The sequence below is a fragment of the Ptiloglossa arizonensis genome, chromosome 4 (assembly GCF_051014685.1).
Source record: "Ptiloglossa arizonensis isolate GNS036 chromosome 4, iyPtiAriz1_principal, whole genome shotgun sequence".
Classification (NCBI taxonomy): Eukaryota; Metazoa; Arthropoda; class Insecta; order Hymenoptera; family Colletidae; genus Ptiloglossa; species Ptiloglossa arizonensis.
The window spans coordinates 1,409,438-1,481,526 of record NC_135051.1 but is presented as its reverse complement, the minus strand read 5'-3'; the positions used below and the strand labels follow the sequence as shown (position 1 = coordinate 1,481,526).

The 72,089-nt window shown below is 43.8% G+C and overlaps 3 protein-coding genes and 1 pseudogene across 3 annotated transcripts; 3 read left to right on the top strand and 1 right to left on the bottom strand.

Annotated features, from left to right (window-relative positions):
* Window positions 1–30,580: 30,580 nt before the first annotated feature.
* Window positions 30,581–31,050, bottom strand: LOC143145540 (odorant receptor 10-like). The gene is made up of 3 exons (XM_076309015.1): window positions 30,998–31,050; window positions 30,761–30,956; window positions 30,581–30,679 (listed from the first exon to the last, which is right to left on the bottom strand). Exons 1-3 carry the CDS (start codon window positions 31,048–31,050, stop codon window positions 30,617–30,619), a joined length of 312 nt encoding a protein of 103 aa, XP_076165130.1. The 3' UTR covers window positions 30,581–30,616.
* Window positions 31,051–35,135: 4,085 nt separating this feature from the next.
* Window positions 35,136–54,242, top strand: LOC143145539 (cytochrome c oxidase subunit 1-like; annotated as a pseudogene).
* Window positions 37,359–38,814, top strand: LOC143146324 (origin recognition complex subunit 1-like). Its single transcript, XM_076310503.1, is given in 5 exon segments — window positions 37,359–37,602; window positions 37,906–38,136; window positions 38,139–38,185; window positions 38,277–38,530; window positions 38,619–38,814. Coding segments are annotated over 5 exon segments (972 nt in total).
* LOC143145406 (uncharacterized) lies at window positions 50,934–51,683 on the top strand. Its single transcript, XM_076308753.1, is given in 3 exon segments — window positions 50,934–51,174; window positions 51,335–51,400; window positions 51,403–51,683. Coding segments are annotated over 3 exon segments (588 nt in total).
* Window positions 54,243–72,089: the final 17,847 nt, after the last annotated feature.

Below are 72,089 nucleotides of genomic sequence, written 5' to 3'. Positions count from 1 at the left end.
ATCGTCTTGTGTGTTTGTTTGGAATAGTTTCGCAATCACTGTCACTTGACTGATCTATATTGTCTTCATCAGAAATTCCCTCATCACCACTTTCGATAATAGCACTACTATTATCACCGTCACTATCACATAATTCACTTTCTACATCTGAACATTCCAGAGGTATGTTGGTTGCATTTTCTAAATATGTAAAAAGTTTTGCTCTTTTTGACATTTTTAGGGGCTCACAATCGCTATAAAAATTTTGCCTATAAGAAAAATGCTGCGAGTTGAACAAAGTTAGAAACAAGACTGAACGTGTTTAGTGCATTTACAAAACAAATGCTCATCAAAATGACGTTATCAGCACAATTTCGATAATGAAAGAAAACAAAAGACGATAACGAAACAAACGCTTCGGGGCTATATGTACTGCATCGGTCTCATGATTCTCCCAAAATCATACATTTTTTCATACAAACACAACCTGTCATTTTGACTGGTACTGGTATAAATGTCAATAACAAAAATTATATTTGTTACTAATGTATATAAAATAACATTAAGTTTATAAAACGTATTCTCTAATTATAGCTACAAAAGTCATAACATCATTTCTGAAAAAAAAAAATGTGTAATGTAGTAGGAATTTTGAATAGAAATTGCACGACCAGTCTAAATGACTGGTCTGGTAAATCTAGTGTTAAATAGAAACACCAAATCGTCGGCGTAGGCAATAGCCTCTGCTTCTGATTCATTCATCTCCATTTCTATTTGTGTCAACAATGCATCCATACACCTGTTCCAAGCAGCTGGTCCTATTACGGAACCTTGAGGGCATCCTTTTTCCATTTGTCGCGTATATTCATTGAATTTTGTCCTTATGATCATTTTTCTTTCAGCAAAATAATTATCAATTACAGCGAGCCGAGTGCTACTGCATTCTGCCTTTACGAGTCTGGCTTTTATTCCGGGCCACCAAAGGTTGTCAAACGCTCCTTCAATGTCAATGAATAACGCAACAGTTAGCTTCTTCTCTGAACTTGCTACTCCTCTTCTAAATTGTCTAATAGCGTCTTCTGTTGACTTCCCTTTTTTGAAGCCAAACTGCTTGTTACTCTGTAGTCCTTTTCCTATATACTTTTCTTGAATTCGTTCGATTATTATGTATTCGTAAACTTCACCCATTGTAGGAATGAGAGCGATGGGTTTGTACGAGTTTATCATTTTTCTATCCTTGGTCTTGTCTTTTAGGATTATTTTTAAGTTAGCACTTTTCCACTTTTGAGGGAAGCATGCAGATCTAAAACAGTTATTGAGTAAATTATATATTACATTTTTATTATTGTGCCACAATTTCTTTATTATTTCTGATTTAAAGCCATCGATCCCGGGAGCCTTGTTATTTTTCAATTTTTTGATAGCTTTATTTATTTCGAAAATCGAGATGTCCTTTTCAACATCAAAATTTTTATACGTTTTATTTGCGGCTCTGGCCACCTTGTGTTCGTCTCTTTCTATTACTTTACATTCTCTTGGAACGCACTTGTTCATTAGAGCATTTATAGTGTCATCCCAATTTGAAGTCATCTCGCCACTTGGGAGAATTAAAGAACAGGTGACTTCTGTTTTCTTTATTTTATCTGTTGCTATTTTGTATACAATGCTCCAGGGATCTTTGTTCCCTTCGATTGTAACGAAGTTCTGCCATGCCTCTATTTTACTTCTTTTTATTTCGGCCACATATATATTTCGAGCACGCTTATACTTTTGTGTATATTCGGATAAGACCTCCGTAAGTAACAACCTACGCGCCCTTGCTAACTGTTTCTTACATTTATTTGCAGTTCTGCGGACACTGTTTAGCTTCTCATTCCACCATGGGACATTTCTGTTATTTATCTTTTTCTTTGGCAATGTTTCTCTACAGATCTCCTCTAGAGTATCATTAAAAAGCTTTAAAGCATATTTGGGTTGCCTTGTACCGACCTCTATTGGGATCTGTTCATTAAATCTAGCGCCATTTAGGTACGCAAATTTCTCCCAGTCTGCTTTTTTGACATTATGGTTTTCGGTTTTAAAAACTCTGCTTCGTGCTAAAGGATCTTGTTCTATATCAAACATAATTAAATTATGATCGCTAATTGTACATACTGTGTCAACTATCCAATTATGTTGTTTATTTAGCATATTTTCAGTTATTATTGTAACATCTATATTCGACTCTCCTCTTAGCGTGGAGAATGTTGGAGGATTTCCAGATTTGTTACAGATATATAACTTGTTTGCTATTAGAAACTCTTCCAACAGTTTACCACGTTCGTCTGTAGCATCGGAGAACCACATCTCTGATTTCGCATTTGCATCCATCGTTATTATAATTTTACTCCCTTTAAGTTTATTTAATATATTTTCAACTTTAGTCAGAATCTGATTAATAGGGCATGAATACCGACAATATACATTTAATATGTAAAATTTATCTGTTTCCGTTAACACTTGGAAACATAATACATGCTCTGTCTCTTCAAATGTGTTTTGAAAGATCTCCATTTTATTTTCCTTGATGACTGCTGCAACCCATGGGTGTTTAGTTATTGGCTGTATGAGACGCAAGCCTGGGGAAGTGTATCCTCTGGCTATTTCTTTAAACACGTATGGTTCTTGAATACATAGTATGTCTATATTGTTTGACTTTATTAAAAGTTCTAAATTTGCTGCAGCAGCCATCGACCTCTGTGCATTTATTTGTCCAAGTTTTAGTCCCATTGTAACTTGTTTCGGTATATTTTCAACTGTTTTATGTACACGAGGCAGTCTTTACTTCTCACCGCATGGTTCACATTTTTTCTTTTTGTACATACACAGTTTATACACTAAGGTGTATCCTTCCTTTTACACTTAGTTTTAAGGTGTCCTTTCTCACCACAGGTTTCGCACAATTGGTCTGATACATTACATACTTTGGCAATGTGTCCAAAACCATGACACTTAAAATATCTTATGACATTTAAATATTCCTTTACTCTGTACGTTCTCCAGAGCATGTATATTCTACCTCTATTTACTAAATTGCCAAGTATAGTTCCTGGAACCTATACGATCCAGTTTACTCTGTTTTCTTTAGCTTTAAAGCTATATTTAAAAACTATCTTTTCTTTGAGATCGTTTATTAAATTCACATTATTTTTATCGAAATTTTTGTTTAAAAAGTCCTCTTTCATGTCTTCTATTTTATAATCTTTTTCGACATCATAGATTATTAAAGACGGACTCATTTTCTTTGGTTTTTCAATTTTCAAACCTATTGTTTCTATATTTGCCCCTTTAATGATTTCAACATCTTCCCTGTCTTTTATTTCCATTACTAGGCCTTTATTCCTTATCTGTCTTATTGACCTTATTTTCAGTTTATTCCTAACATTATATAATTTCTTTGTTACTTCAGTTTTTATCTCATCGTTGTACTTGCCGCTCTCGTTATTCTATCGTGTGTTACGCTGTTTATATCACGTGGAGTACGCAAAGCTTTTTTTTTTTTTTTTTTTTTTTTTTTTTTTTTTTTTTTTTTTTTTTTTTTTTTTTTTTTTTTTTTTTTTTTTTTTTTTACGTGGGGGAAATCTTCGAAAGACCCCCCGCCGCCTGGGGAGGGGTGGGGGGAGTGTGGGATTCCCCGCGCCCGGAAGGAAACCCATCGGGCGCGGGACCTACCCACTAAAACCCACCACGGTGGCCATCCTCGCACTATGCAGGGGGAGCACCTGGGACCGAAGACATCATAACATCAGGTGCTCCCCCGTGCAGGGCTCTCGCGCCCGTGTCCTCCCGTTCCAGGCAAGGGAGGGGGTACTTCACCCTCCCTTCCCTGTTTTCTCCTCGGCGCTCTGGCGCCCGACGTCGGAGCAGGGCCACACTGCTCCGACGTCCCACTCCCGGAGGCCGCCCGAGGGCGGCCGCGAGTCCCACACTCGCGACCGCCCACGGCCCCCATAGCCGCGCCGGAGGCACGGCTCTGGGACCGTGCCGTCGGCGCGGCCGCACCCCGGCTCGTACGCTCCCGAGGGCGGCTCTGGCCTCTCCGCCCTCGAGAGCGTCGCCGTCCCTTATTCTTCCCCCCCCCTCAGGCGACGGGCGGTGGCACGAGCCTCAAGGGCTACGCACCCCCGCCCGCCGCTCTCAGGGTGGCCTCCCCGGCCCTTCCGGAGGCCCACCCGCCCCCGGCCTCGGACGAGGCCTCGCTCGCGGTCTCCCCCTCTCGCGAATGCGGCTCGCGGCCTCCTTCTGCGAGATTACCTCCTCGCAGAAGGAGGCCACGGCCCGCCACTTCGTCTCGCTGCCGAGCATGGCCCGTACCACGCCCGGCAGCGATAGATCCGCCCCAATCACGGCCGTGAGGACACGGCGCTCCACCCCCCAGGCCGGACACACCTCGAGGGTGTGTTGCGCCGTGTCCTCGTCCGCTGGACAGTGCCAGCAGCGCGCCGCCTCTTCCCCACCGATCCGGCACAGGTACCGTCCGAAGCATCCGTGCCCGGACAGCACCTGCACCAACCGGTAGGTGAGTGAGCCGAAGCGCCTACCCAGCCACTCAAACAGGACCGGCCGGATAGCCCGGACAGTCCTCTGGCCGAACAACGGCTCGGCCAGCCGCTGCTGCCAAAGCTGCAGCATGGACTCCCGGGCCTGGCGCCTGAGGGCCTCCACCTCGCATCCCGCCAGGACCACCCCATCCTCGCGGGCGCGCATGCGGCCCTCGTAGAAAGCCGCATGCGCGCCCGCGATCAAGTCCGCCGGGGGTAGCCCTGACAGGACGCTCGCCGCCTCATACGAAACGGTCCGGTACCCCCGGGCGATCCGCAGTGCAAGCCGCCTTTGAACCCGGCGCAGCAATACCTTGCTGCTCGGGTCCTAACACCGACCCCTGCGGAACCCCGGAGTACACCGCTCTCCTCTCCGTCCCGCACCGGCCCGGATACTCGATCCACCTGTCGCGGAGGTAGTCCTCGACGACTGCCCTAAGGTAGGCGGGGACTCGATGTTCCTCAAGCCCCCGCCTAATCGCCTCCCAGGGTAGGGTGTTAAACGCATTGGCGATGTCCAAGGACACCGCCAATGCCACCCCACCCCGGGAGACCGCCGAGGCTGAGAGGGACCGGACGCGTCGAATCGCGTCGATCGTCGACCGGCCCTCCCGGAACCCGAACTGGCACTCCGCCAGCCCGGGCCCACCCCGCGACAGGTGCCCGACGATGCGGGCCGCCACGACTCTTTCTAGGAGCTTGCCCACATCGTCGAGCAGGCAAATCGGCCGGTACGCGGACGGAGAGTCCGCGGGCCTACCCTCTTTCCGGAGGAGGACCATTCGGGCCACCTTCCATGCGGAGGGGAATCGCCCGGCCTCCAGGCAGCGGTCGAATAGCTCCCGGAGGCCGTCACCCAGGACGTCCGCGGCCAAGACCAAGACTCGGCCGGGCACTCCCGAAGGACCCGGGGCAGTATCCTTCGCCCCGAGTCTTCGGATGGCCGCGGCTAGCTCCCCAGCCGAGACCCCCAGCTCCGCGGACCAGGTGGTCGGGTCCGCAGAGGGACGTGGCCCGCTCTCCCCCACAATCGGGAAGAGCGTGTCGACCACGTCCCTCAAGAGCTGGGGGTCGAGACCCTCGGTGATCGGGGGCGCCCATGGCCGGAGTTTATTCAGAACTATCCGGTATGGGCGCCCCCATGGATCCCGCTCGAGGGTCTCGAGGAGCTCCTTCCAGCTCTGGGCCTTGGCCCGTTTGATGGCGACCTGCAGAGCCCTCTTTCCCGCGCGATAGGACTCGTACAGTTCCGCCGCCCTAGCCCGCGCGCCGTCGTCGCCGTTCCGTCCGGCCCGACGACGCGCGCGGGTGTACTGACGTCGGGCCCGGACGCATGCTGTCCGCAGTTCCCCGATTTTGCCCGACCACCAGTACACCGCCCGACGAGGAGACCGCGGCCCGGCCCGGGGCATCGCCGCGTCGCAAATGCGCGCGACGGCGCTCCCGAGCCGAGCCACGGCCCCCTCCAGGTCGGGCAGCCTGGTCTCCCGTCGAGGCCAGGTTTCGGCCAGAGCGGCTGCCACCAGGACGTCCTTGTCAAGGCGCCGAAGCGCCCATCTGCGTGGTGGTGGTGGGGCGCTACCCGCTCCCGGGCGGAGGTGTCGGTGCGGGGCCGCGGCGGCCTCGGGGGAGGTCAAGACCACGCGGATATACCGGTGGTCCGATAATGTCTCCTCCCCCACCACCACGTCCCACCCGGACACCATACGCGCGGCGCCGGGGGATCCAAACGTCAAATCCACTATGGACCCTCCCCCGCGCCGCACGCACGTCAGCTCCGACCCCCGGTTAATCAACCGGAGGTCGAAGCCCGCCGCCCAGTCGCCCAGAGCCTCGCCCCTCCGATTGGTCCTGGGGGACCCCCATGCCACAGACCAGGCATTGAAGTCCCCCAGGCCCAGCACCGGCCGGGGCGCAATCCTTGTGAGGCACGCCCCCACCCCGGCCAAGTACTGCTCGAAGGCAGCAAGGCCGCAGTTGGGCGAAACGTAGCACCCCACCACGGCGACTCCCCCCCACTGGACGGCGACGAATCCCGCCCCGTTCTCCAGTAAGGAGAACGGAGGGGACCCGTCACCGCCCTGCCACACAGCCGCCACCAAGCCGCCCGCATCCCCCATCCAATGCGGATGGTCGGGGACGCGGTACGGCTCGGCGGCGACTGCCAGACCACCCCCCCACTCCGCCAGCGTCTGACACATCAGGTCCTGCGCTGCACGGCAGTGGTTGAGGTTGGCCTGCAGGAGGAGGCGGGGAGCCATTATTTGATGGCCTCCTCACCGCCTCCTGGTGGCACCTCCGTGGGGACGGCGGCGGGGCCGATGTCCACCTCCATCGCGGACACCAACGCCGTCGCCGCCTCCGACCTCTTCCTTGCGGCCGTCGCGTCGGTCGCGGCCAGGTCCGCGGGCGCCGCGGCGCTCGCAGCTGGGGCCGCTCTCACCGGCGCCGGGAGCGGCCCCGGCGCCCCCCTCCTCTGCCCTCGTCGGGATGGGGGGGTACATTGCTTCCCCCCCATTCGGTGCGCGGCGGGTCTCCCCATGTCCGCACACAGCGGGCACTTGGGGGCCGCCGCGCAGTGGCTCGCACGCTGGCCTTCGGCACCGCAGCGGTAACAAGTACCGCTGCGGTCCACCGCGGAGGTGCACCGCTGCCTGACATGGCCCGTCTCCAGACAGCGGTAGCACTGGAGTGGGCGTTGGGCGAGGACCTCGATCCTCGCCGACACCCACCCCACCACGATCCTCCCGACTGCTTCTAACTTCCGGGCAGCCGGAAGAGGGCACCGTGCCCACACCGCTCCCAGGCCGGTGGAGGACCGCCGGACCTCCCCGGTCCGGATGTCCCCCTCAGAGCAGCCACCGGCCTGGGCCAGCGCCCTGGCCACCTCCTCCCGGGTGACCGAGTCGTCCAGCCCACAAACGCGCAGCTCCGCGCTCTTTGTGGGCCGGGCGACCCTGACACCACGGGGTGCCAAGGCCTCGCCCAGCTTTTCGGCCAGTCGGTCCGCCCTGGCTGCGTTGTCGGGGCCGCTCACGCGCAGCATGAGCGCCCCCGTCACCGCCCATCTCGGGCGGACCGACTCGATGGCGAGTGCGGCCAAGGATATCTTTTCCTTGGCCGCCGCGATCACCTCCCCGTAGGAGACGCCCCCCCCCCCCCCCCCCCCCCCTCCGGGACGGTCAGCATGACTGCTGCCGTTGAAGGGGGGCGTCCCAGACGGGGCTTCGCCCTCCCCGCCTTTCCGTCCCTCTTCGGGGCAACCGGCGGGGGAGGCGGCGGCACCCGGGCCGCCCTCCTCGCCGTCCTTCCCGCCCTTCGGTCCAGGACCTCCGTCCACAAGGGACCGGATGGGGGCGGCGGCGGAGGCATTTGTGCCCCCGCCGTCGCCCCCACCACGGCACCCTTGCCCTTCGTCTTTGCCGCAGGGCCCGGAACCGCGATGGTCCCCCCCTGCGGTCCCCCGCCCCTCGGTTGTTTCCCGGGCCCGGTCCTCTGTCCCGCCGGCGCTCCGTCCTTGGGGCGAAGCGCCGCCCGTATTTCCCCGCGGATGACGGCCATCATGGCCGCCATCTTGGCGTCCATGAGGAGCTCGATGCTCCTCGTGGACGCCGCTGGTGTGGGGGGAGCTCCCGCTTTCCCTCCCCCACACGTGCATACGCCCGTCGGCCCCGGATGAGGGCGCCTCCTAAGGGCGTCCGATTCCCTCCGCAAGCACGCAAGCTCGTCCTGCAGCGCCTCCACACGCTGCCTTAGCTGGGCGTTCGTGCACTCCAAGGCAGCTGGTACACGGCGTCCCAGCTCCTGGAGAGCCCTCCGCGCCTCCGTCGCGGCCTGGCCAACCGACCTCGCGGAGGCTGTAGTCAGCCCTCGCGAGGTGGTGGCCACCTTCTCAATAGACCTCAAGGACGAGGCAGTACGGGCCGATACATGGGCCGTATCCTCGTCCCTGAGGTCCTCCTCCCCGTCGGTCACCGTGAGCAACGGTGGAGCAGCGGACGTGGACGGATCTTCCTCCGTCCTCCGCCCCTCCACCGTCCTGCGCCTCTTTACGCCCGCGGCGCTGGTCGCGGACGCCAGGGACGAGACCGACGCCGTCTCGTCCCCCTCCTCGAACGGCGCCGGGTGGGTCACGAGTGCCCCCTCCGTCGCCACCCCTCGCGCCACACGCACCGTCCCCCCTCCCCCCTTTTTTTTTTTGAATTATTTTTATCCATTTTGGATCCCACGAGTAGGTCGGAACGTAAGTCGACCCGGGCAGAGCCGCCATACCCGGGCAGGCCTAAATACTCCGGGGGGTCGGCAGGTACCCCGGAGTTGTTGGCCGCTTGGGATTGGGGCCTCCCCCCCCAACCACGCATCCCATCACCGCGCACCGTAGCTTAGGATTGGAGGGCAATTTATAGAGTTACCATCCTCGAGTACGCAAAGCTTGCGCATAGGAACGAGCTGCCAGAGGAACATTACTTTCATTACTTATTTTTAATTTTTAATTTTCCAATATTTGTTCTTGCAGTTTGCTTTCTAAAACGGTCCACTTCTCCAATATATATATATATATATATATATATATATATATATATATATATATATATATATATATATATATATATATATTTATATATATATATATATGAGTCTATAAAGTATACTTTATAGATGGCCTTGTAATTTTATTCGATTCATTGAATAAGAATGCTTCGAGCTTTATTCGCTCGTTTCGAATCTCCTCAAGTGTACAATTTTCCAGTTTAGTTACACATTTATTAGTCGCCTCAGTGAGCACAGTACTCATCTTTTTCCTTTTGACTCTTAAATTAGGAGACTCTGGTGGTTCGTCAGTGACCGACGAGAGCGAACTAGCCCTACTATGTCTTCTCCTTGTAGGCAGTATTCTTCTTTCTTCCACTTCCATTTCTGATTCTTCACCTCCTCTCACGTCTTATTTTGTTTATTTTTCAGTTTGCATCTTGTTTCCACGAGTAGGTTGGAAGGGTTGGTCGACCTAGGCAGAGCCGCCTTACCTAGGCAAGCCTAAATACTCCGGGGGGTTGACAGGTTTCCCAGAGTTTGCCGCTTGGGATTGGAGCTTCCTCCCCAACCACGTATCCCATCACCACGCACCGTAGCTTAGGATTAGAGGATAATTTATAGAGTTACCATCCTCGCGGCCCGGGCGGTAAAACCAAGGCCCCCGTCCCTTCTGCCGTCACGTACCATTCTCAAAGTCAAAAGAGGAATTGAGAGTGGGTTGAAATTTCCTCAAATAGGGTGTACGTGTCCCATCTATTGGAATGCAGGCACATGCGATTTAGGTGCCGGACACAGAAATCTGTACCACTGATTGGGGGGCACCTTGATAGTCCATTCTTAATTTTAGCGACGAGACTGTCACCCTCCTCCTCCGAGTGTTCTCCATCACTCGCTACTGGTGTTATACTTGGCGGAGCAGCCTGTTGGAGTTCCTTAATGAGCTCCTGCATTTTATGTTTATGGTCCGCTTTCCTTCTCTGTCCTTTAATGGCTTCAAGCATGCGGTTAAGGAAGTAAGACTTCAGCTTTTGGTTGACGAACTTTTCTCCTGCCACGCAAAGCTGCGCCTCCTGCTGTGCCAGGAGGGCTGCCTCCTCTGATGACCAAGAGGCTTTTATATTGACTATAGATGACCCCAGTCTCTCATTTCAGTCTTTGTGCTGTCGCTGTTCATGCATACCACGTCCTCGTACCATAGGAAATGTCCTGCTAGATCCCTCTTTTCTACATTGGAAGACCAATTGGGTTCCAGCGTTTGATACTTCCATCGAACCATCGCCGACATCAGTTGGGTCGACTGAGCCTGAGGGCCCGTCGGCTATTTCAGCATTTTCATTCATCCGAGGCTTTGTTTGTAGATGTTTCTTGGGGGGAGTACGCAGCATCCGATCGGGTGGTTTCGTCACTGCCGAAGCCGGTGCCAGCTCCGGCTCAGTTTGAGCGTGTTTGGGCCGTAATGGACGATTTTTGGACTTCTGGCAAGCCAGGGGCTGGTCTACCACCGCTCCTGAAATCCCGGGTCCCGGTCTCCGTTGTTGATACGTCATTGACCGGGCCCTTAAATTACTCCCCACCAGTAGATAGGAACAGATTGGCTGACACAATTTCTAGATTGGCTGCAGCAGCTATTGACCTTTGTGCGTTGATTTGGGCAATTTTCAATCCCATTGCAGTTTGTTTCGGTATATTTCCAAAGGTTTCAGATACTCAGGGCATTCCTTGCTCCTCACTGCGTGGTTTGTGTCTTTTCTTTTTGTGCGTGTACACTTTACACACCGAGGTGTATCTTTCTGTTTACAATCATTTTTTAAATGGTCCTTACTCCCGCATATTTCGCAGATTTGGTCCGGCAAATTACACACCTTTGCAATGTGACCAAATTCTTGACATTTGAAACATCTCGTTACATTTATAAATTCCTTAACTCTATATGTCCTCCATAACATGTAAATACGTCCCTGGTTTATTAAATCTACAAGAAGTCGTCCTGGCACCTGCACGATCCAGTTCACTCGGTCTTCCTTTGTTTTGAAATGATGTCTAAAAACTATTTTTTCTCGCAAGTCATCCAGTTCATTGCGATTACACTTTTCGAAATTTTTTGTTATAAAATCCTCCTTATTTCAACGTCGTTTTTGTCTTTCATTTCGATTACAACACCATTCTTTCTCATTTGTCTAATGCTTTTAATTTTTAACTTACTGCGAACTGAACTTAACGCACTTGTCACAGCGGTTTTAATTTCATCATTGCTTCTTTGGTCTTCGTCGCTTTTTGGTTTTATCAGAAGCACTTCATGGTTTTGCTTTTCTTTAATTTGTCGAGCTTCCTCCACTGTTATTTTTGTTGTATGTGACTGTAAATGTGTACTAGCCGCTTGTGCATATGACCGAGTCAAACCAGGAACATTGTTATTTTGAATGGTCAGTTTTAATTTTTCATTTTCAATGAGTTGTTCCTGAAGTTCGCTTTCAATTAACAGCCATTTTTCAAGTACAAACTTTATCGTTGACTTGGTCACTTTATTTGCTTCGTTGAATAGAAATGCTTCTAGCTTCATTCTTTCTTTGCAAATTGTTTCCAGCGAACAGTTTTTTGGTCTCCGTGCTGTTCCAGTTTCTTCACTTGAGACAGGGCTCATTGTCTTCTTTCGTTTTATTTTGTGTGTTGGTAAGTCAATTGCGTCATCCGTGAATGACGAAATCGAGCTCGCTCGGCTATGACCTCTTCTAACAAGTGTTCTCCTTTCCTCGGTTTCCATTTTCTCCTCCTCCTTCAGTCCTTGCTTTGTTTGTTATTTGCATCCATTAGTGTTCCCACGAGAACACGAGTACTGCGTTCAATCAATAGTCGAGTCCTCCTGCAACGGGAGGGGATTGGTCGTCCCTGCACCGTCGCGTGATGCGTTCGAGTGGTTCGAGTTTTGTGACGCAGGGGAGGGGTTCGACCCTGTTGCGTCGCGTTATGTGTTGAGTCATGTTCGATGCTACGAAGGGGAAATGATCGACCCTATATCGTTGCGTTTTGCGTTCGATGATGTTCGAGTTTGCAACGCAGGGGAGTAGTTCGACCCTGTTGCGTCGCGTCGTGCGTTCAATTTATTCACCTCTGATGTTGTTCCCCAGCACCGCGCGTGCGTATTTCCGGAACTCCTTGTATAGATGTTCGGTGACCAGGTCAGCTTCTGTTACCGGCCATGAAAGGCCGTTGCCTTCGGCTGCCTGTCGTTGGAGTTCTCGCGCGCGTCGGTGCCTCGGACAGCGGAACAGGACGTGTGGAGGCGTCTCGGCCTCACCACAGACACAGTTCTCGTCCGGGACCAGGGCGAATTCCTTTAGCTTCGCACGGAAGTTTCCATGTCCACCAAGGAATTGGACCACGTAGTGGTCGAGGTAAATCGAAATGGCTTTTTGACGGTCAGACACGTCCGGGAAGTATCGGAAGGTGGTCCTTCCCTTCTCGGACGACGACCATCTTAATTGCCACTGTCGTAGGAGTTCCTCCCTCACCCGGGCTTTTGCCTCCGAGGGGGATACCGCTCCTGACTCAAGTTCATCGTGACTTATACGACAGTCACCAAGGGCGATGTCGTTTTGTCGTCTGATGTTGAAGGCGCACGCACGCTCCACTATCACCAGGTCTACCGGCATCGTACCGGCGATCACGCAGATTCTATCGGTAGACACCGTGCGGTAGGCCTTGGTGACGCCGAGCAGCACACGTCTCTGAGCTCTGGCAAGGATAGTCTTCGTAACAGAGCCCAGGCGGTCAGCCCAGCCGGCAGCGGCGTACGCCGTTATCGGTACAAAGAGGCCATCGTACAATGTTCGCATGGCTCGATGTCCGAGTCCCCACTTCGCACGCGCAAGCCGCGCTAGCGCGTAAAACGTTCGCGTGGTCTTAGCGCTCTTCGGGGCAACCGGCGGGGGAGGCGGCGGCACCCGGGCCGCCCTCCTCGCCGTCCTTTTTTCCTTTCGGCCCAGGACCTCCGTCCACAAGGGACCGGATGGGGGCGGCGGCGGAGGCATTTGTGCCCCCGCCGTCGCCCCCACCACGGCACCCTTGCCCTTCGTCTTTGCCGCAGGGCCCGGAACCGCGATGGTCCCCCCCTGCGGTCCCCCGCCCCCCGGTTGTTTCCCGGGCCCGGTCCTCGGTCCCGCCGGCGCTCCGCCCTTGGGGCGAAGCGCCGCCCGGATTTCCCCGCGGATGACGGCCATCATGGCCGCCATCTTGGCGTCCATGAGGAGCTCGATGCTCCTCATGGACGTCGCTGGTGTGGGGGGAGCTCCCGCTTTCCCTCTCCCACACGTGCACTCGCCCGTCGGCCCGGATGAGGGCGCCTCTTAAGGGCGTCCGTCTCCCTCCGCGAGCACGCAAGCTCGTCTTGCAACGCTTCCACACGCTGCCTCAATTGGGCGTTCGTGTACTCCAAGGCAGCTGGGACACGGCGTCCCAGCTCCTGGAGAGCCCTCCGCGCCTCCGTCGTGGCCTGGCCAACCGACCTCGCGGAGGCTGTAGTCAGCCCTCGCGAGGTGGTGGCCACCTTCTCAATAGACCTCAGGGACGAGGCAATACGGGCCGATACATGGGCCGTATCCTCGTCCCTGAGGTCCTCCTCCCCGTCGCTCACCGTGAGCAACGGTGGAGCAGCGGACGTGGACGGAGCTTCCTCCGTCCTCCGCCCCTCCACCGTCCTGCGCCTCTTTACGCCTGCGGCGCTGGTCGCGGACGCCAGGGACGAGACCGACGCCGTCTCGTCCCCCTCCTCGAACGGCGCCGGGTGGGGCACGAGTGCCCCCTCCGTCGCCACCCTTCGCGCCACACGCTCCGTCCCCCCTCCCCCTTTTTTTTTCTTTGGAATATTGTTCATTCGGCTCCCACGCGTAGGTCGGAAAGTAAGTCGACCCGGGCAGAGCCGCCATACCCGGGCAGGCCTAAATACTCCGGGGGGTCGGCAGGTACCCCGGAGTTGGCCGCTTGGGATTGGGGCCTCCCCCCCAACCACGCATCCCATCACCGCGCACCGCAGCTTAGGATTGAAGGGCAATTTATAGAGTTACCATCCTCGCGGCCCGGGCGGTAAAGCCAAGGCCCCCGTCCCTCCTGCCGTCACGTACCACTGTCAAAGCCAAAAGAGGAATTGGGAGTGGGTCGTTGCGACGACCAACAGGAGTCTTACGGTGTGGTTTGGCATCGGGCACCTCGGGTTTGCCAGTCCCGTACTGTAGCAACAAGCTACAGCCCCTGAGGGAGAGCATCGACTCTTGGCTCACCTGAGTCCCAACCCAAACTTTCGCTCGTTCGCTTCACAGTTCTTGTTGCTTTCCCGATTGCCAGCGGCGTGTTGCTTTGCTTTTCAGCATGACGGGTGTTCGGTCGCTTATTATTTTACCCGCCGTGGCGCCTTCACTTGCTGCGCACTCTTTCCACTGTGTTTGTAGATGTTTCTAGGTGGGAGTACGCAGCATCCGATCGGGTGGTTTCGTCATTGCCGAAGCCGGTGCCAGCTCCGGCTCGGTTTGAGCGTGTTTGGGCCGTAATGGACGATTTTTGGACTTTCGGCGAGCCAGGGGATGCTCTACCCCTGCTCCTGCAACCCCGGGTCCCGGTCTCCGTTATTCCTACATCATTAACCTGGCCCTTGAATTACTCCCCATCCTCCCTTTAGAACATGTAGTGTTAGTGCGTTCAATGTCCGTTCGCAAGCGAAGGGACGCGCTGTACCTCGGACTTGAAGTCCATACCAGCGTTCTCACTACTTTTGCCTGGTGTTCGGGCATCTACCTTCTTGTCGCACCGTCACGTAGTTCGGAGGGTGACGGCGGCGAACCTTCACTGCCACCTCGAGTCCAACCCAATCCGGGGTACACCCGCCGAAGCGGGTGGGGCTTGGCTCCCGGCCCGAGGAGTCTTGGCCGAAGCACAAGACTGTACTGCGTTCAAATAGTCGAGTCCTCCTGCAACGGGAGGGGATTGGTCGTCCCTGCACCGTCGCGTGATGCGTTCGAATGGTTCGATTTATTGCAACGCAGGGGAAGAGTTCGACCCTGTTGCGTCGCGTTGTGCGTTGAATTCATGTTCGAGTGAGCAACGAAGGGGAAATGATCGACCCTATATCGTTGCGTTATGCGTTCAATGATGATGATCGAGTTTGCAACGCAGGGGAGTGGTTCGACCCTGTTGCGTCGCGTCATGCGTTCAATTTATTCCCCTCTGATGTTGTTCCCCAGCACCGCGCGTGCGTATTTCCGGAACTCCTTGAATAGATGTTCGGTGACCAGGTCAGCTTCTGTTACCGGCCATGAAAGGCCGTTGCCTTCGGCTGCCTGTCGCAGGAGTTCTCGCGCGCGTCGGTGCCTCGGACAGCGGAACAGGACGTGTGGAGGCGTCTCGGCCTCCCCACAGACACAGTTCTCGTCCGGGACCAGGGCGAATTCCTTTAGCTTCGCACGGAAGTTTCCATGTCCACTAAGGAATTGGACCACGTAGTGGTCGAGGTGAATCCAAATGGCTTTTAGACGGTCAGACACGTCCGGGAAGTATCGGAAGGTGGTCCTTCCCTTCTCGGACGACGACCATCTTAATTGCCACTGTCGTAGGAGTTCCTCCCTCACCCGGGCTTTTGCCTCCGAGGGGGATACCGCTCCTGACTCAAGTTCATCGTGACTTATTCGACAGTCACCCAGGGCGATGTCGTTTTGTCGTCTGATGTTAAAGGCGCACGCACGCTCCACTATCACCAGGTCTACCGGCATCGTACCGGCGATCACGCAGATTCCATCGGTAGATACCGTGCGGTAGGCCTTGGTGACGCCGAGCAGCACACGTCTCTGAGCTCTGGCAAGGATAGTCTTCGTAACAGAGCCCAGGCGGTCAGCCCAGCCGGCAGCAGCGTACGCCGTTATCGGTACAAAGAGGCCATCGTACAATGTTCGCATGGCTCGATGTCCGAGTCCCCACTTCGCACGCGCAAGCCGCGCTAGCGCGTAAAACGTTCGCGCGGTCTTAGCGCTCAAATAATCGACATGGGATCTTATTCCCAGACCAGCGTCAAAGTGGACCCCTAGGTACCGGATGGTACGCTTAAGGGCCACACTTCTCTCGTTAATCTTTACCACAGGAGGCCTTTCTCTATCCAGAGAACCTTTCAAGAGGACCATCTCGGTTTTGGTCGCTGACAGCTCCAATTTCTGGGTGGCGCACCAACCAGAAATGACGTCCGCGACTTTTTGGCCTTTGCGCTCCAACTCGCGTCTCGTGTTTCCACAAACAATCACGAGAAGGTCGTCGGCGTAGGCTATGGGCTCGCACGCGAGCTCGGTGTTCGAAAGGAGCTGCAGAACTTCGTCGAAGACTAGGTTCCAACAGCTCGGACCGAGAATCGAACCCTGTGGACAGCCTTTGGTGACTTTCTTGCGCACGATGCCGTGTTTGGAAACTATCGTGACCTCACGCTCGGCGAAGTAGTCGACCATCAGTCTGTAGAGATTTCGAGGGCATCCCCGGGCTTTCAACTTCTGTAGGATGCTGGGCCACCAGACGTTGTCGAAAGCACCGGAGATATCGAAGGAGAGTCCCAATACGTACTTTTCTTCTCGGCCAGACACCAGGTCCCTGAACTTCACTAACGCGACATCAGTGGATCGTCCAGGCCTGAATCCGTATTGCCGATCCGAGCAGTAGTCGGGGTTCAGAAACACTTTTCTCATTCGTATCAACATCAGCTTCTCCAACGCTTTGCCCAAGATGGAAAGTAGGCAAATGGGCCTATACGATTTGACCTCCGTCAGTGGTTTGTCGGGCCCTTTCAGTATGGTAATGATAGAGCCGACTTTCCATCTGACGGGAAATACTCCTTTGCACAGACACGCGTTGTAGAGACGAAGCAGACCGCTGTGGACGGATCCATACGCGCGTCTTAGGACTTCGACCTCTAAACGGTCCGGACCAGGGCATTTTCCTCGCTTTAGGCTCCAGATCGCGTCTCCAACCTCCTTCCTAGTGAAGACTGTGCAGTCTTCCGTCGGCGGGTCGGTGATTGAATCTAGCCTGATGTTCGATTGCTCCGGCGTTTCGTCCGCGGTCGTGTCGTCCGGGATTAACGCTCCGAGGAGCTGCGAGGCGGTGGATTTCCAGTCCATCGTATAGCCGTCTTGCGTTCGAATGTTGGAGACAGCTGTCTCAACTCGCACCTTCTTTTGGGCGATCTTGTATGTGAGCCCCCAGGGCTCCTTGTTTCCTTGCTCGGTAACAAAGTTTGTCCAGCTTTGAAACTTGGCAGTTCGAACAGCAGCTGTATAGGCTTTTCTGGCGTTATTGTATTCAGCCTTTCTAGCTGCTCTCTCCTTTTGGTCTTTCTCACGCTGGAAGGCACGTCTCAGACGATACACGTGCGTCTTCCGTTTGGTCAATTCCCTCGTCCACCAAGGGACGGATTTTGAGTGCCATTGCTTGACAGGTATGGAGGCTTTGCACGCGTGGACGATCGCCAGCTCGATCTCCTGTGCTAGATGTTCGACATCCCTTCGACATTCGACGTCTCCGGGAAGGAGCCTCTCGCGTTCAAGCAACGCACGATCGAAGCGAGACCAGTCCGCTTTGGACGTGCGGAATCGGGGCTCCAAGGCACGACGATCCTCGCTCACGTCTGCGAACTGTAACACAAACTCAATCGCTCGATGATCGCTGGAGGTCCAATCGTATTGGACCCTCCAGTTTTTCACATATTTCGACATATCGTTCGTCACTAGCGTAACGTCGATCCATGATTCGCCACTTGGGCTGGAGTATGTGGGTATACTTCCAGCATCGTTCATCACAGTCAGGCCGTGTTGAGCGATGAACTCTTCGAGTTCATCTCCCCGCGCGTCCGTTCGTGTGCCGCCCCACGAGGGGGACTTGGCATTGACGTCCGCCGCGATAACGACCCGACTGTGTCCGAGAGCATCAAGTACTTTTCCCAGTCGAGCCAAGCTGGGTTCAATCTCCTCGGAGCATTGAAAGTACTGACTGACCAAGTAAAAACTTCCGGCCGCATCATCGCTGATGCAAACGCAGGTCAAATGCGAGTCGCACAGATGCGAGATTTTGACCACGGAGAGTTCCGGGTTCCGGACAGCAATTGCCGCCATTACCGGTGTGCCCCCCGTGACTACTTTCGTCGCAAGCCCCAGCCCAGGGACGGTACCCTCTTGGGAATAGGGCTCCTGCGCGAGCAGCACATCGACCTTTCGCGAGTGCATCAACTCTCTCACCTCATCAAGAACAATCCGGGCTCGTCGCATGTTATGCTGCACGACCCGGTATTGTCTCAGAGGGATGCTCTCGGTTTTATTCCTTTTATTTCTGCCCGCCATAATCGGTCCGAGCTATTACTTGTTCCAGTGCGACCTGATAGGACGCGCAGGATTTGTCTTTCGACCGATGGTCGTGTCTCTTGCCCCTTGCCTTGCAGTTTGAACAGACCGGGGTCTCGTTCAAACTCTTGCAGGAGCTGATCGTGTGCCCACCTCTAGCACAATGTCCGCAGACTTCTTCCTTTGTCTTACAGTGTTTGGCCATGTGGCCAAACCTCTGGCACTTGAAGCACCGAGCCACCGCAACGTAGTCCTGCACACGGCAAGACGACCATCCGATGTATACTCGGCCTCTCTCTTTGAGCCGCAGGCGAACCTGCGGGCTGCACTCAATGACCCAGTTGGTCGTTTTTGCGTTATTCGCCTTGGGCCCGGTTGCAAACCGGACTTTCAAGGCGGATGACACTTCCCCCTGTGTCATTTCACTGAGGTTTTGTTTCCAAATACTGGATACAACCTCCTCCTTTGTAACCTTTCGAGGAACGTCATACACTATAAGTGTAGGCTTCCTCTTCGTTTGTACGGAAACTGAAAGACCCACTCCTTTCAGTTCCGCCGAATTCGTGAAGGCCTTCAGGTCTTCTTCGCGTTCGGTCTCGACGACTATGCCACCTGAGTGGATGCGTCGAACCGCTGTAACGCGGATCTTGGCCTTGGTAGGCTTGACGACAGACAGAACAGTGTGTTTTGTGACATCACTGTTCTGTTTTGTTCCCGTCGGCGGGAATATGCGCACCGCATTTCGGGGTGGCACCACCGCGTCTGGGGAGACTTTCTTGGTGTCGACCTTTACCGCATCGGCGTAGGTCGACACTTGTTTCCGCACTGCAGATTTCGCATCCATCAGCGTCCTCTGCGCCACGCTCTTTACGGCCGCCTTGAGGGACTCCTTGGAGTCCTGGCGCACCGCGGCGAGCTGCCCTTCGAGGAAGCTGCTGCGAATGAGCAGTTCCTGGCAAGCTCGTTGAGCGCGGATGTTTGGCCGATCACACGGCCACCGGCCTCCTTTGTTACCTTCGACTCCGGTCGAAGGCAGAAGCTCCGGACATCCGCGATCACGGCCGAGGCTTCGTCTCGTATGAGATCGAGCGGCCGTATTTTGGGCCCAGATACCGCCTCCGTCGGTAACTTGCCCCGTTTCTCGGAGGCCGGTTTGCCTGGTATGGCTGCGCCGGCCTTTTTCTTCCTGGAGACCGTTGTCCAGTCTCCAGGCTTTACACCCGGGCCCGGTGGGATCTTCCCGTGGGCCTCTGACTTTTTATGAGCGCTGGGCTTTACGGCCCGTGGCTCCTTTGGATTTTTACGGGTGGGTACACCCGGTCCATCCTGCTTTTGCGGCTCGACCGCGTCTTTTGGCTTTTTCTTGGGCACAGGCGGCGCGGGGTTTTTGTCACCCGCAGGCTTCGCCGTGCCTTTTGAGCCTTTGCTAGGGGAGGCGTGTTTGTGTCCCTCCCCATCACCCTCCTTCTTCTTCGTTTTGGGGGACGACGTGCCGGGAGCACCTGCCTCCCTTTAGAACAGTAACCAACCACCCGGTCGCTGCGAGGAAGGCGGCGATGTCAGTCGAGCCTTTTTAGCCTTTGTCTGGCCTTTCGTCCATGCCACGCCAGGGAGCGGTGCCGACGGTGGCGGTGAAGGCATCAACCACATTGTAGGGATCTTCTGTAGCCCTGCTGCCGAAGTTGCGTCTTCGACCTCACCCCTTGATTTCCGTTGGGCCGTACTGAATGGACCATGTGGTCGCATACCCCGGCAGGTATCCCGAAGTTGATCGCTTCGGATTGAGGCTGCCCTCTCGAACACGTATCCCATCGCTATGTACCATAGCTTAGGATATCTGTCAACGGAAAACCTCACGCCTTTGGTACTTTGAAATATTTCTCTTTGTTTGTCCTGTGGTATGCAACTAACATGAATGTGTCATTTAATCGGCGTTCCGTTTGTCATGATTCGCTGTATGGTGATTTCTCTGATTTGTTGGTCTAAGTTCCACCGGTTCAGACGGGCAGACTATCGCTATTGAGGTTTATCCTCGTAAGGGCGCGTGCTGTGAACCTTGCCTAACCGGCGTCTCAGCCGGCCGTTCGTTACCTGTTAGAGACGGAACGATCCGGGCGCTTGGCTATTTTTCGACGTCGATCGAGAAGCGGTCATCGCTCTTTGGAATTTTCCCAACTGTTCTTGTACGGTTTTTCGTTCCGGTATTATTTCTGTAATTTCTATATACGACCGTGACACGAGTCAGTGTCTCTTACCGAATGGCTCTTATGTGGTGTACGCGCCAGGGCGACGTTGATAGAAGTTTATACACGAATGTGTATAATGGTACTTAACTATGCATCAACTCTTACAGTACGAGCGATTGTATTTATTGTTTTAACCTAAAATTCTTGGGTACGCTCCATTGAGAGACAGCATTTGGGATGGCACGATCAAATATTGAAACACGGGAGTCTGACATCGGTTAAACCGCGACACAAAGCGCGGACAAGTGTTATGCCTATCATTTCGAGAAAGTGTCATTTCGTAAAAGTCATTTCTACCGTGTGTCGTATGATATACAGCGTGTAGTATCCGTGCCTAAACGATGAAGGCCTTCTAACGCTAAGAGATACTTGCACGATGAATGTCTAGCGAGAACGAAAAAGGTTTTATTGATTGTGGGATACTATTTTAATAGTCTCTAAAATGGAAAAGAGGAGGAAAGAGAGAGCTTGAGACAATCTGATATTGTAGTAAATGGATGGAGAAAAACGGACCGAACTCTGTTATTCAGGCGGGAAGAAGTGTTTCGAAAAAAAAAGGTTGGTTTAGAAACATAAATAATGGTTCGTATAAATAATGATAGTAATTTATATAAAGAATAAGACAAAGAACACAAATAAAAAAAAAGTGTATTAAAATAATTTCAACTTATGCTAGTTGGAAGAAGATAATGATGAACAAAATTAATTACCGTGATACTAGTTTCGAGTGATACAGGCAAGTATCCACTTATGGTGAAACAGCAATAAAGTGTAGTTATAAAGATTAATTTCACGTCACGTAGCACCAGCTCTGTTAAATGAGGCGCAAAAGGGATTTGATAATACAGAAAATAAACGTACTTAATTTATTATATATTTCAGGTGCAAGATGCACTATGTTAACATTTCTGTCCCATCTGAAACATATTTCTGTGTTGAGATGGATGTATAGCATTCCAATACATAAAGTGTGCGATTATAAATTTTTATTTTAAATGGTATATGACAAACATTGAGTAATTTACATTAACGAATCGTTCGTCTTACCTGGATCTGATCTCATTAAATAAGAGATGTTCGAATCTGTTGGATGTAGTATAATTCGACTGTCAGAAATTCGTTTGCATGTAAGTGACAAATAAAGTAACTTGAACAATGCAATGTTCGGGCAAAAATGTTATATGTGCATGTCTGTAATTGAACACTGACAATGAAAAATTACTATTCGTATTCAAGATGTAATATTTGTAAATTTTCATCTTCATCAGCAGATGATTTATAAGTATACAAGTCAATGATACGATTAACAAAAATTAATGCAGAGCTTTTGACAGTAATTTGGAAATACGAATTTATGTAACGTAAATCGGAAACAGGTAGCTAACAAAATTATTGAGGAAGTGCAATGATTCAGTAGTACCAAAAAACTTGAATGGCACCTGAATAATCGTATGCATACAGAAATGACTATATAAGATTTTTTTATGTACATACAAAAAATAGTTTTCTATACATTCCAAGGAACAAGGATGGAGTTCTGGAAACAATGAAACCACATTATTTTTTATATTATACTTATCGCGTTAGTAAAGTACAAAACATCGGATTACGTATTATGGACAAAAATAACGTATGTTTTTTATGTACATGTTATAAAACGCAGATGGTATAAATTCATTGTGGAGTAACTCCGCGTTTCCGTAATAACGTAAAGTATGATACTGCAGTACTCAACACCTGAAAGAAAACAAGTATATATTACAATATCAATTTTCACCGGAAAGATTATAAGCTATTACAGTGGAATGTCGATTAACCGAAATTATCATTATAAGAGAGCCTACCTTTACCTATACAAGTTCTCTATCAGCAAGAAATTATAAAAATATACAAGCTCACTGTTAGCAACAAATTGTGCGAAGCAATTAGCCTGATAATAAGTTTGGAAGAAGCAAGCTGCAAATATCGCTCACCTTAGTGTACGTTACCAGCGATACAATAAAGAATCCACGAGCTGTCAACCAACAAGATACCCTGGATCTCATCATCACAAGTATCAACTCTTTTCTCTGCGTTTTTCCATCCTCATTCATTGACAAATAAGACCACGGAGCTGCGTACATAGCCGAGGCAACATTCGCACTGTCTTGTATTAAACAGTCGCAACTGTAGGTAAACATCAGCAGTTGAGCATTACAGCTAAATATACGAAAGAGGAAGAGGAAGCGTTTCACGGCTGATGTTTCTGACTACAGGAAATAAACTTCTGTGAATGTTAGTCGTGCGTATGCAGGAATTTCCACTTTTAAGTGACACAACCAGAAATGTACAGTTTACTTGAAATTAGCATAAGTAGCAAATTTGATTTGTAACTGAAACTTGGTTACATGTTAACCACTTGACGAGAATGTCTTGGGTAGACGTATTATTGATAGTTTGATCGAGAACTTTCCTTAATGAAAGTAAGTCCAAACTTTACTTCACTCTGACTTTCTTTCGTTACGCATTACTCGACATTTCTATAAACATTCAACCAGAAATACTCAGACGAATGTCGTATTTGGATTTATTTTCAACTGGGGAGAGAGAGAGAGAGAGAGAGAGAGAGAGAGAGAGAGAGAGAGAGAGAGAGAGAGAGAGAGAGAGAGAGAGAGAGAGAGAGAGAGAGAGAGAGAGAGAGAGAGAGAGAGAGAGAGAGAGAGAGAGAGAGAGAGAGAGAGAGAGAGAGAGAGAGAGAGAGAGAGAGAGAGAGAGACACCTCTTCTCCAAATTTCCAGTGCAGTAATAATACTCGTACGAAGGCTCAGAGAGGTAAATGGAATTGAGTATAGTTTTCATGATAGGATCAAAATTGTCATTTGAAAACGGGAATTTTCGTTGCAAGTAAGAGGAGGATCGACTTCAACAAACTATTAAGAAATATGAATTTATGCGACAGCATTGAAAATCACATTATTTCTATTCTTAGATCATCATTTGTAATACGTACAATGTGCTACAAGTACTTAAAATTCTACTAGATACTAATCATTATTAGTTGATATCCGTTAAGACAAATTATCAAGCTAAAGAGATTGTTCCATTGAGAAAAGACTGTATACTTTCTCAAGCATTTTACAAGCATATTCAATTGCAAGAAAAGGTTATGACCAAAATTGAAAAATAACACTCGTTACGATATAATAATATTTTGCACGGGGTATGGGGTATATAATAATATTTTCGTTGCTTTTGCTACTCTGTATTTGTGCAATACTCAAGTGTTTCGTTCGGATCGTTTTAATATGATGCTTCAAGGCCTCTGTTAAAAAATTTTGTAATATAAACAAGTAATGGCATTATCTGTACATTTCATAAGTGTATATGTAGATGTAAACTGGGTATATTGTAGCTAAGAGCTAGAAAGATAATTTCTTGGTTAATGGGAATATAGTGTCATAAACGAGGTTAATTTTGAATAATTTTGTTGTAGACTTAGGCCGTAGAAGGCTTACATAAGCATTTGAACCAATACGATCCGGAATCCCTTGTAGAGATCAACTTCTCAGCTCCGCACAGTACATACGAGGTTGCCTCGTTTTTCGATAGTTCTCTCTATATGCTATTTTTTACAGTCTTTTCAGATTTTTCTAGCACTATACAAAACAGTGTATACGAAAAAATTTCACAGTCTCACTGAACCCATCATGCCCCAGTGACCTTTATATAAAACGTTCAGAAACAATTTTTTTACTTGAATGTTCTGTGATTTTTACGGATATTTACGCATAATTATGAAATTCATGTCATTGGAAGTATAGTTTGAACATCCTGTATGCGTTTTAGAATATCATTGAAAAATCTTTGCAGCTGGAAAATTAAGAATATTTCAAAATCACATTAGGTTCACGAATCAACAATTTTACATATTAATTTAACACTCTTACTTTTAGTTTAAAAATGAATGGATAATATGTCTATAAATTCTACGGTACAATCACTCGTAACTGTACACTTGTATCAGTTAATCGACTTACCAAATATGGGATTCACGACGTAAAAAAATAGTGTCGCCTACGCACTACAAGTAAAGCTATAAGTGAAGAGTGTAGAGGTACGATTGCATGTATCCAAGATCGTTTTCTCGTAAATATCGTATTTTCCATTCAAAAATTTTCGTCGCAAATACTGACTTAAACCGAGAAAATCTCTTCTGTGCGCAAGCAAACAAAGTAACTCGAATACGGACAAGTATGCGCTTAAACAGCTGCAGAGATTATACAGTGTGATCTATAGACAGAAAATACATAGTGTACATCCACTGAGCTATTATTTATTAGTACTGCGTGTTCGTTCGGTCTTACAAAATTTTATATTGGTACTATTTTTGAATAATAGAAGTAGTGCCATTAGAAATCTAAATGTTTGCTTTGCGCTTCCAAAATTTGTAATAAATTTTTTATTTATTCTTCGAATGTGAAATCTGAATTCCATCCACTGTCGAAAATGAAAATAATGAACGAAGTAAAAAGTTTTAAGCGTTTTTCGTTAGATGGCTTTAGCGAGCCATATCTCACGATGTATACGTTCCATCTTGTCATTCTATGCGACTTACAGGCGACGTAACGCTTTAAAAAAAGTTTTGTGACAGTTTTGTGTTCGGTGAATCCAGTTGTGGGTTAGAGCGTTCCAAAATGGAGGTAAAAAAAGAGAAAATTCGATACATTCTTAAGTACCACTACGACCAAGGGGAAAAAGCGGAGCAGGCGGTGAACAAAATTTGAGCTGTTTATGGACCCAATACAGTATCATGGAAATCGTCGAGTCAGACCGGCACGCGAGCACCTGTTTGATTGTCCAGGAACTGAAGATTAGTTAGAAAACCGTTTGGAACCATTTGCAGAAAGCTAGTCTCAAAAAGAAGCTGGTTGTATGAAGCATAACGAAATCGATCCATTTTTGAAGCGGATAGTAACTGGGGATGAAAAATGTGTCACATACGGGAACAACAGACGAAAAAGATGATGGTGCAAGTTCGGTATGACGGCCCAAACGATCGCCAAGCCCTGATTAACGACCGAGAAGGTTTTACTGTGTGTTTGGTGGGATTGGAAGGGAATCTTCCACTATGAGCTGCTCCCATCGGGCCAATCACTCAATTCGGACTTATACTGTCAACAACTGACCGGACTGAAGCAGGCGATCGACGAGAAGCGTCCAGAATCGGCCAATAGCAAGGGTGTTGTGTTCCACAAAAATAACGCCAGGCCGCACACATCTTTAACGCCGCGCCAGAAGCTCCGAAAGCTTGGATAGGAGCTGGTCAAGTTTTTTTACCAATAGGAACGAGGACCTCTTGAATCGCGGAATTATGAAAGTGTCTTCAAAATGAACAAAAGTTATCGAACAAAGCGGCGCATATTTGATCTAAATCCGTATATTCTAACTTTGTCAATTTCATCATTGAAATAAAGAGAAAACAACGCTCAGAACTTTTTACTTCGTCTATTATAATGCACGCGTGTTCAAACACCTTTTTAATAATTACTAACTGAATTTTTGTCGATAACAAATTTTCATTATTTTTAAGCTCTCACCTTTAAAATCACAGTTTCGAAAATTTCATATACACATGGTCGTCCGGACTTTATTGTAATCAAATTTCATCTACTCCCTCGGATCGCTGCGTTAATAATGTAAAATAAGACACTGCTGTACTTATAATCTGTAACAAGTTAACGAAACATTCAGGTTTTCATCATAATATTAATCACTAACTTCATAGAAATTCGATACTATAATAACAAGTTGTTAAATTTAAAGAACATTTTATTGTACAAAAAGTATGTCATTTATTAATTATTCGATGACTTCTACTCAATTCATGATTGGAGTCGTCAACACGAAATACGATAAAAACGATAAGAAAGAGATATTGTAATTCTCGACTGAGTCTCGAATTTATGGAACAAAAATATTTGCTATGTGTATATTACGAACAATTTGGCTACGTGTTCCAGATAAAAATGCGTCTAAACCTAATATTCTTCTGGTTATTTTTATTTATATGCAAGTCAAATTAATTTTGAAGATGTTTCAAGTGCGTATGATTAAAAATGCGACTCGTTCCGTTTCTTTCAAACAGGAGTTTTGTAAGTATGTTCATGGTTGTATGTGATATTATTTAATTCTACAGTAGGAAATAGAGTAATTGCGTTACTTTAGATAGAAATGCGATCCATTGACATGTATCTTAAATATTATATCATTCTTAATAAATTTTTATCGAACCCTCAACAGTAATGATTCATTTCTTTGTGTCAAAATTGTGTAAAGGAAAGTATGATTTTATTTGAAACGAACATTTGATTTAGACGTTTTACAAAATAATTTCCACCTTTTAATGAACTTAATTCGTTTTATTGGTCTAATTTTTGGGGTATAAATAATTACCTAAGATAGCTTCTTAATTGATTATCTATTATGAAGTTTTGCAATAATTATAATCGAACATCTACTTTTACATCTCGCTAAAAATTTGTTAACAACATATTAACGAATCTATCTTTCATGTTAACTTTTAATAAGATTAAACGTTCCATCAATTTTCCGCATACTTACGCGAAAGTCACTTCTGCAATAGTACATATCTAGCGTCAGAATCCAACTGTGACGAAGCATGCCGACGACTGAATAAACTAGGCTGATATATCTGCATCGTTCTTCAAAGTTATTAATTGCCGTGGAAAGACCAGTTAACTTTAGACAGAACATCGTTAACTTTAGAATAGCTTCATTATTGCCTGCCATGGTCACTGATAAATTCGTTCAACTGTGGAATTCAGATATTGGACACGTATTATAGACTTTCTATCAATTCTACAATCTATCCAGAAAAATTATATTTATCTTATTGCTCTATATATAAACGTAATTGTTGCTCTTCGTTCGGAACAATGTAGAGGATTAATACGTTACTTGACTTTCATAATATCACTACGAGATTCTCTGTGAACTAACTCAATTGTAACTAACAGGTGTGTCGTATTGCAAATGGGAAATAGGGTTTGCTGCACATAGAACACGAGTAAAGAATTTTCTCAAAAATGTATCTTCACTTTGAACAATGTGCGACTACGGTTTGCCTTAATAAAATTATTTGCACTATGTATGCTGCAAGAGATAACAAATTGCTCGGTCACATTCCACAGAGTTTCGTTGAAATCGTAGCTACCTTCTGTCAACGAAATTAATATTTTTACACACTCGATTATCACCCGAGAGTGATGAACATTTCTTGTTTAAATTAACTTAAAAATACTTGCACAGTACGTAGTAATACTCCGAGGTTGTTTCATGCAGTTACCAGTGCACTAGAATCTGGTACATATAAAGAAAGATGATTCGGCGATAGAAAAGATCCTACTCTACGTACGTTTAACTTACGTTGGATCTCGTTTAAGTATATTTCTCGTTTATAAGTTTCTATGGAGATTCCAAGGATCGACTATTGAAGTACGTTGAAAGAAATCAATTCCATCTGGTCTTTTATCTAGAAACATACATTATTCATCGCTTGAACACTTTATATTTATGGCATAACGATACTTAGGCTCTGTTGTATAGAAGAAAATGATTCCATCGTACATGCCATGGCAATCACCAGCCGGATAAGTAAGAGTGATGCATTGGATCGATGAGTTACTAATGATCCCGGTAGCGGCAATCAAGTACTTCCTATTTGACTTAATGGTGACATCTTTTTACAAAAAAAATACTTATGGTAACGTACACTGTGCAGCAATTGTTCGGGCCCACTCGAAAATCATTATGAATATAAAACAATACAAGGGTTGTGTTGCGGCACGCAAAAATCGGCGCAGTCCGTCGAGCCCTACCGTTTTATGGCGAGATTAGTGCGGGTGCCGAGCATGTCATCGGCGCACGTGCTATCCACCGTCAACTAACTACCCTCCCTGGGTTCTTGGAAGGCTGCTAAGCAGCTGCAGGTAATTAAGGCGACTTTCGCCGTTTTATGATTTTTAGTAATCTTGACTTCCAAGAACCCACGTTTTAAACTAACAATCCCACTCCTGGGATCCCTCTCCTGCAACTCCGCTGTCCACCTCCAAATTTCCTCGACCAATCACATCCTGAGCCGAGTGCATAAAACGGAGGGTTGAGACGCGGAAAAATCGCTCGATACTTAGACACTTACACCACTTGAACACTTGAATTACAACTTTGCCACAAGTCACACTTAAACTAAACGCTTGTAACTTACAATTGTGCCAACAAGTTACAATCACAATCTTTGCCAACACCGTATTAAATATATTATTGTTAAACCACATCGACAAAGGTTCATTTATAAATCTCCAACCATCTCGATACCTTTAACGAGCTGTCGAGAAGTGCACACGACGAGAAGCTCCAACATCAACACATCCCGTCGTCCAAAACGCTACAGGTTCAATAAACCTTACTTTTATACATTAATGTTAAGAATGAAGCGACGTTCAGTATTGAATTCCTACGTGTTAAAAGAATGTGTAGTGATATTATATAGTTAATGTACTTTATTAGATGAATAAACTCAATCGAGAAGGTTTTTAATATCCATATAATTTAGTTCAATATACGTAGCACATAAAAACTGACAATGGTTTTTGAATTTTTTAATGCTTCTCCTTCATAGCGATATACGAAGTATGGCACTTTTAGGTGTTCAATCGAGGATCTAACGATAAAAGGCAATACAAATATGACGTACTGTTTTTCTTTGTGTATTCATCTATACCTAATAAACATTAAAAATAGGCAAAAATATCGCGTCTTATAATTGGTGCATTTGCTTATCCGTTTAAGTTATGTGTATACAGTAATTCTGGCCTTTAAGTGACTACACGTTTGAAACGATGTACAGTGTGTCCCAATCATCACCGGTCGATTTGAATTTCACGCTATTTTTAAAACGTCAAACCGATTAATCTGAAACTTGACATATTTCATCTAGACAGATGGAAGATTAATCGTGGAAAAGTACACGGTGAAAAAACGTGTGCAAATTATTCAGGCGTATTACGAATATTCGCGATTTTTAACGTTAACGATTCGAGAACTTCGTGATCATTTTTCTCGAAGTCATGTGCCGGCAAAAATTGCATTGTGCAAAGTTTGGTCGCCAGATTCATATGTCAAATATGAAAAGTCTTCATTGGAGGATAATAATTGTCACTTAAAAGCGGGAATGACTGTGATAAATAAGGTAATAGTAATGAAAGTAAATGATAATTATATTCTTAGATCGTCGCTTAGGATATGCCATAAAAATTGTTACTTTCAAATGTACGATAGAGGAGATGTATAGAATCAATCAGTTATGCATGAATCGGGGAATAGTGTAACGTAATCTGCTGTAAGACCGAGCAATGGCTATCGGATATCGTTTCGTGAAAAAGATAGTTCAGAATTAATAAAGAACTGGATTTTATTAAATAAAAAATATAGAAATATACTTTGAAATCTAGGTTTGTATCCCCTTCGATACAATAATCTGTTCTTTTCAATCGTAAAAGTGTAAGTAAGTGTAAATTTTGAAGTAGAAAAATTTTCTTACACATACAGTACTCCCATTGCTAATTTTATTCCCCTTAGTTTCAGATAAAATAAATCAAGCTTTAAAATGAAATCGTTACCATTCCTCGATAAGTGAACATTCAACGAACTGGATTTATCAATTAACAAGGGAATAGTGCAAATCACGGAACTTGCTTCGTAGACACGGATATGAAAAAAATTGTTTTCCATGCCTATCAACAAAACAAACATGCATACATTTGTAAAGTATATCAATCCTGCATCTAAGAAATACAAATAATTCATATTATTTTATCTAGAAAGCAATGCACGGCTGTGTATTACATTACAACATAGAAGAAATTCAGGCTGCATTCACGGTTCGCTGTTTCAATAATGTGAGATATGACATTGCGGTACTCATTATCTGTAAGAAGTGATACAGATAAATTATTCGGTAGCAATGTTAAGTAGAAGTACGTAACATCAAACGGGTGACTTTAATTACCTTAGTGTAAGTTTCCAGGGACACAGAGAAGAATCTACGGGCTGTCAGGCAGCAAGGTTTTCGAGCCCTCAACATCACAAGCATCAAGTCCTTTCTTCGCCACATTCTTCCGTTCTCATTCATCGACAGACGAGGCCATGGAGCAGCATACATGGCCGTAGCAACATTCAAACTGTTGCTTATTAAACAGTCACAGCTGTACGTAAACATTAACAGCTGCGCTATGCAGCCGAGTACGTGAAAGACAAAAATAAGGCGTCTTGCAGCTGGTCCATCTGCCTATAGGACATAATGTATTGTAGGTGAAAGTTAAGTAATAACAATGCATTCTTATTACAGTAATCCCCGTTTTCAAGTCACAATTTTACACGGAGCTCAAGTAACAGAATCACACCCATTATTTATATTTACAGGAAGCAATAAGGTATATATAGTACGTAATATCAAATTTCATACACTGGAGAAAATTAGAACTTGTATACTTTTTTATCGTATTTTCATGAATTACGAATCGATTGTTGCGGATCTCCCGGTGCAAAGGAGTCGAAACATGATCGTATATGGATTGTTTTTAATTTTGCGTAAAATATATCATTTTTTAAATCCGGAGTTACGTATGCTTTTGTAGTGTCAAAAAAACCTTGCCAATTCATTGATAATGCAGTCAGAATGATATAATATAATATCTTTTATGAAGATATAATGAAAAATATACAAATATTTGGTTTCATCAGTGATGTCGCTTTAAAGTTACGATCACCTAGCACACGTACTACGAGACTCCCACGCTATAGCTCTATCTTGTTCGTTCTTAGCTCAAGATAAGTATCGCTACCTATCCCACTTTCAAGTGGAGTTTGTCACTTTGCCGATTCAGATTTTGTCACTTTTGTGATTTCAAAACAAGAATTACTGTATTACAAAACACGATTCTCGTAATGTGTAGAAATTTTTTTAACGAGCATACTATAGTAAAGTTTGTAGCACGTTGGACGACGGGAGGTGTTGAATTGGAGTGTCTCGTCGTCCGCACTTCTCGACAGCTTTTTAGGGGTGTCGAGATCGTTGGAAATTTAAAGAACGAAGTCTTATTGTGACATTTAACAGTGTTGTATTTAGCGTAGAGTTGGCAAAAGTCGTTAGGTTGTATATTTTGTGTAAACTGGCCACGGAACTCTAGCCACCGAACTCTTGGTTTGTTGTACGAGTAGTTTGTTTGTCAAATTCTTGTAACTTGTGTTGAGCTCTTGTGTCTTGTGTAACTGTCGAACTTGTATGTTCTTTGTAGTGTTTAACTGATGGCGAAATGTTCGCTTGTTTGAGTCTGTGTCAAACTGATTGTTGTCAAACTATTAACTGTCTCCTCCGCGTGTCAACCCTCCGTTTTATGTGTTCGATTTTAAATCCGATTGGCTGAGGAATTTGGGAGGTGGACAACTGTGTCGGAAGAAAGGGAAACCTGGAGTGGGATTGTTAGTTGCAAACCGAGGATTCCTAGAAGTCAAAATTGTTAAAAACCATAAAGATGCGAAAGTCGCCTTAATGACCCCGCAGCTGCTTAGCAGACCTCCAAGAACCCCGGTAGGGTTGTTAGTTTTCTGGTGGATTGCATGTGTGCCGAGGACGTGCTCGGTACCCGCGCTAATCCAGCCATAAACGATAGGGCACGTACGGACCGCGTAGATTTTTGCGTGCCGCAACACTTATTATTTTTGTTTAGATTCATATTTTTACTTTTATTCTTTAATTTTTTAGGATTATTTCCATATATTTTTACTTCTTTGAGACACATATCAATTAATTTATCCATATCATTATTTATATGAATTAGATTCATAATTTTTGGTTGAACTGTAAATACAAAAAAAAATACTTATTCATCTAGTACCTATAAATACATCTCTAATATTAATAAACTTTATAGTTCTAATTAAATCGATTAGAAATATTATCCGACCATGAACATTAATTATTCGACTTACAGCAAATATACTAGCAGAACATCTTTTATTATCACTATTAGGTTCAACTATAAGAAATTTGTTAACATGAATACCTATCTCAATCTTAATCCAAAATATACTATTTTTATTAGAAATTTCAGTTTGTATAATTCAAATATATGTATTTATTATTTTATTAGTCTTATATTTTAACGAATCAAACTATGAAAATATTTACTCACCCTTATCGTATAGTCATGCCAAGACCATGATCTTTAATCACTTCTATAAATTTATTAAATTTCTTTACAAGATTAATACTATTCTTTAACTTATAACTTTCTAAATTAATATTATTAAATTTATTAATACTATCTATCTGTGCATCTTTATGATTACGAGATGTTCGTGAAAGAACTTTTCAAGGATTTCATTCTCACACAATTCATTCTATATTAAAAATAAGTATATTATTATTTATTATTTCTGAACTTTTTTTCTTTGTATCCTTTTTCTGAACATATTTTCATAGATCAGTTTCTCCAAATATTGAATTAGGAATAAATTGACCACCTATTTCTATTAAAATACTAAATCCTTTCGACATTCCCTTATTAAATTCAATCATCTTAATTTCTTCCGAATTTACATTAACTTTAAGTCACAATTTTTTCTTAATAAATAATAATATATATAGCAAAATTTACCTCTCACATACTTGGACATTAAGAATATATTTCATAGTTCTTCAATTTAACGAATATGTACATTGCTATTTTTCCATAAATGATGGAATTTTCGGATCAATTTTCTATATAGCAGCAAGGTACCATGGATTACACGTACTTATTGGAGGAATAATATTAATAGTAGCTTTAATTTGTGCATTAAATGATCATTTCTCACCTATTCGTCATTTTAACCCCATAACGTAGTCAATAATTAATATTTACTTAAAAATATTAATATATTATTATATATTTAAAATAGCCAATAAAATAAACTTTTAGAGTCAATCAAATACCTAATCATCTAATCATATTCACTAAAATTAAATCATAAATTTAAAAAATTAACAGCAATACTATATTTGATATATAATTCAAAATATTGAAATTTTTTTAATAAAAATCAAATAAAAAAAATCAAATCTTAGGAACTTTTACATAAATAAGCTAAATAAAGCTATTAGGCTCATACTCTAAAAATACAACTAAGATTATCTTATATATAAAATAGTAATAATAACATAAATTATATCATTATTTCATCAAAATAATTCTTTTATCAGGCATATTACTTAAAAATAAATAATTTAATTTAATATTTTAACTTAAATTTTCAAAATTATTTTTAAATTTCAAAAATAATATATGTGTATATATATATTAAACTACCCATTTATTTTCGCTTCCTCATTAATCGCTATAAGGACTCAAAATTTATACATCTTATGATTTATAATAGAAATTATAACTATCATAATTGTGTAATTTATAATTAAACTAGATGCTAATATAAAACATTCTTATCTAATATATTTTTTAATTTCTCTAACTTCAAGAAGAATTTTATTTATATATATTAATCACTATTTTTTCTTTAATTTTAAAAATTGGAATATACCCTCTCAATTTTTGATTTATCTCTTTAACTAACTCTTTAAATTGAATAAACCTATTTTTCATACTAACTCTCATAATATTAATCTCCCTAATTATCATCGAAAATACAAAAAATAATGAAATTTACTTCCTATGCATATTAAATATACTTATAGCCCCCATTATTTGTTTAAATAAAAAATCAATTAAAATAATTTAGGATATTCGTCAATTCTACAAACTTCAATAATAATTATATTATTACTAACTAATAAAAACATATTTTTAATTTATTTTACATTATACATAATAATCACTTTTATCTTTCTATTTATGCTTCAACACATAAAAATTAACTCAATACTTATATTTAACATAACAACTTCAAATTTAATAAAATTCATCTTATACAATTACTTAAATATCTCATTACTTTATTTTTTCCTAAAATAAAATCAAAAATATATTTTAAAAATAACTTCAATTTTTTAAACTATACTATATATATAATATTCTTAATATTTATATTAATATATATAATATATTGATTAATTTAATAATTTTTAACACATCATAAATGTTTAAATCTAAATTTTTAATTTAAAATTTTCATTAAATTATAAAATTAAAATTTCATGCGCAAATTTACAATTTACTTCTTTTTCAGGCATAATGTTATTTATTAAAGATTTTAAGTTAAAAAAAGCTATTACCCTTCAAATTTAAAAATACATAATTTATTATAAATCTTAATTTACTTCAAAAAATGATTCTATTCATCCAACCATAAAAATATTGGTATATTATATAATACTTCTTATCGGCTTTATGATTAGGAATAATTGCTTCTTCCTTAAGAATAATCATTCGAATAGAATTAAAAAGTCCAGTTGAATAACGATCAAATTTATAATTCAATTGTAATATCTCATGCTTTTGTAATCGCCCCAAGTTTATCACCCATCATTATCTGTTTACTTAACAATTTTTTCCCTACATATTGCAAAAATCTCTTCTATCATAGGATCAATTAATTTTATCGTAACAATTTTAAAAATAAAAAATAATACGTTAAAATATGATGAAATATTTACACGATCAGTATTGATTACTACAATCTTACTTCTATCCCTATCAGTCCTAGCAGGAGCAATTACTATATTATTAACAGTTCAAAACCAAAACACTCCATTTTTCGACCCTACTGGGGGAGGAGACCCAATTTTATTCCAACACTTATTTTGATTTTTCGGATTTAGGAATAGTCTATGCAATACTTGGAATTGGTTTTCGAGGTTTTATTGTATGAGCACATCGTATATTCACCGTAGTGTTAGATGTAGACACCCGAGTATACTTCACCTCAGCTACAATAATTATTGCAATTCCTACTGGAATTAAAGTATTTAAATAATTAGCAACCTATTATGGATCCAATGTAGGGACTTTGCGTGTTCCTTTGTACGACCGAGGACAGCGGACGTTGAAGCCATCAGACCACCATGGGTAACTTCGAAGATCACTCATCGGGCGGTCAGTCTGTTAGAAGATAGCGCTGCGAGGGGCGTCTAGTTTCAACAGGATCGGCATGGTTTATAACACAGAAAGAAAGTTGTGGAGATAACCTTCCAGGAATTCGAACGGACAACGGCTGTTTCCACGCAGGCAACGCAACGTAGCTGCAATCCACGTGGACTAGCCGATGGGGTTTGCAGTGACACCAAGCACGCATGGAGGGGGAGGACGACTTCTTTACCTTTAAGACGTGGCCAGAAACAACGGACAGTCTTTATAATCGACGCCAAGCGACAGGTCGAAGATGGAGAACACCGGTCAACTCCCGATTCAACCGATCACGATCACATCAATACACTTAGCCTTGGCTTTCTTATATATATATATATATATATATATATATATATATATATATATATATATATATATATATATATATCAATCATCTTAATTGTAATTATTAAATTATTTAATCCTTAAACTCTGTAACTGCAATTCAGTGTCTCGACCGACAATTACAAAAGTCGGCGCGAGGCACAAACACCCAAACTTATCATAAATTCTTCCATTATCTGATCATTTGGTTTTATCTTCTTATTTATAACAGATGGATTAACCGGAATACTACTATCCAATTCATCCATCGATATTATTCTTCACGACACAATTATGTAGTAGCTCATTTTCACTATGTTCTATGCATAGGAACTGTATTCTCTATTATTGCAAGAATAATCCATTGATTCCCCTTATTTACCAGACATAACTTTAAATAAATATTATTAGACTCAATTTTATATAATATTTATTGGTGTAAATTTAACATTTTTTAGGAATAATAAGTATACCTCGGCGTTATTCAGACTATCCTGATTCTAACTATTGCTGAAACTTAGTATTATTAATTGGTTCAATAATCTCATTTAACAGAATAATTTTTTTTTTAATCATTATATTAGAAAGATTAATATCCAAACGCTTAGCTGTATTTAAATTTCACTAATCATCTTTAGAATGTTTAATACTATCTTCTCAAAATCCATATTCACCCTATACAGATAACTTAAATACTTTTCATAATTTTACAATAATTATAATCATCATAATCTCTTCTTAACCTTAATAATTATGCTAGACATTCTGCTTAATAAATTCATTAATCGATTCCTACTAAAAAACATCATATCGAAATTATCTGAACTGTCTTTTCTATAATAATTTTAACATTAATTGCCTTCCCCTCACTTAAAACCTTATATTTTATTGATAAATTATGAAGACCCGTATACTTAATAGTTAAATCTATTGGCCATCAATGATACTGATCTTATAAATATCCTCAATTCAATAATTTAAACTTTGATTCTTATATAGATAAAGATCTTAATAACATTTATATTTTTCGTCTACTAGATGTTGATAATCGAATAATTATTCCATTCAATATCCCCATCCGAATACTAACAACTTCAAACGATGTTATTTATTCATGAACAACATAAATTTTTAAATGAAAATTTAATTGAAACAATTAAAATGAAATCTATGAAAGATTCCTATGATTCTGATAGTAAAACGCACAATGAATCGAATCCTAGAAGAGATCGAGAAAATATGCAGAAAAAGATTCGATTCTTTGATAACAGTGCGAATGACAGTGAGGAAGAAGTTATGTCTATTGCTTCTGTTAGAATAGATAAACAAAAGAGATCGATCGATGAAAATACACTGAAAAGTATAGAGCTTGTTAACAATGCTAAAAACAGTGGCACAGAGGAATGTATAACCGATTTCTACAAACGTATAAAAATTTCCGAAAAATAATATTTCACCGTTATGGAGAAGAAGTAATATACAGAAAAGTATAAAAGTACAACTAGAAAAAATTCATTTGAGTACTCCAAAATCTCGTTTGATGACTGGAAAAACGTAGAAAAAGAAATAGCGCCTTGTTAAAACCAGTTACATGTTTACAAGAAGCTAGATGAAGATTACATGTTAGCGCTGTATCAACGTCTTTGAAGGGTAGGTTGACAAAATTGTTTACTATGGAATACAATTAATAAATTATAAGAATTTGCAGATGTATATATATATAATATAAGCAGAGTACCAAGTACAGGTAAAACTGCAACTGTAAATGAAGTTGTAAGATGCTTGCAAAAGTTAATAATTAAAGGTCAATTAGATGATTTTGATTATATTACAATTAATGGTATGAAATTGACCGAACCAAGGCAATCTTATGTACAAATTTTGAAGCAGTTAAATGGAAAATCTGCTACTTGAGAGCAAGCATATCGAATACTTGAAAAAAATTTCATAGTACTAATTCCAAGATGACATTACTCCTTGTAGATGAAGTACAATTTCCTTTTAATTTTTTTAAGTAATTTTATTAACATTATTATTATTATTTATTATTGCATATTAATGTTAATTATATTATTGTAGCTCGAATTTTTATGTACAAAACGCCAAGATGTTGTATATAATCTATTAGTATGGCTAACAAAGGCAACAGCACAGTTAATTGTTCTCACTATAACTAATACCATCGACCTACCTGAGAGAGTTTTAATGGGTCACGTTACATCGCGTTTAGGTCTCACTCGATTAACTTTTCAGCCATTCAATTACAAACAGTTACAGCAAATAGTAATGATCAGACTTAAGAAATTCAACGATTTCAGAAGCGAAGTTGCACGGCATTATAATAAATTTTTAGTTGCTCTTAATGAAATTAAAATCACTAGTATTTGTAACACTTTTACGCAAACGATTATTTTATTATAGAAAAGTTTCTACTCTATCCGGAGATGTTAGACGAGCTTTCAAAGATGTAACCAAAGCTGTGTCTGAAACGATTGCATCTACAAAAGTTCAAGCTATAAAACACTGTTCGAAAATGGAGAAAATATTTTTACAAGCTGTATCTGCAGAGGTCACACGAACCTCGGTCGAAGAAGTATATAGTAAGACCGACACATAACTCAAACACCAGGATCAACGATAATCAAAAACCGTGTATATAAGCCACCGTCCGCCGAATAAAGATTCATTCATTGTGCCACCTTACTTGAGTCTAAATCGCTATTCGTCACGCGTCGCGTGCTCTTAACTGTAATTACGCCAGTATATTCTTTACACAGACGTTCGCTAAACAGTAACTTTTGGTGATTACCTTTTATTTCTACAAAGTAAGAAATAAGTCAAGTTACTATTATTTCAATATTTGCTTATGCGAATCGTGAGTTAAAGTGCGCGGGTGAAACGACTTTAAACTATACTATTTTTGTTTCGTAATTCGATACGGTCCCGTGACATATAAATTGGCGATCCTGCCAGGATCCAATTAATTCAAGAGAAGGAAACACCCTACAGTGTAATCTACGGAGCACCTACCGCCGAGACTACGTGTGCCACAACTCACTCTGGACCTATCGGAATCCTCACCCAGTTATATCCTCGGACGACGAATCATACCATATCACCATGAACAAATCGGGAGCAAATTCACTCATGGCAAACTCGACAGACACGTTAGAATCCATAATGGCACAACTAAAACGCATTCAAGACACCCAGAACCAGGTACAAGGATCCCTACGGACTCTACAAGAGAGAATCGAAACCACAGACCAATCATTTGAAGCACAAACAAACGAATTTTGCCGGGCATTTGCATCACTAGGAATAAGTGCGTTCTCCGATGGAACAGTCATCACCGAAGACGATGACGAAGGATGCCACAAAGGACGACTACCCGCACACTCGCAATAGAACGGACCAGCAGTTCAACAGGAACAAAACACGTTGAGCTGAGCCAACGAGATACTACGTATCAAAATCCTGCGAGGAAAAGCAGTAAGCCGCTTATCCTATTGAAACTCATCATAGCAGAAAAGATCACCGAAAATGCCGAACGATGCATTCGGTATCATAATATCGAAACCTACGACCAACTATACCAGGCCCTGAGAACACAAGTATCTACACCAGTTACCACCAACGGCTGCCGCAATAGACTACTCTCAACCAGACAAGGATTCAGTGAAACAGTAATCCAATTCAGCGTAAGATTTCGCCAGGCGCTTAGCGAACTTCTTTACGCTGTTGGAATCTTAGTTATAGCAGCAAACCCAAAAACATTAATCGAGGCGCAATCCAAGGCCACCGACATTGAACTCTGGACCCAGGATAGAAATTCTCGCAGTAACAATACCATGAAACCCGCTATCAACAACCACCCACCGCCAATAAACAGACCTATTCAACAACCGAACCTCATCCCTACTAGACGACCAGAAAGACTAGATCAACCGCGTACTTGCATAAAGAACAATTGCTTCCAATACAACAATTTTCAACAACGACAGAACGGAATACTTCCACCGCGTGTGAATCACTTGGACGAAACCACAGGGACCGACGAAACGCAAAAACAGAACAATTCAACGAAATGCCGCTAGAATACATTACGTGCCTAAGAACGCGACAATTTCTACTTGACACCGGAGCAGAAGTAAATCTCATAAAAGAACGCGACGTACCGACCAAAATAAAGCTTAAAGAAACTAAATACATTTAACTCGGACGAGATAAACACCCCAACTATTACATGACATACAGACTTCCTACAGACTAAATATCCCTTCCTACCAAACGACTTCCCGCTAATCGAAGACGGAATATTCGGACTACCATTCCTCGAAAAATATTAGTATAACATTACTAACGAGTCGATAACACTAAACGGTACAACGATAAAATTACAGGAAACACCCGAGGAGATAGAAGTACCACCGGGCGAACATGTACACCATATCAAAATTATTGACAATCATCCTTGCCGCGTACTATTCATCAACACTAATAAGCAAACTTTGACAACTTCCAATATTGAATAAAAATTTCCAAATTCCAATCAAGTGCTCCAATTCATTGACAAATTACAGCTTAATCACATTGATAAAGATTACCGTGACCCGATCGAAAAAATTATAGCAACGTACAACAAAGTGTACCTTAAATTTGGATCCCTTACCCTGTGCCTCTCTCTCCCAACACAAAATTATCCTTAAAAATCCTCGACCCATTAATATCAAATCCTACAAACCACCGGAATGCCGCAGAACCAAAATTAACCAACAGATTCATGAAATACTAGACAAAAACATTATCGAACCATCAGACTCTCCCTTTAACTACCCAATCTGGATAGTTTCCAAAAAATCGGACGCATCGGGTAAAAAAAAAAAAATGGAGAATAGTGATTGACTTTCGCAAATTGAACGAACAAACGGAACAAGACGTCTACCATCCGAAGGACACTTCCATTTTAACCGTATGGCATTTGAACTCAAAAACGCACCCGCAACATTCCAACGAATGATGGACAACGCTTTACGTGGACTGATAGACAGATACTGTTTCATATATATGGACGATATTATTATTTTCGGACAAACGATTGAGGAACATAATAAAAATTTAGCCATCCCATTTCAAGGATTATAAGATCTAGGACTGAAACTACAGATCGACAAATGCGCATTTTTGAAACCGGAATTAGAATATCTAGGACACATAGTAACTGCAAAGAGAACAACCAAATCCTGACAAAATTAAATCCATCAAAGATTTTCCCCAACCTAAGACACTTACCCAAATAAAAGCTTTCCTAGGATTAACCAGCTGTTACAGAAAATTTATTAGAAACTTCGTGAAAATCTCCAAACCCCTCACCACCCTTAAAAAAAAGGACGAACCGTTTAGATGGACAATCGATCAGGAAACCACGTTCAAATCCCTCAAACAAAAACTATGCTCCGCACCAATTATTAGATACCCTGACTTTTCCAAACCATTCGCACTAACCACAGACGCTAGTAACGAAGGCATAGGAGCCGTCCTATCCCAAGATAACATACCCTGTAACTTCATATCGCGAACCCTTAATCCCGCCGAGCGAAATTACTCTAGCAGTGAAAAGAAACTTCTAGCAATCGTGTGGGCAACGAAACGTTACGACATCCTAACTATTTGTTAGGAAGAAAATTCACAATTCAAACAGACTATCAGGCTTTAGTCTGGCTTAAATACGTAAAGAACCCCTCTTCCAGGCTCATGAGATGGAGGTTGAGATTAGAAGAATATGATTTTGAAACAGAATACAAAAAAGGGTAAAGAAAACGTAGTTGCCGAAGCTCTATCCCCCTATCTGATATACCCGGTCACCGGACTGACTGCTTATTCTATGGCCGAACTGTGCGGACGTATTGTACGTCGCTCTCAGACAAGCTGTAGTATTTTCGTGTACAGAGTGCGAGAAAATTGACGTGTGTGAGTGTTTCGGATAGTGTGGTGGAAGTGGATTAGATTGCCAAAGCTGTATATAGTGCAAAATACCGCATAACGTCATAAATTGTCGGTAAAAGTGCACGTGGCGTAGCGTGGGTACCGCCGCGTCTCATTGGCCGGCGGCAAGGCCATAGCGGTTCCCCGGTTGGTCAGCATGAACGGCCGGTCGTGTCTCATTGGCTGGCGGTGGCGTCAAAGCGGGGCCCCTATTGGTCAGAACGGACAGCTGATCCCAGCGTCCCATTGGGTGGCAGCAGGGGCATAACGACGCCCTGATTGGTCGACGCGGGCGATCAATCCCCGCGCTAGTTGGTGGCGTGCGCGGCGCAGAACTGGACCTGATTGGACAGCCACGAGATGGATGATGTTATTACCATGGCAAGCTCGCGGAAAAGAAAAGAGGAGATAACGAGCACTTCCGATTCGGACTATGTAAAAGCAGTGAGGAGAAGAAGGAGAAAAATAGGGAGTAGTAGCCCCGAAAAAGAGAAAGTGGGGCGACGGGATGAAGGAAGTACGTACTCATCGCCAGCAGAGGAAATAATAGCTTTGTGCAGAAATCTGAATAGAAGTGCCACTGCTGGAGACTTAAAATACATTAAGAGAAGGGTAAAAGTATGCTAGAGACTCATTAGCAATCTGCAGGAGGAGAACGAGGAGCTGAAGAGGAGGCTGGAGAAGAATGAAGATCTGGGGAGTCAAATAAAGAAGTTGTCTGAGACCATTACCGGAGCGGTGGAAAAAGTGGCCGAGCGACAGGAGCGACAGCAAGAGCGAGAGAATGTGCAAAAGTGTGGGAATGTGTGCGTGCCTGTTAACTATGCGGGCATAGTTAAGAAGAACTGTATGAATAAAAGAATGAAGGTGGGAGAAAGTGTAAGCGTGAATATAAATGAGCGTACGAATGTGAAAACGTATGCGGTGATTGTGAAACCAAAAAATGAGAACCAGAACACAACGAGTGAGGAAGTAAGAGAGAAAGTGATAAAAGGAATGAGAGAATTTGTAAATGTGAGAGTGAAAGCAGTGCGTAAGTTAAGAACAATGAAGTGGCGATTGAGACAGGTAGTGAGCAAAAGAGGAATGCTATAAAGGAATGTGCGAAGCTTGGCCAGCTAGGTCTTAAAGCCAACCTGCCAGGCATGATAGGTCCCAAGGTAATTATGTACGACGTGTCGAACGAGATGAAGAATGAGACCATTTTGGAAGAAACGTATGAAAAGAATTTGAAAGAGTGTATGACACAGTACGAATTTAAGAAAAGAGTGAGAATAATAAATAGATGCAATAAGAAGGGAGCGAACGAAGGAAATGTAATTATGGAAATGAGTGCGACAGTGAAAGGAATACTGACACGTGCCAGAACGCAGAGCAACGAAAGAGACGTGCAAGAATTGTAGGGAAAGAGGTATGAATGACGGACACTCAGTAATGTCAAATGAGTGCCCGCAATATGTGCGAAAGATCGAAAGAATGAGGGAACGAATATGCTATGACTGAAGGCTGTCTGTGTATGATACAGCTGAATTGCCGGAGAGCAAATGTTGTTATGTGTAATTTAGGCATAGTTCTGTGTGAAGAAAATGTAAGCATAGCGCTTCTCCAGGAGCTCTATGTCGCGTACAGGGATATTAGAGGGTTGCCAACCCACCTGAGTGTGTACAAATGTGATGGAATGATCAAGACAGCAATTGTAGTGAACGATGCGAATGTGCAATCATTGTTGGCGAGTGAACATACAAACGGGTATGGTGTGTGTGCATGGGTAAAAGGTATGTTTGGTGAAATGTATGTGGTGTCCGTCTACTGTCAGTATGGGACAGACGTTGAACCGTACTTGCGGAATCTGGAGGCTATAATACGGTATGCAAAAGGAGTGCCGGTGATCGTTGGAATGGATGCGAACGCGGTGAGTGCGCTATGGCACAATAAATTCCAAGTGCGAGGGCGTGAGAGCGAGAAGAGTGGCGAAGTATTAGAGAACTTCATAGTACAAAGTGGGATGACTGTGCTGAATGAGCCAAGCGAATGGTATACTTTTAGTGGTGCGAATGGACAGAGTGATATAGATGTAACCCTAGGGTACTGTCTAGATAGTAGGTGTGAGTACAAATGGGAAGTGAAGAACAAATGGGGGGTAAGTGATCATAATATAATATTGATATGCATGAATTATGGAATGATGAGTACGAGTGAGTCTCCGTCTGTGAGAACGAAATGGTCTGCCAGAAATGACGTTTGGGACGAGTACATGAGAGTAATGCGCATGGAGGCGGAGGAAGTAAGAATGGAAAATTTTGCGAGGCTGAGTATAGATGAGAAGGCGAGTGCAATCACTGACTGGGTCGCTAAGGCGAACGATATAACCATGAAGAGGGTTCAATGCTCCAAGCACGAAAAAAGTGTAAAGTGGTGGACGCAAGAATTGGAGAAGGCGAGGAAACGGGTACGAAGAGCAAGAAGGCAATACCAAAGGGCGAGGAGTACTCAGAGTACGTGTGTAGATCAGAAAATAACCCTGAAAAGATGCGTGAATGAATATAAGTGGATGATTAAGGACACGAAAGAAAGAAATTGGACATAGCTCGTTAGAGTGAAAGGAAATGCTGATCCGTGGGGAGAGGTATACAAAGTATGCATAAGAAAACGGAGGTATGATGATCTGTGTGGGCTGAAAGATGGAGAAAGTTTGACGCGAACGTGGAAAGAGAGTGCAAGTGTATTACTAAAAGAACCCCCCCTGATGCAGTAAATGGCGATACTGAGCGAACGATACATCATGATGTAATAAGGGCAAATGCGGTCAAACAAATTGCATGGGATGAGCTAGATCGTGCGGTGCGTGCGAATAAATCGGTTAAGGCGCCTGGAATGGATGGTTTGACGGCTGAAATGATAAAGAATGTATGGCGTGTCATACCGGAATAGATGAGAGAAACTTTCGACGAGTGCATGAAAGAGCAATACTTCCCGAATGAATAAAAAAAGGCCGATGTTCTTGTCCACCTCAAGTCCCCGCACAAAGTGCGGTCCGATCCACGGTCGTACAGGCCGATAAGTGTCCTTCCGACTCTGGGAAAAATACTAGAACGAGTGATGGTAGACAGGTTGGAGCAAAAAACGAGTGGGTGACTGAGGGAATGTCAGTTTGGTTTTCGTAAAGGTAAATCAACTGAGGATGCATGGTATAAAGTGCGCAGATGTGTAAGTGACTCTGAGAGTATGTATTGGGTGTTTTTGTCGACTTCAAAGGAGCTTTCGACAACCTGTCCTGGGGACGAATAGCGGAACGTCTACGTCAGTTTGAATGCGAAGAGCTTGGGTTATGGTTGAGCTATTTCAAGGATAGGAATGCGTGTATTGTAGGAAAGAATGAGACAATGTGGAGAAGGGTTGAGAGAGGGTGCCCATAGGGGTCGGTTTGCGGCCTCGTAGTATGGAATCTCATGATGGATGAACTTTTATCTGAATTAGAAAGATATGAATGTAAGATCGTAGGGTATGCGGATGACTTGTTAATACTAGTCGTGGGAGCAAGTAGAAGTATTATAGAAGCAAAGAGTGCAAAATGTATAACGTGTGTGATAAGTTGGGGCAGAAGTGTTGGTCTGGAAGTAAGTGATAGGAAGACGGTGTGTAAGTTGCTGAAGGGTTCCCTCTCGGGTAACAGAGATTACCATGCACCATGCGTGCTTGCAGAAGAAATGAGAGTGAGGTACGTGAAGCAACTCAAGTACCTAGGTGTGTGTATGAGTGAGCGAATGTGTTTCAAACCGCATTTAATAGAGCTCAAGAGTGAGCAAAATGTGAGGTTTGCGGGTATGAGTATTAAATTCGAGTCAGGGTTATACATGTGCTACCTCCTAACCGGACATGGTAGTATGAATGGCTTTCTGTACAAGCGTGAGTTGATAGAGAGTGGCAGGTGTGAATGTGGTGCGACGTGCGAAGACTGGATGCACATACTAACTGGTACCGCGGGGGTCTGGCGCAGCCCACAGAGGGGGGAGAAATTCTCCACTGTTGCCGACCATGGGTTGGACTCGCGGAGGCAGTGGTATAGCCTATATCGCGGGCTAGATGGATTAGCTGCACTATCAGCTCGGGTACCGACCTGAAGAGATGCCTTGCACTCTGGCATCAAATTGGTAGTCTACGTGGAACTACTCCGCGTCGACGCGCTGATTGATCCTATTTCAATCCCGCGCCCATGGGGGCTGTGTTTGTTGAGCCCTCGAGGCAGACACAGACACGTAAAACACAACTAGACGAATACCCAGTCACCGTCAAATCCAACGTCCCGATAAAAACGAACATGAAAATCAAAATCCCAGAGAAGCTAACACCTTATATGATCTTTATAACAATTGGAAACTTGACCCTACACCATCCCTTCTACGCCTAAGACCCAACCGAAAATCTATAACGAAAAGACATGGCTTAACTGACTACACTTGATAATGCTTATGGAAGATGAAATAGAACTCGGTATTGTGGAATCGGATTTTCCATGTCCGCTTGGGCCTACTTCGAGCGCAGGCTTAGAAGAGATAGCGCATGCGAACAGACCTGCGTTAGGGTAAACACTTGGCGCCGATTTGTTCGCTAGGTTTCGTGGAAGGCATAAGTATCCCTTTACAGGGGGTCTTGCAAGACAACCGAGCGTAAGAATGCATGAGGACGAAAGGGAATACATGTAGTTCGGAGAAAGTGAAGAGTGTTTGGAAAAGACGAACGATTAGAATGGCCGAACGTGACCGAATGTCTGAATTAAGAGGGACTGAGAATTAGAGTGAAAGAGAATGATTGTGCGTGGTTATATAGAGTGCGAGAGGAACGTTGGGACATAGTATGTCCAGAGTACGTAACAGTAGGGGTAAAAAGACGTAATAAGACGGGACAGTTGGAAAGACGCACTAAGACGAAAGACCAGTAAAAGACATAAGCGACGAAGACGATAAAGACGCGTGCCGAGGGCATCAAGACGATAAGCTTAGTCTTATACACGGTCGATCTACCTTTAGTGAAAAGCGAAACTAATCACCAACACCACGTCTAATATTAGTAACACTGTAACTTATAATATACTTAAATATACATCAACACAACGTACGAGTACAACAATTATTTGGGGGCTTGTACGGGAATCGACAACTTTGCACACTCGTCTGTGACCAAAAAGAACAGTATAAAACTAGGATTCTCTAATTACGAATTAGCTTCTCTACAACTAATGATCAGATTTATTTCCCACCATCTAAACCAACCGGTCACTCTAGCTACGAATCCTATTAAAGAATACACCCCAGAAGAGAAACAAAAAATTATTAAAGAAGCACACAAGATAACTTGAAACATTTAGGAGAAAACAAAACACAACAACACTGACAAAAGACGGAAACCAATTTATTCTCTCAATTCAGGACTACCTCATCAAATACCTAATGCTCATCCCCTTACAAAATCAAAAAACCGAATCCATCATAGACAAACAAGATCTATATCTTCTCCTCGCCCAAACATATCTTTGTAAGCAAACTTATGGAACAATTCAAGAAAATCTTCAAAATTCAACACAGAGCTTTAAAATTAAAACAACTAGCTTCCACCCACAGAGTAACGGAGCCCTCGAGAGGACTCACGGAACTGTCAAAGATCTGTTGCGCACCAGTATTGACGAAACTCGGACTGATTGAAACGAACACCTTAACCTAATTTCTATGGCATTGAATACTTCTGTCTACTCGACCACCCGATACATACCCTTTGAATTAACCTTCGGACGAAAAGCTAATCTACCTTCCTCAATCGCCCTAACACCCGCTTTATACCATACCGAGTTGTTTAAACTCTGAAAATAACGGCATAACGATTATCTCAATTACGCGAAAATCAATATCGAAACCAATAAAAAACGATATAAAAGAGACCAGGACAGAAAAATCAGGATTCAGAGCTTATACGACGTCAACGACCTAGTACTCCTACACAACGACCACAAACAGAACAAATTATCCCCAGAATTCCTAGGACCGTATAAAATAATTGAAATACGAAAACCTAACTACCTCGTACAAATACAGAACAACAAAACCCTTTTAGTACACGAAAACCGATTAAAACTGATTTACTTTCCAGGCTAAAAAAAAACTCACGGATTAGAAATTACCAACCTCGACCATTCGCAAATCATACATGAAAACATAGAAACAGTCTACATATATCGTAATGAGATAAAAATTAACACAATTATTAACCCGTTCGACATTAAAAGCGATTTGGATAAAGCGAATCAACTCATAAACGACATCAAAAATACGTGCAAAGGTTGTAATAATATTAATACGGTATATCTGACAGAAAAACTTCACAAACTAAACACAGAATACACCCGTCTAAGCATCCTTCTACACCGACGCGCTAAACGAGGGATTCTGAACATAATAGGTTTCGCTCCAAGGCTTTCTTTGGAACCCTTGTCGAAGACGATCTAACATTGATAAACCAAAACATTGACAAATTATTCGACAAAAACACCAAACTTTACAAAATTGTACAAAATCAAACTGCCATGTTCAGAACCATCCTCAATAGCCAAACCCTCCCACATTTCATCCGACAATACGAAGAATTCACCCTTGATACACGCAATACCGAAAAAACGCTTGGATTACTTTTATTAGCTGAAATCATAACTACAGACATTAGGGAAAACATCGACAATTTACAGGAAACAATCACATTAGGAAAACACGGTATTATACGACAGGAAATTATCGACACTTACGAAAATTTTCTGAGAACACACCTAATTGTATCGTACATATCACCCGAATTACATAACTTCCAAACATTGATCGACATCAACCAACTTAGAATTTACCTAACGAACCGGAGAATTATATACTCAATCGCTATGCCCATATTAAAAGAAAAAGAATGGACACACGCTAAATTGTACACTATCCCATACAAAAAGGGATCTACCTTTGTGGCACCCTTACTCAAACACGAATACTTGTTAAAATCATCAGGACAATTCATACCAATTGATATTACCTACCTAGACCACTATTGTAGATCCACCAGCCTTGCAAAAATTTGTAAACGATCCCAACCCACACAAAACACTAACACTTTAGAATGCACCAACCACGACAAATACCTGTTAACCATTTTCAAAATTCGTGAACTCACACTTTTACCGATGTACACGCCCAATACATATATTATTATACCGGAACATACAGTCGCTATTACTTCACTCTAACCACGAAGAACGATTTGTAATTAACCGACCTGTGAAACTCACTAGCCACGAAGATTGCACATTTTTGTACAATAATAATCTAATGAAACTTGGAGGTACCACGTATTCAGCCAATATAACGATTCAAAATTACACCCTAATCCATTTAGATTTGGACAAACTCAAAACACTACCCATAGTACCTAAGGTAACTCCAAATTTCAATGCATACGCTAACAACCTGGACAACATAGAATCACAACTCATCGACATCTCCCACGAACATAGAATTAAGTCAGCTGAAGAAATATCAGTCTCGATCATAATATACCTTGGCTACGGAACATTAATTGTTACATTCCTATTCGGCCTGTATAAATGCAAATTCTTTTCACTCTTAGGACACTGTATACCTCCAACTATTTGTTTAAAAATATGCTGCCAAGAAAATATTCAGACTAATAACCCTCAACGATACAAAGGTGTACAATATTCAAACGACAATGAACCACACACCTCATGGATTGCCATCCCACAGACCTACGAACCACCCCACTCAGGAAGAAGGAAAATTGTTCGATTTTTGGAAGCAAATCGAAGCTAACAACGGGGTGTGAGGACCACCAAGCACTCCGATAAGACCGACACATAACTCAAACACCAGGATCACCGAGATAAAGCCACCGCCCGCCGAATAAAGCCACAATTCATTGTGCCACCTTACTTGAGTCTAAATCGCTGATCGTCACCCATCGCGTACTCTTACCTGTAATTACGCCAATATATTCTTTACGGAGATATTCGGTAAACGGTAACTCTCTACGGAGATTTTCGTTAAAACGGTAACTCTTTACAGAGACGTTCGTTAAACAGTAACTTTTGGTGATTACCTCCTATTTCTACGGAGTAGGAAATAAGTCAAGTTACTATTTATTTCAATATTTGCTTACGCGAATCGTGAGTTAAAGAAACGACTTTAAACTATAATATTTTTGTTTCGTGATCCGATACGGTTCCGTGACACGTGTTTTGTTTGCTCAATATTGATAAATGTCAAATGTTATAGCTTTTTAATGATTGTGTTTACTCTTTTACATTACAGGCATAAAAATACCTACTGTAACGGAAATACTTGGTGTCTGTGGAAGATTAAGGGCTACTAGGTTAATAATTAGCGAACACTTGAAAAACGATATACACCAAAAGATTTTATTGAACGTTTCCACAGACAATATTCACTATGCAATTCAGGAGCTAAATTTAAATTCGAATTAATTATTCTTTTAGTAAATATACGTGTCCTTTTTTATTCAAAAGTGTACGTGTTCTTAGAAGTGCCTTAGTAAATCATACATAAATTCTATACTTTAACAATGTGCTTGACAATATTATATTCGATACTCTTAATACGATACAATATTCTCAATCGAATCAGTATCTTATTAGAGTCAGAAACGTGTGTTTCATAGTTTACAAATTTTCCATTAGATATTGAAGCTATGGTTAACGAAAATTTCGAAGAAAAGATACTTACACTTCACAGTCAACGAAAGTGGAAAGATATTGCTAATTTAGATTGCCCTTTGAATGAATTTGAAAAATGTCGATTATTTTGGGTACTACCGACCATTAATTATTTACACTGGATAAAAGAAATAATTGATAAACACAATGTAGCTGGATTGGCAAGCATAGGTTGCGGGTGTGGATTGTTAGAGTGGTTATTTCAAAAACGTTCTGGTAAGTCGTCGTTTCATTTTTATGCTCGGTAGAATATAGTTACCCTGTTCTCGATTATACATTTTATATATTTGTATTTTTTGTTAGTACTCGTAGCTTTATTTAGAATATTCGTCATTTCTAATTCAAAATGTTTAGCGATCGATTATTCTGTTCAGAGGTTTGGACGTAATCGGTGTAGAATTAGATCGATCGTGGTGGTGTAGCAAGTATTCTCCACCTTTGTTCATAGAAGCATACATTTTATTCACGAAAATAATACAAAAAACTTTTCTGTACCCGAAAACTACGCCCTTCATTTTTGTTACTTCCACAACGCGTTAGCGTTTTGCGATTACATTGAAAATTACAAAGGTAAACTTATTTTTGTCATTGGACCCAAAGAAGGTCAACATCGTTGGACAGATCCAATGCCCTTCGATAACAAATTTTACGTGTACGGCTGGAAATTATTAAGCGAAAAGGAAATCGAAAGATTCAATGATTATATTACAGTTTACGGCAGATGAATGATGCTGCATGTGATTATTATACACGCGTCAAAGGTTCAGTTGTTCAGTTGTTCAAGAGATTTGTCAGTAAACTTTGTTTTCCGAAACGTATAACGCCTGACTTTATTTTTCTTTGGGACAAGAAGCATATAAAAATAAAAATAATGATTGTTCGCGCGTTACTTTTAGTGAACCGTTTAAAACGAAAAAGCAACTTTGATAGCCACGATTTGCATTTGCCTTCGATAATCGACATTGCCGGTTTGATTATCGAATTGTCATTGAATATCGCGCAACGTTATGGGTTACAATGCGACTAACTAGTTTTTGGTTTAAACGTCAATGTCATTAATATTAATAACGGTGTAACTAACATCTGTAGGCGCGCGCGCACACACACACAACGTCAACTTGTATTGAAAAATATGTCAACGGACAAGAATAACAGTTCCGTAAAGGACCAAGATGAAAAGAACAAACTTAGTGTTTACTGTACATTTTACCTGTCGAAAATGCTGAATGCAGGTGCGGCCCGTCTAACAAACATCGAAGTAATTAATTGTCGATTTAATTACAAAAAACTTGGGTAAAAATGAAATTGTCAATTATTCGTATAATTGTCAGAATATTTTTAAACATTTTTGAACCGCAACAAAACTTAACCTCAAAATTTGTTTATTTTTTAATGGTTTTTTGCTTAATTTGTTTTACACGAAAATAGAATAAAAAAATTTGTTCTTTAATTTTAAAAATTGGGATATACCCTCTCAATTTTTGATTTATCTCTTTAACTAACTCTTTAAATTGAATAAACCTATTTTTCATATTAACTCTCATAAAATTAATCCCCATAATTATCATCGAATATACAATAAATGTAAGTAATGAAATTTACTTCCTATGCATATTCAATATATTTACGGCTCCCATTATTTGTTTAAAAAAAAAAAATGAATTAAAATAATTCTAGGATATTCATCAATTTTACAAACTTCAATAATATTATTAACTGATAAAAACACATTCTTAATTTATTTTATATTGTACATAATAATCACTTTTATCTTTCTATTTACACTTAAACACATAAAAATTAACTCAATAATTATATTTAACATAACAACTTGCAGGAATCTCTTTTATCATAGAATCAATTAATTTTATTGTAACAATTTTAAAAATAAAAAATAATGCACTAAAATATGATCAAATACCTCTATTTGCATGATCAGTATTAATTACTACAATTTTACTTCTTCTATCTCGACTAGTCCTAGCAGGAGCAATTACTATATTATTAACAGATCGTAACCTAAATACTTTATTTTTCGATCCTACCGGAGGAGGAGACCCAATTTTATTTCAACACTTATTTTGATTTTTGGTCAACCAGAAGTATATATTTTAATTCTTCCAGGATTTGGTCTGATCTCCCATATTATCTTTAATAAAAGAGGGAAAAAAGAAACTTTTGGAAATTTAGGAATAGTCTATGTAATACTTGGAATTGGTTTCCTAGGTTTTACTATATTGTATGAGCACATCATATATTTACCATAGGATTAGATGTAGATACCCGAGCGTACTTCACCTCAGCTACAATAATTATTGTTATTCCTACTGGAATTAAAGTATTTAGATGATTAGCAACCTATTATGGATCCAAACTTATCATAAATTCTTCCATTACCTGATCATTTGGTTTTATCTTTCTATTTACAATAGGTGGATTAACCGGAATTATACTATCTAATTCATCCATCCATATTATTCTTCACAACACATATTATGTAGTGGCTCATTTTCACTATGTTCTATTCATAGGAGCTGTATTCTCTATTATTGCAAGAATAATCCATTGATTCACCTTATTTACAGGACTAACTTTAAATAAATATTATTTAGACTCAATTTTATATAATATTTATTGGTGTAAATTTAACATTTTTTAGGAATAATAGGTATACCTCGACGTTACTCAGACTATTCTGATTCTTACTATTGCTGAAACTTAGTATCATCAATTGGTTCAATAATCTCATTTAACAGAATAATTTTGCTTTTATTCATTTTATTAGAAAGATTAATATCCAAACGCCTAGCTATATTTAAATTTCACCAATCATCTTTAGAATGATTGCAAAAGTTTCCTCCAAAAGACTATTCATTCCTTTCAATGCCCCTAATTATTAAACCATATATATTCTAATATGGCAGAATAGTGCAGTGAATTTAAGATTCACTTATAAAATTTTCAATTTTTTATTAAAAATGTCACATTGTAAAATATTATCTTGACCCGTATACTTAAGAATTAAATCTATTGGCCATCAATGATACTGATCTTATGAATATCTTCAATTCAATAATTTAAACTTTGATTCTTATATAGATAAAGATTTTAATAACATTTATATTTTTCCCATCTAAATACTAACAACTTCAAACGATGTTATTCATTCATGAACTGCCCCATCATTAGGATTAAAAATAGATTCAACCCCAGGACGTATTAATCAAATAAATCTAATCACTATCCAACCAGGAGTATTCTTTGGTCAATGTTCAGAAATTTAATTGCCATTTTAAAGTTATTACATAAATAATATTTTTATTAATATAAACATTAGATTGATAAAAAAGTTGATTTTTTAAATCAAATTATAGTATGTAAATTACTACTTACTATTCTCCATCTTTGACCCCTCAACCAGAAATGACATTTCATTAAATTGATTTAGATTAATACTACCTTCCATATTCCTTCGTATAAAATTTTGAACAATGAATTCGCGATATCAAATATTTTGATTTATATTTGTAGTGGACCTCTCCGGATAGTTTCGGCGAAGTATAGCTATGCGTCGAAAACGTAATTTGACGCGCGACAGTTGGACGGAGGACACGGCGCCGTGTAACATAAACAGGCGAACTAGCTTATCGTTGCCGGCGGAGGCCTGCACTTGACTAGATGAGTTACCGCTGTCCGAAAGAAGGCGATCGTGAGAATCGGCTTCGAGGACAGCAGGGTGACGGTCGAAGGACCAGTAAGCAGAGGTCGCCCGTAAAATAAAGAACGAAGGCAGATCCTTTCCGTCCGCCGAACTATTCACTCGACTTTGACTCGCTTTGCGTCAATTGTTTAATAACAAATCTGTCATCTCTATCGCTTAACTTCGGCGGCCGTCCAGATCGACGCTTATTTTCTAGTGTTCCCTGTGTCTTATATTTACTTACAATATACTGGATGGTTGCATGACTTTTTTCCAACAGTTCATCAATTTTTCTAAGAGAAGATCCATTTTTATAAAGACCTATTATAATATTTCATTCTTGTAAGGTTGTTTCTCTGCTTTTCGTAGACATTTTAAGTGTGCACTATCATGGGAAGACTAAAATGAAATGAAATGTACTTTACACTTACAAACAAAAACAAATGCACATCGGGAATCCCCTCATTCAATTGTTTAGACATTTTTTATCGACAAATGGCAACTGTATGAATACTTTCTTCCCGACGGTTTCCGTACTCGCTAAGAATTTTGTTATGTAATTTGTATTAAGATGCTTCAATTTTAATAAAATAATATATCATTCAAAGGCTGTGTAAATTTCTTACTTTGTACTATATTTCATTGTTAAATTGGTGTTCTGCAGGAAAAGTTATTGGCATTCAAAGTAGAGCACCTACTGGTGTATGAATACTTTTTTCGTTAACTGTATATAGAATCTTCCAGGTTTGAACCATCTTCGTTCTGCTGTAAAATTTATATCTTGTATAAATCTATACGTTTTTCTGCCATAAGTGTCTCCATCTCATCTTATTTGCCATTCTTTTATTATTTCATATTTAATTTTTGCTGTTTCATCTTCTAAGTTAACTTCATTTCCATCATCCTTTTCTCTGTAGATATAGTCCTTCCATGTTGTTGTTAGATTTCTTCTCACCCTATTTATTATCCCACATTGTATGACCTGCAAGTCAAATGGTAATAAACCAGTTATTGTTTGCATGGCATTTGTAGACGTGGTTTTACACGCTTTTATGAGAGCCAGCAATATGCTTCTCTGTGCAGCTAATAAATGTCTCTTTACAAAAGGATGTTTAACTTTGTTATATCACATCGAAGCATAGTATTAAAAACTCTTTCAATAGTTTACCCCGTTTGTCCGTAACATCGGAGAACCACATCTCTGATTTCACATTTGCATCCATGGTTACTATAATTTTACTCTTTTTGAGTTTATTTAATATATTTTCAATTTTAGTCAAAATCTGATCAATAGGATACGAGTACTGGCAGTATACATTTAAGATATAGAATTTTTCGTTTCAGTTATCACTTGGAAACATAGTATATGTTCTGTTTCTTCAAATGTATTTATTTTGGAAAATGTCTATTTTATTTTCAACGATAACTGCTGCAACAGTGTTTAACTGTTGGTTGGATCAAACGCAAACCTAGGGAAGTATATCCTCTGGCTATTGCTTTAAACATATATGGCTCTTGAATACACAATATATCAATATTGTTTGACTTTATCAAAAGTTCTAAATTTGCTGCAGCAGCCATCGACCTCTGTGCATTTATTTGTCCAAGTTTTAGTCCCATTGTAACTTGTTTCGGTATATTTTCAACTGTTTTATGTACACGAGGCAGTCTTTACTTCTCACCGCATGGTTCACATTTTTTCTTTTTGTACATACACCGTTTATACATTAAGGTGTATCCTTCCTTTTACACTTAGTTTTAAGGTGTCCTTTCTCACCACAGGTTTCGCACAATTGGTCTGATACATTACATACTTTGGCAATGTGTCCAAAACCATGACACTTAAAATATCTTATGACATTTAAATATTCCTTTACTCTGTACGTTCTCCAGAGCATGTATATTCTACCTCTATTTACTAAATTGCCAAGTATAGTTCCTGGAACCTATACGATCCAGTTTACTCTGTTTTCTTTAGCTTTAAAGCTATATTTAAAAACTATCTTTTCTTTGAGATCGTTTATTAAATTCACATTATTTTTATCGAAATTTTTGTTTAAAAAATCCTCTTTCATGTCTTCTATTTTATAATCTTTTTCGACATCATAGATTATTAAAGACGGACTCATTTTCTTTGGTTTTTCAATTTTCAAACCTATTGTTTCTATATTTGCCTCTTTAATGATTTCAACATCTTCCTTGTCTTTTATTTCCATTACTAGGCCTTTATTCCTTATCTGTCTTATTGACCTTACTTTCAGTTTATTCCTAACATTATATAATTTCTTTGTTACTTCAGTTTTTATCTCATCGTTGTACTTGCCGCTCTCGTTATTCTATCGTGTGTTACGCTGTTTATATTACGTGGAGTACGCAAAGCTTGCGCATAGGAACGAGCTGCCAGAGGAACATTACTTTCATTACTTATTTTTAATTTTTAATTTTCCAATATTTGTTCTTGTAGTTTGCTTATATATATATATTGGAGTCTATAAAGTATACTTTATAGATGGCCTTGTAATTTTATTCGATTCATTGAATAAGAATGCTTCGAGCTTTATTCGCTCGTTTCGAATCTCCCCAAGTGTACAATTTTCCGGTTTAGTTACACTTTTATTAGTCGCCTCAGTGAGCACAGTACTCATCTTTTTCCTTTTGACTCTTAAATTAGGAGACTCTGGTGGTTCGTCAGTGACCGACGAGAGCGAACTAGCCCTACTATGTCTTCTCCTTGTAGGCAGTATTCTTCTTTCTTCCACTTCCATTTCTGATTCTTCACCTCCTCTCACGCCTTAGTTTGTTTATTTTTCAGTTTGCATCTTGTTTCCACGAGTGGGTTGGAAGGGGTGGTCGACCTAGGCAGAGCCGCCTTACCTAGGCAAGCCTAAATACTCCGGGGAGTTGACAGGTTTCCCAGAGTTTACCGCTTGGGATTGGAGCTTCCTCCCCAACCACGTATCCCATCACCACGCACCGTAGCTTAGGATTAGAGGGTAATTTATAGAGTTACCATCCTCGCGGTCCGGGCGGTAAAACCAAGGCCCCCGTCCCTTCTGCCGTCACGTACCATTCTCAAAGTCAAAAGAGGAATTGAGAGTGGGTTGAAATTTCCTCAAATAGGGTGTACGTGTCCCATCTATTGGAATGCAGGCACATGCGATTTAGGTGCCGGACACAGAAATCTGTACCACTGATTGGGGGGCACCTTGATAGTCCGTTCTTAATTTTAGCGACGAGACTGTCACCCTCCTCCTCCGAGTGTTCTCCATCACTCGCTACTGGTGTTATACTTGGCGGAGCAGCCTGTTGGAGTTCCTTAATGAGCTCCTGCACTTTATGTTTATGGTCCGCTTTCCTTCTCTGTCCTTTAATGGCTTCAAGCATGCGGTTAAGGAAGTAAGGCTTCAGCTCTTGGTTGACGAACTTCTCCCTGCCATGCAAAGCTGCGCCTCCTGCCGGGCCAGGAGGGCTGCCTCCTCTGATGACCAAGAGGCTTTTATATTGACTATAGATGACCCCAGTCTCTCATCATTTCAGTCTTTGTGCTGTCGCTGTTCATGCACACCACGTCCTCGTACCATAGGAAATGTCCTGCTAGATCCCTCTTTTCTACATTGGAAGACCAATTGGGTTCCAGCGTTTGATACTTCCATCGAACCATCGCCGACATCAGTTGGGTCGACTGAGCCTGAGGGCCCGTCGGCTATTTCAGCATTTTCATTCATCCGAGGCTTTGTTTGTAGATGTTTCTTGGGGGGAGTACGCAGCATCCGATCGGGTGGTTTCGTCACTGCCGAAGCCGGTGCCAGCTCCGGCTCGGTTTGAGCGTGTTTGGGCCGTAATGGACGATTTTTGGACTTCTGGCAAGCCAGGAGCTGCTCTACCACCGCTCCTGAAATCCCGGGTCGCGGTCTCCGTTGTTGATACGTCATTGACCGGGCCCTTAAATTACTCTCCACCAGTAGATAGGGACAGAGAAAATCTCGTTAATCCATTGATGCGCGTCACTAATTAGATGACGAGGCATTTGGTTAGAACTGTACCTTGTTCTACAGTAGGACAGGTAGACTTCCGAGCTGTACCTACTCGTGAGGTGATAACAATATAAAACTAGATAACAAATATTGATATCGCTCTTTTGGGCTCCCTTTTCCTTCTGCCACTACCGAGCGATCTGTCCACGTGCTTGAAAAAATTAGGAACGAGGGTCCTTTCGGGAGGCGAACTTAGCCGCATGACAAGCGTGTGCCCAGGGAAGCCGCGCGAAGGCGTCACCCCGAGTTCTCTGCATAGAGAACTCGCCCCGCGCCCTAATACCCAAAAGGTGTAGCAAGGACTCGCACCGTCCGGTGTAAATGGCCGAAGCGGGCTAAAGTTTCTATTATTGGCTGGTAGCTGCCTCGTTATTCTTTCCTCGCCTCTCGGCTGCGTTAATATTTAAAAGTTAATTTGCTTCAGGGGCTTCATCAAGTATCAGCGTAAGCTTCTCCTTAAATAAATAAATAAATAAATAAATATTTAATTGGCCTCAGGGGCCTCGTCGGGTATCAGCGTAAGCTTCGTCTTAAATAAATGAATAAATAAACAAATATTTAATTGGCCTTGATGGCTTCGTCAAGGATCAGCGTAAGCGTCGTTTTTATTTAAAATCAATACATAAATAACTTAGAACGATCACCTTATGTGAGCGTAGTCCAAAAACGCATTTGCGATTTCAATCGACGAACGGAGGGTAATCATGGATAGCGTCACCGCTTCGTCGGTGCTGAGCCCTAGGCGCTTCAGGTTCTTGTATGTCCTGTAGGCCATAGCTCCGCGGCACCCTACCACTATGGGTAGTATTTTGGCACTGTAACACTTTGTCCTTAGTTTTATAAATTCGGCGGTTTCCTTATATTTATCCTCTTTATCTTCATGAGCCCTTCTGAGATTGTCCTTATCCTCGTAGCGGACAGTTACGTCCACTACGAGGAGCCTTTCTTGGTCTTTGATAACCAAATCAGGCTTTCTCATCTCCCCCATGACATTCACAGAAGGTTCTTGGAATACCGCGTGCTTTCTGGCCACTTTTCGCTCGATCATGGCCACTATTTCATTGTGCCGTTTTAGGCGGGCTGCCTTAGTGTGCATACAATTACCCAAAACGTGCCCTAGGGTCTCCATTTGCACATTACATCTTCGGCACATACGGTCGATGTCTCTCCTCGCCCATCTCAAAGCGACCCTTATGCCGAATGTATTTGTTCTCAGCTTAAGCGCGTCGATATATCTTGACGGTTTAAGCAGCGGTGGCCGGTACAGCCAGGCGTTCCCAGTTTTGTCGCTCATGAACCCTTGAACGCCTTGACCTTGGGAGACGAGTTCTCTCCATTTCTCTATATGCCTCCTTTTGAGGCCCATGCGCGCGGGCTCGATTTCATCATGAGCGTTGGGTCATTCCAACCCCAGAGATCTCGCATATACATTTATAATTTGTTCTTGCCCCTTGTAGGCCTCCCTGATAGCCGGATCGTCGTTGTTTAGCATATTTAAGCCATTTCTCAGCTTGGCTATCCTTACGATATCCACCACCTTCTGGATACCCAGACCACCGTTTAATTTTTCCACGTACAACACTCCAACCGTCGTTGACGAGTGTAGGTGAATCAGCTCATTGATTACTTGGTTAATCTCGTGGTCCAGGTTCTTAAGTGTTTTTATGAGTGGCGGATTCGCAACCATTTGATGTATGTATCGGGGCAGGAGGTGAGTTTTAATCAGATTCACCTTTTGCGCGCGATCTGGGTCCCTCCAGGGGTCAAATTTAATACCGAGGTACTGAAAAAGATCTCCAGGTCCTACCCATCGAATGGGTGTTCCCCAAATCTCTAAGCCAGGATCCTCGGCAAACTAAGTCTTGTTCCCGCAGACGACCTGGAACATTCGGCATTTGTTACATTCAATGGACATACCCAGCCGCTTGAGGTACTTGGTTAGTTTCCCCAGCTACTGAGATGCCTCTTCCTTGTCTTTGACTAGTAGTATCAGGTCGTCCGCAAAGGCCAAGATGGATACGCTCTCGTCTCCCATTCTGACTCCCTCCGTTGTCTCGTCAAGGTCTTCGACTATGTGGTCTAGGATAGTGTTGAAGACCAAAGGGGACAGGGGGTCTCCCTGTTTGACTCCCCTTTTAATTCTTATTGGGATGTCCCGATCCTTTGTTTTGATGTTCGTGTGGCAACCGTCGTAGACACCCTTGTCGTGACACCCTTCCTCTTAAGCCCGTCTCCTATCGCCTCGTGGGGGATCGTGTCGAATGCTTTGGAAATGTCGATGACTGTTACCACTCCGCCATGCTTCTCTTTCATGAGCATAAGAGCCTTGTTAAGAATGGCTATGTTATGCTTGCACCCATCTTCTTTGGTGAAGCCCTTTTGCCTTCTGTGATTCTGAACTTTGCCTCTCAACCTGTGGTCCAACATAGCAGAGTATATTCTGCTTATTAGCGAGCCAATAGTAATCGGCCTCCAGTTCTTTATATCGGCCGCGCTCTTCCCTGGCTTGGAAATAAGCGTGGTCCGATTGGCTCGTCATTGAGTTGGAAATGCTCCGTGCAGCATTAACAGGTTGAAGAGCTTAGTAACCACATGCAAGGCACTATTCTTGCGGAGGTGGTTTTTCTTTATGCCGTCGACACCCGCAGAAGCTTCGGCTTTAATCTTCTTCATGTTACCCACTACTTCAGCGATAGTGACGGGCTTCCACATTTCTTCCATTGAAGAAAGTGGGCTCGGACCCCTTCCGAGCTTTGATTGGCCTGTGGTGGTCCAACCTTCCCCCACAGGTCCTTATAGAGCTGCCTTATGCTTGCTCTATCAGGGAGTTCAACCTGCTCCCTCGCTTCAACAACATTTCTTGCGATCGCCATATCTATCAACTTGCCTGGACATTTGTTATAGAGTTCTTGGTACCCAGAGAATTTATATTTATTACGACGGGTGCGATCGCTTTCTCTTCGTTCGTCTTGGTTTGTCGGTTCCCTTATGCCTGGTTTCCGACCTTACACTTGTACTGTCTTTTAATTTCTCGATCAACCTGTCCAGAATGCTCTCGGTTTTTGATGGGTCCATTTGACCCCTCATGGTCGACTCTATAATGCTTCGCTCCATCTCGAAAAGCTCGTGATCTAAGTCGAGCGAGTCGGCCGTGATTGCCCCTTTGAAAGTAGCTTGCCAGCAATCTTCGCCACTACTCAATGGGGCCTCGACCTGCACTATTTCTTCGGTTGCCGATTCGTAGGAGTCAGAGTCAGTTCCCTCGAGCTTCTACTTGACAACCGTATCAACACTCTCGACAAGCAGTCGCCTCCTTTTATCGCTTATTTGCCCCAATGTTTTACCCGGTCGGAGTTCGTGGATTTTTACGTTTGGGAATCTATCGTTCCGATAGATTCTGTCCAGTCAAATTAACTTCTGGACTTCATCTTCCGTCCAAGCCGAGGCTCGATTGCTTGGACGGCTAGGGTTGGCTGCCTGTGCCCGGGCCACTAGCCATAATCCCAAAAGGGAGCTCCACACACTATTATATCTTACACGCTGAGCGCGATACTTCTTAATTAACCCCTTCTGAGGCTTCGTTCCTCCATAGGCACTGAGTACCTTTTTTTGGCAGAGGCCACCTCCAAACCGCTTAACAGACAGTCCTAATATCTAGGCAACCGCTCGTGCTCGGCCAAAGGCTTCGCACTGAGCGTTGCGCCTCACTAGTGGAGACAGCTAGTGCCTGGAGTACGCCGAAGCGCATCAGTGCAGGTCACTGTAGAGGCTGATGGCCGTTCTTGACCAGCGAGGATGATCGGCTGGCAACGTGGGTTCCACGCCACTGGGACTCCATCACCCAAAGAGTCTTAACGGTCCTTACCAGCCCACCTGCCTCGACGTCGTAACTCCAGGACGGATGCACGTCCCTTCTTCCCAGAACGCTACCCAATGACCGAGACCCACTCCACTCGTTGGACGCCCTGGGTATAGACCCGAAGGCCTAACACGTTGGTCGTACCTTCCACTGGTCAACGACCCAAACTGGCAATTCCCGGTTGCAAGCAGCGGGAGCTAACGAGTTAGCTCCCCGCCGATCATCTCACTTAGACAAGTCGCCGGCCTCTACAGCCTATTGTGTTGGATTCTCTTAGTTCGGGAGGTGGACGTGACCTCCCTTAAGCTTCCATGCTACGACAAAGCGGAATCCAAATCGTTTCGCTAGAAAGTAGATAGGGACATGTAGTGTGTAGTGCGTTCGATGTCTGTTCGCGAGCGAAAGGACGCGCTGTACCTCGGACTTGATGTCCATACCAGCGTTCTTACTACTTTTGCCTGGTGTTCGGGGATCTACTTTTTTGTCGCACCGTCACGTAGTTCGGAGGGTGACGGCGGCAAAATTTCAATGTCACCTTGAGTCCAACCCAATCCGAGGTACACCCGCCGAAGTGGGTGGGGCTTGGCTCCCGGCCCGAGGAGTCTTGGCCGAAGCACAAGACTGCACTGCGTTCGATTATGCTTGTCGAGTTCTCCTGCAACGGGAGGGGATTGGTCGTTTCTGCACCGTCGCGTGATGCGTTCGAGTGGTTCGAGTTTTGCAACGCAGGGGAGGAATTCGACCCAGTAGCGTCGCGTCGTGCGTTCAAATTATTCACCTTTGATGTGGTTGGTGCTTAGCACCGCGTGCACGTATTTCCGAAACTCCTGGAATAGGTGTTTGATGACAAGGTTAGCCTCTGTTATCGGCCATGAAAGGCCGTTGCCTTTGGCTGCCTGTTGTAGGAGTTCTCGTGCGCGTCAGTGCCTCGGACAATAGAACAGGACGTGTGGGGGCGTCTCGGCCTCGCAACAGACACAGTTCTCATCCGGAACTAGGGCGAAGTCCTTTAGCTTCGCAAGGAAGTTTCCTTCCCTTCTCAGACGACAACCATCTCAATTGCCACTGTTGTAGGAGTTCCTCCCTCACCCGGGCTTTTGCCTCCGAGGGGGATACCGCTCCTGACGCAAAGTCATCGTGACTTATTCGACAATCACCGAGGGCAATGTCGTTCTGTCGTCTGATGTTAAAGGCGCACGCATGTTCCGCTATCACCAAGTCTACCGGCATCGTACCGGCGATTACACGGATTCCATCAGTAGACACCGTGCGGTAGGCCTTGGTGACAACGAGCGACACACGTCTCTGGGTTCTGGCAAAGATAGTCTTCGTAACAGAGCCCAGCCGGCAGCGGCATACGCCGTTATCGGTACAAAGAGGCCATCGTACATTGTTCGCATGGCTCCATGTCCAAGGCCCCACTTCGCTCGCGCAAGCCGCGCTAGCGCGTAAAACGTTCGCACGGTCTTAGCGCTCAGGTAATCGACATGGGATCTTATTCCCAGATTGGCGTCAAAGTAGACCCCTAGATACCGAATGGTACGCTTAAGGGCCACACTTCTCTCGTTGATCTTCACCACAGGAGGCCTTTCTCTATCAAGATAACCTTTCAAGAAGACCATCTCGATTTTTGTCGCTGACAGCTCCAGTTTCTGGGAGACGCACCAGCCAGAAATGACGTCCGCGATTTTTTGGCCTTTGCTCTCCAACTCACGTCTCGTGTTTCCACAAACTACAACGAGAAGATCGTAGGCGTAGGCTATGGGCTCGCACGCGAGGTCGGTGTTCGAAAGGAGTTACAAAACTTCGTCAAAGAATAGGTTCCAACAGCTCAGACCCAGAATTGAACCATGTGAACAGCCTTTTGTGACTTTCTTGCGCACGATGCCGTGTTTGGAAACTATCGTGACCTCACGCTCGGCGAAGTAGTCGACCATCAGTCTATAGAGATTTCGAGGGCATCCCCGAACTTTCAACTTCTGGAGGATGCTGGGCCACCAGACATTGTCGAAAGCACTGGAGATGTCGAAGGAGAGTCCCAGTACGTACTTTTCTTCTCGGCCAGGCACCAGGTCCCTGAACTTCACCAACACGTCTTCCGTGGATCGTCCATGCCTGAATCCGTATTGCCGATCCGAGCAGTAGTCGGGGTTCAGAAACACTTGTCTCATCTTTAACAGTATCAGCTTCTCCAACGCTTTGCCCAAGATGGAGAGTAGGCAAATGGGCCTATACGATTTGACCCCCGTCAGTGGTTTGTCGGGCCCTTTGAGTATGGTTCTGATAGAGCCGACTTTCCATCTGACGGGAAATACTCCTTTGCACAGACACGTGTTGTAGAAACGAAGCAGACCGCTGTGGACGGATCCATAAGCGCGTCTTATGACTTCGGCCTCTAAACGGTCCGGACCAGGGCATTTTCCTCGCTTTAGGCTCCAGATCGCGTCTCCAACCTCCTTCCAAGAGAAGACTGTGCAGTCGTCCGTCGGCAGGTCGGTGATTGAATCTTGCCTGACGGTCGATTGCTTCGGCGTTTTGTCCGCGGTCGTGTCATCCGGGATTAACGCTCCGAGGAGCTGCGAGGCGGTGGATTTCCAGTCCATTGTATAGCATCGTATAGCCTTGCGTTCGAATGTTGGAGACAGCTGTCTCGACTTGCACCTTCTTTTGGACGATCTTGTATGTGAGCCCCCAGGACTCCTTGTTTCCTTTCTCGATAACAAAGTTCGTCCAACTTTGAAACTTACCAGTTTGAACAGCAGCTGTATAGGCTTTTCGTACGGTGTTGTATCCAGCCTTTCTATCTCTGCTTTTGGTTTTCTCACGCTGGAAGGCACGTCTCAGACGATACACGTGCGTCTTCCGTTTTGTCAATTCCCTCGTCCACCAAGGGACGGATTTGGAATGCCATTGCTTGACGGGCATCGAGGCATTGCACGCGTGGACGATCGCCAGCTCGATCTTCTGTGCTAGGTGTTCGACTTCCTTTCGACATTCGACGTCTCTGGGTAGATGCTTCGCGCGTTCAAGCAACGCACGATCGAAGCGAGACTAGTACGCTTTGGACGTGCGGAATCGGGGCTCCAAAGCACAACGACTCTTGCTCACGTCTGCGAACTGTAACACAAACTCTATCGCTCGATGATCGCTGGAGGTCCAGTCGTGACGGACCTTCCAGTTTTTCACATATTTAGACATATCATTGGTCACTAGTGTGACATCGATCCATGATTCGCCACTCGGACTGGAGTATTTTGGGATACTTCCAGCCTCGTTCATCACAGTCAGGCCGTGTTGAGCGATGAACTCTTCGAGTTTATCTCCCCGCGCGTCCGTTCGTGTGCCACCCCACGAGGGGGCCTTGGTATTGACGTCTACCGCGATAACGACCCGACTGTGCCCGAGAGCATCAAGTACTTTTCCCAGGCGAACCAAGCTGGGTTCAATCTCCTTGGAGCATTGAAAGTACTGACTGACAAAGTAAAAACTACCGGTCGCATCACAGGACGCAAATCAGATGCGAGTCGCACAGATCCGAGATTTTGACCACGGAGAGTTCCGGGTTCCGGACAGCAATTGCCGCCATTATCGGTGTGCCTCCCGTGACTACTTTCGTCGCGAGCCCCAGCCCAGGGACGGTACCCTCTTGGGAATAGGGCTCCTGCGCGAGCAGCGCATCGACTTTTCGCGAGTGCAACAGCTCTCTCACCTCATCAAGAACAATCCGGGCTTGTCGCATGTTATGCTGCACGACCCGGTATTGTCTCAGAGGCATGCTCTCGGTTTCACTTCTGTCCGCCATAGTCAGTTCGGGCGATTGCTTGTTCCGGCGCGACCTGATAGGACGCGCAGGACTTATCTTTCGACCGGTGGTCGTGTCTCTTGCCCCTAGTCTTGCAGTTTGAGCAGACCGGGGTCTCGCTCAAGCTCTTGCAGGAGCTGATTATGTGCCCACCTCTAGCACAATGTCCGCAGACTTCCTCTTTCATTTTACAATGTTAAGCCATGTGGCCAAACTTCTGGCACTTAAAGCACCGAGCCACCGCAACGTAGTCCTGCACACGGCAGGACGACCATCCGATGTAGACTCGGCCTCTCTCTTTGAGCCGCAGGCGAACCTGCGGGCTGCACTCAATGACCCAGTTGGTCGTTTTTGCGTTATTTGCCTTGGGCCCGGTTGCAAACCGGACTTTTAAGGCGGACGACACTTCCCCCTGTGTCATTCCGCTGAGGTTTTGTTTCCAAAAACTGGATACAACCTCTTCTTTGGTAATCTTGCAAGGAACGTCGTACACTATCAGTGTAGACTTCCTCTTTTCTTGTACAGAAACTGAAAGTCCCACTCCTTGCAGTTTCACCGAATTTGTGAATACCTTCAGGTCTTCTTCGTGTTCGGTCTCGACGACTATGCCACCCGAGTGGGTGCGTCGGACCGTTGTAACGCGGATCTTTGCCTTGGTAGGTTTGACAAGCGACAGAGCAGTGTGCTTGCTGTTTCTTTCCCTTCGGCGGGATAATGCGCACCACAGCGAGCTGTCCTTCGAGGAAGCTGTTGCGTATCAATAGCTCCTGAACAATCTCGTAGAGCGCGGATGTTTGGCCGATCACCCGGTTACCGGCCTTCTTTGTTACCTTCGACTCAGGTCGAAGGCAGAAGGTCCGGACATCCGTGATCACGGCGGAGGCTTCGTCTCGAATGAGATTGAGAGGCCTTATTTTGGGCCCAGATACCGCCTCCGTCGGTATCTTTCTCCGTCGGGCTCTAGGGCTGGGGAGCATCGACCCTTGGCTCACCTGAGTCCGAGCCCAAACTTTCGCTCGTTCGCTTCACAATTATTGTTGCTTTCCCGATTGCCAGCGGCGAGTTTGCTGTTTTTCAGCATGACAGGTGTTCGGTAGATTTTTACTCGCCGTGGCGCCTTCACTTGCTGCGCACTCTTTCCACTGTGTTTGTAGATGTTTCTTGGTGGGAGTACGCAGCATCCAATGGGGTGGTTTCGTCATTGCCGAAGCTGGTGCCAGCTCCAGCTCGGTTTGAGCGTGTTTGGGCCGTAATGGACAATTTTTTGATTTTTGGTGAGCCAGGGGCTGCTCTACCACCGCTCCTGAAACCCCGGGTCCCGGTCTCCGTTATTGACACGTCATTGACTGGGCCCTTGAATTACTCCCCACCAGTAGATAGGGACAGAAGGAATCTCGTTAATTCATTCATGCGGGTCACTAATTAGATGACAAGGCATTTGGCTATTTTTTTTTTTTTTTGTTTATTTTTGAAGGCGGAGAAATACCTTACGCACTGACCCTGACCATTTCTGGCTAGGAGTGTGGGACCCTCCCGTTCACAGAGTATACCCACTAAAACTTCACCCCATATTGTGCCTAAGGTGGTAGGCAACACCACTTAATGCCGATCCGACTGCTATCCCAGTCTCGGTGTTTTCCTCCTCGTTGCCGTTGACTTGCCGAACATCCAGTATGCGTTCAGTCCTCCAATAAGGGCTCGGGATGAGAGGACCTTGAGGTCTTTCTTCCTGAGGATCTCCAGTTCTATAAGATCTTCGGCCGACTTTTTACTCCATACTCCGCGGCATGAGATCGTGATGGATGTGTATCTGATTTTCCTTGTGCCATATTTTTCCGCCAACACTTCGTGTACAGACTCGTTATAGTAGTTCTTCTTTGCCTCATGGGCTCTTGCCGGGTCGCTTTACTCTCCTATGACTTGGGCTTAGACTACCAGCACGGCATTATTAACGCCCGAGCGTTATTACATGGTAAAAGCTGAGGAGAACCATGACCCTCAGTGCAAACATCCTCTGCTGCGGTTTTAGAGGTGCTTTAGATAGTTTCTTGAGGGCTTCCTGAAGCTATTTTTCAGGTGTAAACGGGACACCCAGGTACATCCATTTGTCTTCTCTCTTCATTGCTAGAAGCAGAGCCTCCGCACACGGGAATCTGATTTTGCTGTCGACCACCGACTTCTTTATATGGGGTACATTCCTTATGGCCACAGTGTAGAACTTCCCGGTGTTAATTGCAAGCCCACACTGTGCCAAATAATTGGCTGTAAGGTCCAGCGTTTGTTGTAGCCCTTGAGGTGTTGAGACTACCAGTATGAGATCATCCGTAAAGGCTAACGCGTTATAATGCTCTCTAGAAATGTCCACTCCGATTTCTTTAGGAATACTCCTAAGGAGTCTGTCCATCACCATGCTGAAAAGAATTGGTGATAAGGGATCACCTTGTTTGTCTCCGCATGTGGGGTGAATTTTCTATGAGACCAGCCATCGCAGGGTAGGTGTGTTACGCTGTTGATGTACATGTGCTTAATGTACGACACCATTGGGCCAGGGACACCTCTGGACACCAATGTGTCTAATCTAGCCTGGTGCGTGACTGAGTCGAACGCTTTCCTTATATCTACCGATGCCAGGTATAGTGGCTTGAATACCTGTTGATGGTACCTAAGCAGTATGTCGAACAGGATCGTGTTCTCGGCGCATCCATCCACAGGAACGAAGGCCTTTTGGCGTTTGTCAAGGTTTACAGAGTGCAGCAGTCGAGTGGACAAACCTTGTGGAATGTCCTTGTTATGACTGACGACACCGTTATTGGTCTGAAATCGCCAGGCTGCTCGGCTTCGTCTTTCTTCGGAATCAATGTTGTTTTAGATTCCAAAAGCCATTCTAGAATCTTACCACAGATCATAAAGATGTTAAAGATCCTTGTTATTATGCCCAGCGGTACTGCTCTGAATTGTCTAGCAGTTACCAGGTCTGGGCCAGACAAGTGGTCATTTCCGGGAATTCCTTTTTGATTTCCTCAGGCTCAATAGGGTGCCATAGGGCTTCGAGGGTCCGTGCACTCCTCACTATGCCCGGTGTTTTGGCACTTGTGTCTGACATGACATTGGACTAATAGTTGGTCATGGTCTCTTTAGCTGGTGTTTTAGCGGAGCTCTTACCTTTAAATATTGCCCGAAGGCAATTGCAGGGGTTCTTCCGCCAAGCACGTTGTATGCAGCCATACTCGGCCCTCCGTTCTTGTCTTCTGGTCTGAACCCTGTGCGCGTTGCTATTTGCCCGCCTTAGGTCTTTCGGCGACGGTGGAAAAATACTTCGTAAATAGGAGAGCATTTCCACAAAGATTTGCTCTTTTGTCCACTACCCGACATTTCCGCAGAGATTGTTTAATTGGGCAACATTAAAATCAGTGCCTCGTATAGGCTCAAATGTGAGGAGGACCTCTTTGATTTTATTCTCACAGGCACTTCCTGCCTCGGCTGACTGGTGCTGATCAGCCGTTGCCAGGTGTTGTGGCGGGCTCTCGAACTCTTTAAGATATTCAAGGACCTTGTTCTTATGGTTTGTCCGTCACCGTTGACCCTTGATAGACTCAAGTATGAGGTACAGGAAAAGCGTCACTAGTGCCCGATTAATGAATCATTCGCCTTGGCTGCTTAGGCGAGCTTCCTGCCGTGCCAGGAGCGAGGCCTCTTCGCGGGACCACCGAGCTTCCCGGCTGACTATTGTTTCCACTTAGCGCTCGTCATACCAGTTACGGTATTGTTTCTGCTCCTGGACCCCTCGTCCTCTAGAGGTTTTGAAAGCTTTGTCGCACCCTTCCATCCTGCACTGGAAGGGTAAATCTGAGGAGTTGGTTTCCAATTTACTCTCTCTCGTCGCATTCTCAGCTGTATCGGCATTTACAGTCGGTTGCGGAAAACCAGCGGGCCCTTCGAATTCGATTTGTTCATCCGAGGCGTTTTGTTTTGTCTTTGGACCAACTGAGTCTCAGTCGAGGGGGCTGGTAACCCCCAGGACCGTTGGGCGCAGAGGCGATTCTTCACTATCCCCGTGAGGGAATATCCGGCGGGAACCAACGAGGAGGCGATCGCTTACTAATCTGTGACCTTAAGAGAGTCATAGTTACTTTTTTTTTTAAATGGAGAAATGCGTTACGCACACCGGCAGGATGTTGTTTACCGGTAGTGTGGGACTCTACCGTCTTTCAGGGCATACCTACTAAAACTTCATCGTTTTATGCCTGAGATGGCAGGCAGCACCGAGATACGTCATTAAGGTAGTGGCCGAGCTTAACCCATACCTGCTCTCGGTAGGTTGTTTCGGGTCGAAGTAGTCTTGTTGAACCGCCAGAATCCTGTCAGTCCTCTTATGAAGACTCGAGTTGAGATGATTTTTAACTCCTTTATCTTCAGGACTCCCTGGCTTATGAGGTCCTTGGCCTCGTGGAAAGCGTGGCTGTGGCAAACAGTACGTGCTGTACTGTATACTGGTCCTTGATGGCGTTCTCCAATGGCTGATATTTCTCCACCTTGCTCGTGTGTGCAGTGTCCAGATCAATTTGGTCGCCGACCACTTGAGCGTCTATGACTAGAGCCTGATTGTCTTTTACTGCGATGAGGTCGGGTTTTCGTAGGCCTTGGCTAGTGTTGAAATGTGGCTCATCCTCAACTCTTTCGTGTTTTATCGGAAGACCTCTTTTCAGGTAGGATGTTATTGCCTGATGCCTTTGTTCTCTAGCTCTATGCGTACAATGGCACACCTGAAGCACGTGGTTCAGTGTCTCCGCTTTTCCGCATCCGCCTCTACAAGCTCGATCAGCGACTCGACCACGAGCGGTCCTCGACCTAGTTGGTAAAGCGTTGATCCTCACCTTGGTTGCGTTTATAAAGTCCTTACCGCTTAAAAAGCGGTTTCCCTCAGTGACCCATTGGTGTTGGTTGGGTGTCTTTCTGGACTCCTTGAGACCTTTACCGTCGATGGATTTGTAAAGAAGGGCTGCCCATCGTTTCTCGAGTTTGTCCGAGCTCCTGTAGTCCACACCGCTCTCAGTCAGGCGCCTTATTGTGCGTTGAATTTCTATATTGATGTAGGGGCTGGCTGCTGCACCCTCGTTCATGCCGAACGTTTGGATTCTCAATCTTCTGTGGAGAGGCATAAGCCACCTCACTGATGGAATACTAAGACCGCCATCCTTCGCATTAGCGTGGACATAGGCGTTGGGGACGTCGTGCGGGAGGTTAAGTCATTTCCTCACGGCTGCACACGTCATTCCGTCGATCTTTTTAAGTCTACTTAACATGGTGTTACCCAGTGTTAAAAGGTGGTATAGACTGGGTAGGACTACAATTCTTAAACCAAACAGGAGCTGTTGTGGTTTTAACGGAGCTTTGGTAAGTTTATCCAACGCCTCCTTCAGCTTTTCTTCGGGCTGGGACATCGTGCACCCCTCTGGTGTAAAAGGGACACCCAGGTAGCTCCACTCGCTCTCTCTTTTTAGAGCGGGCAATTTCTGGCCTCTGCAGAGGAATTGCGTTTTTCCGTCTACGACTGACTTTTTCTAGTGCGGGACATTTCTTATTGCCACGGTGAAGGACTTGTTAGTGTTAATGAACAGTCCGCACCGGGCCAGGAAGTCAGAAGCCGTATCAAGCATGATCTGCAGGCCTTTAGGTGTTGTGGCCAGAAAGATTATGTCATCAGCAAACATGATTGCATTGAAGTGGACGTCGCCC

Coding starts and splice junctions, on each gene's coding strand:
- LOC143145540 (XM_076309015.1), bottom strand. CDS start 31,050: ATGTCCTATAGGCAGATGGACCAGCTGCAAGACGCCTTATTTTTGTCT. Junction 30,957..30,997: donor GCCTTATTTTTGTCTTTCAC/GTACTCGGCTGC, acceptor GTTTACGTACAG/CTGTGACTGTTTAATAAGCA. Junction 30,680..30,760: donor CCCTGGAAACTTACACTAAG/GTAATTAAAGTC, acceptor CACTTCTTACAG/ATAATGAGTACCGCAATGTC.